Source organism: Patiria miniata, unplaced genomic scaffold (genome assembly GCF_015706575.1).
Source record: "Patiria miniata isolate m_02_andy unplaced genomic scaffold, ASM1570657v1 HiC_scaffold_13, whole genome shotgun sequence".
NCBI classification, from domain to species: domain Eukaryota; kingdom Metazoa; phylum Echinodermata; class Asteroidea; order Valvatida; family Asterinidae; genus Patiria; species Patiria miniata.
In genome coordinates this window covers 13,449,881-13,518,877 of record NW_024037051.1, presented here as the reverse complement: position 1 = coordinate 13,518,877, position 68,997 = coordinate 13,449,881, and the positions used below count along the sequence as shown (strand labels likewise).

At 41.1% G+C, this 68,997-nt stretch overlaps 2 protein-coding genes across 3 annotated transcripts; one reads left to right on the top strand and one right to left on the bottom strand.

Annotated features, from left to right (window-relative positions):
- Window positions 1-8,694: 8,694 nt before the first annotated feature.
- Window positions 8,695-21,959, bottom strand: LOC119721348 (rho GDP-dissociation inhibitor 1-like). Of its 2 annotated transcripts, none has more exons than XM_038191383.1 (6): window positions 21,772-21,959; window positions 17,611-17,810; window positions 15,829-15,909; window positions 14,743-14,819; window positions 13,893-13,956; window positions 8,695-11,699 (listed from the first exon to the last, which is right to left on the bottom strand). In XM_038191383.1, the coding sequence occupies exons 2-6, from the start codon at window positions 17,792-17,794 to the stop codon at window positions 11,503-11,505; spliced, it is 603 nt and encodes a 200-aa protein (XP_038047311.1). In that variant the 5' UTR covers window positions 17,795-17,810; window positions 21,772-21,959; the 3' UTR covers window positions 8,695-11,502. The 2 variants fall into 2 exon arrangements, with proteins under 2 accessions (XP_038047311.1, XP_038047310.1); XM_038191382.1 differs by having other exon boundaries at window positions 17,611-17,813; window positions 21,772-21,958.
- Window positions 21,960-22,367: 408 nt separating this feature from the next.
- On the top strand, window positions 22,368-62,595 carry LOC119721347 (centrosomal protein of 112 kDa-like). Its single transcript, XM_038191381.1, has 25 exons — window positions 22,368-22,458; window positions 25,277-25,376; window positions 26,338-26,404; window positions 27,306-27,423; window positions 30,390-30,574; window positions 32,883-32,964; window positions 34,334-34,403; window positions 34,828-34,967; window positions 35,695-35,794; window positions 37,514-37,632; window positions 39,621-39,764; window positions 40,811-40,965; window positions 41,965-42,094; window positions 44,013-44,105; window positions 45,557-45,696; window positions 47,634-47,877; window positions 50,049-50,231; window positions 51,580-51,723; window positions 53,037-53,123; window positions 54,485-54,547; window positions 55,095-55,147; window positions 57,487-57,583; window positions 58,279-58,368; window positions 59,712-59,777; window positions 62,407-62,595. Exons 2-25 carry the CDS (start codon window positions 25,289-25,291, stop codon window positions 62,536-62,538), a joined length of 2,790 nt encoding a protein of 929 aa, XP_038047309.1. The 5' UTR covers window positions 22,368-22,458; window positions 25,277-25,288; the 3' UTR covers window positions 62,539-62,595.
- Window positions 62,596-68,997: the final 6,402 nt, after the last annotated feature.

Sequence of the window (68,997 nt, the reverse complement as noted above, 5' to 3'; positions counted from 1 at the left end):
CGTTGGTCTGGCGAAATATTAAACGTTGGATATGTTGGTTCGACAATTCTTTTGGACCGTAGGCCATCAACGTTGGATTAACAAAAAGCAAGTTGGCGCAACGTTATTTCGCCAACTTTGGGCGACGTATCCCCCCATCCTGCCAATTACGCTCATATATACGACGCATTGGAGTAACGTCGGCCCGACCAATTTTTGACGTTAGACCAACGTCGAATACATGGAAACTGTTTCGTCTGAACAATGTTGGCAGCCGACGTCAAATATAACTAATAACTTCTGAACATCAACGTTTGCAAACCAACTTTATAATAGTATACTAGTTTCGTTTTTGTGCAGAAAATACCATAGCAAGGCCTGTCAGCGCCAGCCGACATGGCTCTAATGTATCGCGGTCTAAAGGTATCTTAACATAAATGGATTTGGACAAACTATAGCTTGTTGGAAAGCGGATGAATAGGCCAACAAGCTGGCAAATCGGCAAGGCTTCAGACTTGAAACTTTTGGAGTGAGCGTCAGATGTAGTACATTTTGCCACTAGTTTCGTTTTTGTGCAGTAAATCCCATAGCAAGGCCTGTCAGCGCCAACCGGCGTGGCTCTCATGTATCGCAGTCTAAAGGTACCTTAAAATGGATGGTTTTGGACAAACTATAACTTGTTTGAAAGCGGATGAATAGGCCAACAAGCTGGCAAATTGGCAAGATTTCCGACTTGAAACTGTTTGGAGTAAACGTCAGATGTAGTACATGATTACTTTAGTTTTGTTTTTGTGCAGTAAATCCCATAGCAAGGCCTGTCAGCGCCCACCGGCATGGCTCTCATGTATCGCAGTCTAAAGGTACCTAAGCATAGATGGTTTTGGACAAGCTATAGCTTGTTGGAAAGCTGATGAATAGGTTGACAAGCTTGCGAATCGGCAAGGTTTCAGACTTGAAACTTTTGGAGTAAACGTCAGATGTAGTACATGATGCCACTAGTTTCGTTTTTGTGCAGTAAATCCCATAGCAAGGCCTGTCAGCGCCACCCAGTAGGGCTCTCATGTATCGCAGTCTAAAGGTACCTTAACATGGATGGTTTTGGACAAACTATAGCTTGTTGGAAAGCGGATGAATAGGCAAACAAACTGGTAAATCGGCAAGGTTTCAGACTTGAAACTTTTGGAGTAAACGTCAGATGATGTACATGATGCTACTAGTTTCGTTTTTGTGCAGTAAATCTCATAGCAAGGCCTGTCAGCGCCAACCGGCATGGCTCTCATGTATCTCATATATTCAACTCTTGAGACTTAAGGGTTAAGGCGAAAATGCCAGATGTAGTACATGATGATGCACTAAGTTTCCACTTTGTGCTGTAAATCCCTTAGGAAGGCCTGTCAGCGCCCAGGCATACTGGCCCTGTATATCGCAGTCAAAGTGTACCTTAACCTCGATAGTTTAAGACAGACTATGCGTTGTACAAAAGTTGCTGAATAGACCAACAAGCTGGAAAAGGATTCAAGTCTTGAGTCTGAAGGGTTCAGGAGAAAATGCCAGATGTAGTACATGATGCACTTATAGTTTCCACTTTGTGCAGTAATTCCCATAGGAAGGCCTAGCTGTCAGCGCCCAGGCATACTGGCTCTATATATCGCAGTCAAAAGGTACCTTAACCTATAAATAGTTTTAGACAAACTATATATATATGTTGTTCGAAAGCTGCTGATTAGACCAACAAGCTGGAAAAGACTCAAGTCTTGAGACTTAAGGGTTAAGGAGAAAATGTCAGCTGTAGTACATGATGCACTAAGTTTCCACTTTGGTTACTATTTGCACCGCTAGCGACGTTTAGGGCGAAAGAGAATATACCAGAAGTTCCGGCTGTGGCAGGATCAACCGAAAGATGAGGCAGAAACGGTAAGGTAAATCAGGTTTCTCATCTTCTCGAGTTTGGGCCCTGAAGGTCGCCGTTCGAATTTTTTCCCCCATCCCACCCACCCTCCTATATAAGACTTCTTTGTTCGGACTCTGGTTCCTACACTCGAATCCACCCCATATCTAAAACGATAGATTCCGGAGCCCGAACAAAGCAGTGGTGCAGGGGTTAGGCTACTGTTTGAAGTCGACTTGCCAACGTTGTTCTGTCGTTGATAAAGTCTGTATGTTCGACGACAGCATGCCAACGTTTGCTGACATTAGCGAGCAGTTAATATCCTATATTTTAAAGTCAACTCGCCAACGTGATGCCTATACGTTGTCGATCGGTTGGCCTATGTATAATGACGTCGGCCTGCAAAGTAACGTTGTGCCGACGTTTTCGATCGGTATGTATTTTGACGTCGGCCTGCCGACGATGTGCCGATGTTGGAAATTGGTAATAATTTTTGACTGCCAATATTGTAGGCTTACTTCCAACGGTCAACCGTCTGTATATTCGGCATCGGCCTGCAAACATTATGCCGACTTTGACGATCGTTATGTTATACGTTTTAACGGCGGCCTGCCAACGTTGTACTTATGTTTGTAAGAAACAATGATCCGACATCGACCTGCAAAAATGTTGCTGACGTTGGCCTCGGTGGCCGAACAGGCCTGTCGACAAACGTTGACGCTCGAAATCGGTAAAAGTCTTTTGACGCCCGGCCGGCCGACCTGTCGACGTTGTTTTGCCGGACGACGGCCTGCCAACGTACATTAGGCCAAATAAACAAAAACAAGTTTAGCGTCCTGCCTTTTTGAAAAAAAAGGAAGCGGGAGGCCCTTGTTTTTCCCTCCAAAATGACAGCCCGACCAGGCTATTTTTCAAGATGGCCGCCACTTTTTTTTTTTTTTTAATGGCTGTATTTGGACTCAGGAAATGACATACCAGCTTTATATGGGCTAGATGCAACAAAAAGGCCAAATTAAACGATGTCACTGTTTAAAAAATTATCATATTTTTGGTTTAAAGAAAAGGAGGCGACCTCCAAAAAGGAAGCGGGCGGGGACGCTCATTTTTTTTCATTTGGCCTTAATTGTGCCGACATTGACGATTGGTTTGTATAATTGAAGTTGGTCTGCCGCTCCAATGTTGTTCAGAAATTGGTAAAAGTAATCTACGTCGGCCTACCAATATTGTGTCGTGGTTGAGGATCGGTAAGTATTTTGACATCGGCCTGCCACCGCTGTTTTGATCGACGTTGGTAAACATTATTCGACGTTATTAGCATAACGTCAAACAAAAATGTTGTATCCACCATTGGCCCAGCGTCAAAAAAATTGTGGAACTGACGTTTACGCCGAAGCGCCGTACGAGCGATGACCCATGGAAATTATGTTGGCCAAACGATTCATACAGGGTGAGTCATAAAAAAGCGGAACCCAAACCCCAAAAGTAATTTTTTGTAATTAAAAAAATGTGTAGTACCAAAAACAATAATGACTGGAAAGCCAATTTCATAAGGTAGTGTTAGATGAAAAAATGACTGAAATTGGTCAATCCGTTCAGAAATATCACCATAAAACCTGTCTCGTCAAAAAAAAAATGCGATTTCAGGAATCGTCGCCGCAATTGTCTTCAGCTATACAATCTGTTTATAAACCTTTAAATATTTAACAGAATCCATTTGAAGGCTTGTCCTTTAAAAAAGGAGATTTTATAAATCATATTGTTTGCCTATAAGGCCAAAAACAAAATAAGTCGGTCTCTGGTCAGCGCGCGCGTCGATTTTAATCATGCGCGTCAATCTTTTTTTCTTCCAAAATGTTCCGCGGTAGCTCCAACAGCGCCCTCTATTGCTGCACCTCCTCAATTTTTTTCTACCAAAGAGCACCAAGGAATGGGAAATTGCACCAAGGCAAATGATCGAGAGCACCAAGGCAAATTATGGAGGACACCAATGTACATGAGGCCACCAAAAAAGCAAAATAGTACCCCACCTTGTCTGTACAATCCAAGCTTGAAGAAAGAAAAAAAAAGCAAAAAAAACAAAAAAAAGCCGCGTCGCCGCGTCAATATATGGAAAAGCAGTCTCTTTTGCTACACCGATATGGACGTGTTTCCGTGTTACGCACAAAACGGGTTAGCCGCAGTCGCTCCGAATCGGGTCCACCGGTGAAAAAATGGTTTTAGTCGCCAAACGAAAAAACATATAAACCGGGGTCGCCCGGCATTCCAATCTCTATATATTTTCCTACGAAATTCCAAAATTTCACTCGAATAGAGCATTCAATGTCGTCGGACCAGCTTTCTAAAAACGCTTTTACGAGAGACCAGAGTGCCCTTTTTCAGTGTAATCACACGCAGTTTTACCCTCACGCATCAGATGGGGCGACTTTGCGAAGCAGTAACTCGGCAATGCATTACGCAATGACAGCGGGTTTTCCGGCATTCTCTGCGTTAGTTACCTCCCCATATCATATGTAAAACTCGTTTTGATTGGCTGAGAAATGTCGTCGGAATGAAAGAAAACTTGAAGCCCATCGTTCTGCTATCCAATGGTATTCGTCGTGACCTAGCGCTGGGATTAGCATAACATTCGCGTGACGTCATGTCCACTGACTAGCTTTTAGCTAGCCGCGCGGTTGATGTGACTGGATTTGCTGTATTTTATGCTCTCTGAACGGAAAAACTATGAAATATATGAAATGAAATTGGCATTTACTATGTTTTTGCCACATGCAGTGTTCATCCTACATGAACTTATACGGTTTTTCCAAAGGAAATTGAAGGAATTCGTATAATCTGCAGTTGTTAGGTTTTTATGCCAGCTATTCTTGCCTTGAGAAAACTGTTGTAACTGTAATCTTTTAAATCTATTTATCTTTTTAAGTATTATTTTTAAGGCGGTCCAGTAGCGTTGACATCAATCATCTGCAAGTTGTTGGAGAGGGCTGTCGCTGACAACATCAACGACCATGTAACATCACTCTGCCTCGGCAACCCCCAGCAACATGGTTTCACTGCCTCCAAATCATGTGTCACCCAGCTTGCAAACACAATCCATGATTGGGCAACTATCTTGGATAAACCGCACCCTCCTCGACTCGATGTAATTTTCCTCGATTTCAGTAAGGCTTTTGATGTTATGCCTCACCATATGGTACTTAACAAACTTGCCAGCAACTTCAATATTCGTGGATCGACATGGACCTGGATAAAGTCCTTTCTAATAGGTCGTCAACAACGAGTTGCGTATCGGGGATGCTTCTCCGAGTGGGCACCAGTTACTTCAGGTGTTCCTCAGGGCAGTGTCCTTGGCCCCCTCCTGTTTAATTTGTTTATTAATGACATTTCTCATGACTTATCCACAAACTGTGCACTCTTTGCGGATGATACACTCCTCTATCAGCCAATCCACTCACCCCAAGATGAACTCGCCCTCCAGTTGGACCTGACTGCACTTGAACAATGGAGTAATCTCAATGGTATGCAGCTGAATATCAAGAAAACCAAGGTCATGCACATATCCAGATCCCGGAAACCAGCAGTTCTTCCAAGTTACATTCTTCACGGACAATCGCTCAATGTTACACCTACATTCAAATATCTTGGGGTAATCATCAACGATTCACTGAACTGGAACGATCACGTCGATGCCACTGTCTCAAAGGCCAATAAGACATTAGGCTTTATCAGGCATATTGCGGGTGGTGCTTCGACCAAGGCCTTGACATCCCTCTATCGTTCACTTGTTTTGCCCGTACTGGAATACGGGTTGCCAGCTTGGTCCCCATACACAGCATCCAATGCAGCCAAACTTGAGAGAGTGCAGAGAAGGGCAAGTAGAATGTGCCTCAAACAGCCCAAAGGTGCAATGTCATATGAAGACAGATTGCATGCTTTGAATTGGATGACTCTAGATATACGTAGACAGAAGCACATAGTTTCCTTCACAGTTAAAGTCCTGTTTAACTTAGTTGACTGCCAATCAGTGAAGGCCAACACAGTAGTGAACACTCGTCACCAGGATTGTCTCACATTTAGTCACCACTATGCTAGAACTCAAACCCTGAAAAACACACCTAGTCATGTCTTCCCCCGAATCTGGAGTAGTTTGCCATCGCATGTAAGGGACTCTCTATTAATTGATTCATTCACACTGTTTAACACCCGATTATCCGCCCATTATTATGAGTGTTAAAACCTTGAGCTGGAAATAGGCCCCCCCCCCAAGTGTTTAACTCTTTTGATCTACTTTAATCTTTTTAAAGTAATTTCATGTGTATATTTTTCCACTGTAAACTGCCATCATTCTTTTATTTCATTGTTATTTTATTTTATATTATTTTCCTCTTTTGTGGTTAAGTTTGTTTATTTATTCATTTATTTATGTCTGAAATAATGTTGGTTTTCAGGCCTATTTTTCCGGTTGCTTATCATTTATTATTACTTGTATTTATTTTGTTATTGATACTTTTGTTGTTGCTTTTCTTGTTCATTGGATGGATATTTTTTTTGACGTAGTTTTTCTCGCATGTCAACTGTATTTTTTACTTTTCTCTATCAGGTTTTTATTGCTTATTATTATTATTTATTTTTATTTCATTGTAAATTATTTTGTTTACTGTATCAATCTTTCGTTCTGTGTTTTTATGTTGTTGTGTGGTTGTCTTGTCTTGTCTTGTCTTGTTTGTTTGTTTGTTTTTTGTTTTGTTTCGTCTTGTCTTGTTTTGTTTCGTTTTGTCTTGTCTTGTCTTGTCTCTTTGTCTTGTCTCGACTTGTTTTGTTACATTTTGTTTAGTCTTATCCTGTCTTGTTTTGTTTCTTAGTTTGTTGGGGTGTTTGTTAGTTTTGTTTTGGCTTGTTTGTCTGTTTTTCCCCAGTCTTGTATAATCTGCAGTTGTTAGGTTTTTATGCCAGCTATTCTTGCCTTGAGAAAACTGTTGTAACTGTAATCTTTTAAATCTATTTATCTTTTTAAGTATTATTTTTAAGGCGGTCTTATTTTTCATTGAATTTTATACCTAATTTTTAATATATTTTGTATGTTACATGTACCATTCAAGTTAGGATTGACAGGCTTTCGAGTCACAGTGTTTTATTATACTTTTGTCAATCCTGGCCAGCTTGGATTGGATTGTTTTTGTTTAGTTTTGTTTACTTTTGTGAATTGCTTGTTGAACCTTGTAATTTGGCCGAATAAATAATAATAATAATAATAATAAGAAGTTATAGTGCAGTGAAGGTGGTCCGTACCATTACTATATAGGGAATACCATTCGGCACGCGCGCAGCGTGGTCAATTCAAGTGCATGATTGCAAGCCCAGCAGTGTCCGTAACTTATTTGGGATTTTCGTATGGCTAAAATTCATGTGAGATCTTCTTTCAGGTTGCTTTATTTTCATTGTTGTGTTTTTCACTATGTCCTGTATTTTGCCATAGAGAAAGATGATGTTTCCAATGTGTAGGCCTGTGTAAACACCTGTTGTTTATTGGAGTTACGCGTTGCGGTTTACCCATTTGTCACAATGGACTCTTCAGTACTGGCCACACGCATACTTGCTACACATAGGAGTTATGCATAATGCATGATTGGGCATTGACCCATTGATCAGTACACGCGTGGCGTGTCCCGAAGGTCACATAGACACACAACTGATTTTTTGAGACTTTAGCCATGAAACTTGGCGGCGGAGTCCGGAACTTTGGTCTGACCAGAGACCGAATATTTTTTTTTTGGCCTAACCAGGGTTTTTTTTAAAAGATATTGTGTTCTACAGTTGGTGACAGTTGTTGCAACAAGTATGCTGTGTCATTTTCTTTGCTGTTCCAATTCAAAACACACACACAAATTGCTTTTTTTTTTTACATCGGACGAGACAGGTTTTAGGGTCATGGTGTTGAAATGGTGATATTCTTTGAATGGATTGAGCAATGTCAGTAAGTTTTTTATCTAAAAGGAGCTTATGAAATTGGCTTTCCAGTCATTATATTTAGTGCTACATATTATAAATATTCTGTTATAACTGTGAAATATATTTTATGAGGTTTGGGTTCCGCTTTTTTTGACTCACCCTGTACCAACGACTAGCCCCACAAAAAAGGTAAATTTACTGGAATACCTCCGTAAATATATAAGGCCACTTGGAACATGTACCCGAAAATGTAGAACTTTGTCAAATTTGGATTTTCACATTTAGACTCTATTTGAAGTTTATTTACGCTTTAGAAGCATACTTACCCTCTTTATAGTGATAGAAAATTAGTCCCCCCTTTTTCAGACATCTGCTTTTCGTGTAATTTCGTGCTGGAATTTAGGGTATTTAGATACGCTAACGTGTGCGAAATGAAGCTGGAAATTGCACGAAATATATAGACGTCTGAAAAAGGGGCGAATGATTTTCTATCGCTTTAAAGAGGGTGAGCGTGCTTCTAAAGCATAAATAAACGTCTAAATGTGAACATAAAACTTGACAAAGTGTGGCCTTTATTTACGGAGGTAGTCCAGTATATTGGCCATATTTATGGGGCTAACCAACGACCAACGGTCCGACGGTCGCGAAGCCAACGTCGGTCAATGTTGACCCCTACGTAAGTATGCTCTCATGTTCAGTGTTTGCAGGGTAGGCCATATGCAGCAGCATCAGATTCAGTGTTTGCAGGGTAGGTCATATGCAGCATCGATGATGCCGGGGCTGGGGTCAGAAACCAGTGCACCAAAGCATCCCCAAATAAAAGCTTTTTAAACAGAGGTTTGTAGACCTTTGGGAAAAAATTTAAACGCTCTCTCACAAAATAATATAAAACCATTATTATTTAATCATCCATGCATGATTCATGTACCAAACTGAAGAATTTATTGCGAGTATAGAACGGCAGACATTTTGACTTTTTTTTCTCATTTGCGACTGCATCCGATTAAGCAATATGATCTAACAAAAGAGGCACAGAAAACCTGAACCATTTACTTGGAATTATTTTCAAAATTAAAGGCACAATGGATATAGTAGTAAATGTCCACAACATGAAATGTCCACATTTTACTGAGTAACTTAGACGACGACTTGTTTTTTGTTAAGCACATGATGGGCACTTTGTCAAATTCCTATACAGACACAGCTTAATGTAGTTTGGCAATATAAGATGAAGTTAAATTTTGCAGGTGATACTTCGATTTCATTGGAAAATTGAACTTCTTGACATTTTCAAGTAGGATTTTGTTTTAAAAACAAATAAAACAAAACACCCCTCTAAACTTCCTCTGCCAAAGTTGAACTGCTACTAATTACTGACCCATACTGGAAATTACGTGGGAATGTCTCATTTACTGAAGTACTTATTTATGATATACAAAACTTTAGAATCAAGATTGCTTTCTATATATAGACATGATTAAATTGAAGTGTCAATATGGAATGAATCTACATTGTACCTGTTATTGATTCAAAATTAGCGTAGTGGAATTTATCTTACTATTACTATCTGCGTACAAAATGCAAGCGGCTTATAAACGCTGCCCAGTCACAGAAGTCTTCTATGGGCTCGTTGCCTCGTTGGCTTCACGGACAAACGCCCATAGGTGAGCGCCAATCCAATAATAGAAACGGAGAATTACTGAAGTATGCAGAAGCGTCCAAATAGCATATATCCTTTTGGTCCTCATTTTGTTAAGATTAGTATACACAAAATCCTAATATTTATGCCAAAACTTTTAAAGCAATTTCAATGATATTATTTAACTGAACTGTGACATCTACTTAAATTAGAGCCAACTTTCTAGCGCTGATAAAAAAGCATGTCTGAAGTGTGGCATGAACCTGTCGTAATGCTGGTGGCTTTGTTACCAAGTTCCCAAAGCGTATGGTCAAAATCTCTGTGAATTGGACGAGCACAGAAGGCACCAGACTACAATGGAAACATGCCACACATTTCTGTGTAAATTCTGAGCGGCAACTAATAAAACATAATATTATGCTCACAAAACAGAAACCACAAATTAAACTTAACTCCAAGCAATAGAAATATAACAAAAGAAAGTATCTATATCTCTGGCAAAATAGACATCTAAAAGACTAATTACACTGCATAGATACAACAAAGCCTGCATGCTATATCATGAATTCCCACAGTAACTTATAATAATTATAAGTGATTACAGCAAATACAACCATGATGAATTGTTCATGTAAATTTTAAGAAAAGGCACTGCTGTCACAAAACAAATTAGCTTTAATGCCTTTTTTTTTCATGTTCTGTACATGATAGCCATCCACTCATACTCATGGATTTTAAAAATCATCATTTGACAATGCCGACTAATGCCACAATTACATCTTCCTTCCAAAACCTTCGGAAAAAAAAATTAACTCGGGGGAAAAATCAATTATATTTGTTTAAATGTTGTGTCATATCATTTAATTAACATATAAACCCTTTGCGCAGTGTCCATGACAGTGGGCACGTCTTTGTTCCTGTGTGACATACTTGATAAGGCACTTTGTGCTTTCATTGTAACTGCATTTAAATAACAAAACCTGACTACTGTCATGGCGCACCGTGTAAAGGGTCTATTCTGATTAAAAATCTTACCTCGAGATAGTAAAGTGACTTTACAGTACTTTTGGGTACAATTCAAAAGAGGTAATTTGGCACGGAAAGAACAGTTTTTGCTGGTTTGATCCAACTGTTGCATTTTTTTAAACCAGACTCAAGAACATTTGAAACGTGACATAAGTTGGCGCAAAGCACTGCTCAATGGACAAGACGCCATCTGATTTTTAGCCAATAGACAGATCCACTCAGCACTGCTTTATGATATCTGACCAGCCATAATCAATGTCCAACATGCACGCACATATGAATGACGTGTGCATCTGGAACAAGCAGCGTGGCACGACAGAGAGATGGATGGGTATGCATGGATGTGTAGATTCTTTTGTTTTGTCCATTTTACAACTCATTTTACTATGCCTCATACATATTCATGATTGAAAGCCGAACTCTCACTGGTCAATTCACCATCACGTGCCAGATGTTATTTTTGCTGTTTACCAAGCGCACGCGAGTATTAACGCAAAGGGTAAATACGTATGCGTAGTAGACTGTCGCACGGGTTACCCATGCGAAGGGTTACCCATGCGACAGTTTACCCATGCGACAGTTTACCCGTGCAACAAGTTTCTCCAAAGATTTTGTTTTAGATGCATACTGCAACGAAAACAAAATCGGCAGCTGAATATGTATGAGATGTAGTAAAACAAATATAACATGGTTTATTTCGGGTGGACAGCCGATATTAGCTCTTCTTGGTATTGAAAGTTGACAAACTAATTCCCGAGGCGAGTAGTTTACCAACTTCCAATACATCGGGGAGCGAATATCGACTGCCCACCCTTAAACCATGTTATATTTGTATAATGCTTTGCACTGTACATGTAATCACACCAGACGAAAAGGAAATAGTGGCTCAGGAAGTGTCTGAAGATAATATAAATTCAATAATATCACATCCATGATTATCCCCCCCCCAAAAAAAGACCAAACCAGAGCATGAAGTACCTTGCTTCAAATAGACTACTTCTTAGTAGGAAATGTCACCATAATCCTATTCCCAATCTTTCTTAATGGCAAAACTCCAATCCCACTCCAGGTAGATGTTTTTGTCATCGTCCGTGAATCTACTCTTGACTATGTAGGTGCCACGCAATAACATGCCCGAGGGTGCCTCCTCCACAGGAGTCTTGAAGACGTGTTGGTCTGTTAGGGGTCCGTAACTCCCTACCATCAGATTGCCCTTGTCCACTGCAAAGAACAAGGGGTTGATTTGGGTTGATTGGAGTTGTAGGTTGTATTTGTAGGATTTGAAGGAAAAATCTACATGTCCTCTGACTGACTGACTGACTGACTGACCTGACTGACCAGCACCCAATTTCATGAAACTCATCGTAACTTATGATGCATCGCAGCGCTGCGACGCGTCATATCCCTCCGATGTGTCACAGCTGCGACGTGTCCTGCGATCCATTTCACAAAACACGTCGTACGTGCGATGCGTTGTAGGTGTATTTATAGCACAACTCGGTGACTGTTTTATGTATTTAGTCAGCGTACAGTAAAAAGTCGTCTAAAATTCAACAAAGAGTCGTCGGATCTCCGCTTGAAATTTGTTTAAACGAAAAACAAAATGGCGGCCATGTGATGTGATTTTAAAGGAAAACAAGCTCTCAGTGGACTGTCTATAGCTACTTTGAAATTTCAACTGCAATTTTCCAGGCTAATTCATAATTATTCAATGAATTTTCTATTTACAACTTTACACACATTGCCTCAGTATTATAGTCTCGCTTATGTAATGTTTATGGCATAAAACTGGCTAAGAAAAGGACTCTTCTTATTTTGCGCTGACCGCTAGACACGTCGTAACTTGCGACATGTTTTAAGTCGTTGTCAAGGAACTTACAACACGTTTAACTCATCGCATGTTTCGTGAAATAGATTATACGACGCGTCGCGAGTTGCGACCTGTTACACGTCGTAACTCGAGTTGCGTCGCGTCGCAGCGCTTCGTGAAATCGGGTATAGACTTTACTGACCTGACCTACATGTACTTGTACATGACCTGACCAACCTACCTGACCAGCTTTACCAGCTTGACTGGACTTAAAGGATTGACTGGACTGAAAAACCGACCAACCGACCGACCGCCAGCTCGCCTGCCCGACGGACCGACCGCCCACCTGCCCGACTAGCCACCCATGCCACCCAGATGAAGTGATCATGGATCTTGCATCCCTATTGTTCCTCAATCAAAGGAGTAATGGCAAACTTTTAAGGCCACCATATCTCATCACAGTGTTGATTGGGTTTTTAAATTTTTTGGGGGGGGGGGGGGGGTGGGGGAATCAAGAGGGGGTTAAGAACGTTTGAGTCAGATGTTTGTTCAAGAATAACAACAACTATGTAGCTGGTTTTTTTTCTCAAAACGAACAAACAGAATTCTAGTCAAGTCCATTCGCAAAAACACAAGTGCATTCAAAGGCAGCTCATAAGTAATAGAGGATGAACAATACAAAAGGATGCCTACGTTTCACCAGCTTGTGAACTGACTTGGGACTGGATGGGTTATTGATTGGTGTGATTGTCTAAAATCATTTACAACACTGGGTGCATGATGAATGGCAATTCATATATTCCTTATGACAGTTTACCCATTCCTTTTAGCTGCGAGCCGTACTGTGGCCTGTCTTAACCCTTCGAGCAGCTTACTAAAAAAAATCACACCGTGGAAAATTTGATCACCACCTGTGTTTATAGGTCAATAACCCTGGCATGCCTGTACATGCACAAGATATAGGTCATTCACATGGCCAGGGATTGTTTACAACCTGTCTGGGCTCCTGGCGGCACGAGGGGTTGACACAAAGGGATCGGCGGCACTGAGGGACTGGCCACTAAGATCTCCCATTACTGCACAAAGGCATTGGGCACCATCTTGGCTTCTGTCTTTCAACACTCCCTACTCCGGAGTGGGTAGGGACTGGCCAATGGGAGTCTACAGGCTTGTGGGGTATAGTAGGGGTGAGGATTACATGGAAGCTTGGCCTTATTGGCCCATTGAAAAAAAAAATATGAACATATTTGGAAAATGTGGAGAATGAAATCACCACTTCGCTGCTCGGAGGGTTAAATGGTTGATAATTTACCGGCTGGCTGGTCTGAAACACTTTTCCATCGTCAAATTTTGACTCTTATGGAATTCGTTTTCTTTTACCGTTTTATCTGTTGAACGTTCACAATCCCCACGTATGCACATCCAATACTACCACAGCCAGTATTTCATAGTCTTAAATTCAAACTACACCAGCACAGCTGCGCTCTGTGGCACATCAACTTCAGCTCGGGTAATTATTGGGATCCAGACTCCAACCGGTCTTAAACAGAGTGTTTAAATCCAGGCAAAGCACACATTAAATCCTTTATTGTACGTTCACTCACCTTTGAGGCCCTTTCTGTACACGGTGTAAGCATACCGCAGACCAGAGACAATCTCACGTTGGACCTTTACAGAAACAAGACAGCAAAGAACAAATCAAGAATCACCAACAAGCCAAATTTACCAGCTTACTTAGTCCTACAATCTGTTCAAACCGCAGGCATATTTTTTAATTAAAAAAAAATTGTATATCCTAAAAGACATTTAAGTCTCCTATTTAAGTTTTAGTTTTCATCCAATGACTGCCACAAAATTATCTCATAAATGTTCCGCTAGTCCGCATGAATTTTAGATGCACATAAATGTTCCCTTTCAAGGGTTCCTGAAATGCGCCACCAGGGGTGAACTTCCAGGTTCTATTGAAGGGGCCCTTCGTTATAGAATTGTTAGCATTCCCGGATTGTCTACAGTCTCAGTTCAAGAGGGGTGCAGCCAATTCATAGCAAGTGCAGCGAAGCCACCTTGGAAAATAACCGCAAATGGCTTGTTAAATATCCTCAAGCCGCCTTGGAATTAGAGGGTGCTTATTAGATGAATCAAAGCAAGTGTTGAAAGTCTTAGCACAAGTTTAGTCCCTTTACTATCTTTCAACCAAGTATGTTTTTCAACAATAATAACGCCAGCTACTTTTCGGATAGCTGCAAATGATGGACTATAGCTTTAAGCCGCCTTGGAAGTAGAGGGTGCTTATTAGATGAATCAAAGCAATTAAGTCTTGAAAGTCTTGGCACAGGGACTTGAGAAAATTCAAGCTTACCTCGACATGCAATGCACATTAGCAAGAATATGGCAATCCCAAAGCAATCTGGTTGTTACTGACTTAATGTAAAGTATTAAGTAGACTTAGCTCACCCTGAATTTGATTTGAATCCTGTAGGAGATGCCTTCCTTAACCACAAACGGCTTCCCCTTAAATTTGGAAAGATCACCTTTGAACAAAACAAAGAGGATGAAAATTGTGTGACAATCCAAGTTGGTTTATTTTGGCAAGAACGGAACGAGGCGCGGGATTACTTTTTACTCGACCTCATGCCAGGCAGGCAGAAGCTATCACGCTAATTTATAACACCTCACCCACAGATTCTGTTTCTTGATTGGCTGAGAGCGAGTCACATGATACTTTCTAATTGTGCTATCTTTCTGTGCACGGTCAAAAGTACTATACCCGTAGCAACCAAAGTACTATACCATTAGCAACCAAAGTACTATTTCCACGGCGTGGGTATTTGTGTCCAAGTGGATGCTGGTGTGCGCGTTGCGCGTAGCGTGTAATGTGTTCCAAAGAGAGCGCGCCACAGACTTGGGTTCATACATTTCGTGAAGGAATAGTTTGGAAGAGAGAAATACATTTTCCACCAATTTTGTAGTGAAATTGAAGTTTATTTCAACTGTGTTCAGATTTAAATAATTTAAAATATTAAAATCAAGCAGAATCTGTGGGTGAAGTGTTATAAAACAAATATTGAATGCTTTATCTCGTGGTAAAGTAAAACTAGCCTCCCTTGGTGATCCATGGACCATTCTATTTTCCCTCAGCTTCGCCTTGGGAAAATAGAATGTCCATGGATCACCTCGGGAGGCTAGTTTTACTACACCACTCGAAGCATTCAATATGGTAGCATACGACTTATGTACACCCTAATAATGCAAGGGCACTATAGATTTTCTATCATGGCACAGTATGAGGAAACTTTCCAATGCAGGGTATTTACATTTTTACCATGTCCTTTCCTTGTAACATTATTGTCAGACAAACACAAACTGATCTTGTTGGATTTTTTTGGTAGTAAATTCACTTAATTTCAACGGATCTTCTGTGAGACAAATCAGCCCTACCGGTAAATACTTTGACTTTATAGAATAAGCACAGATTTGACAGACGACCCCCTCGTAATGTAACCTGAGATACCGTGGAATTGCCCTTTGTTTTTGTTTTACCTGTCAGATCCAGAGGAATTTCCGCATGGTTCACTGGGGCAAATACCATGGCCTTCACAAGTACATTTGGTCCACCTTCATCTGAAATTTAACGTCAAAAATAGGAAATACACATTAAAAAAAGTACACACGTGCATTTCTTTCCTAACTGCTTATCCATTTTGTGCCAGAAACAACAGAGATATGGCGCACACAAGGGCGGGTGCCTTAATTAACCCCAACCCACTTCCAGGCCTCGACATTCACCATGTTCACCGAGGCCATTGGCCGCTTGCCCTCCTGCAGTGGCCGCAGTGCCCATTGAAAGTACACGCTTTTCGCATCCAAGTTGGCCAGCATGCCCTTTTTATTTTAACATCATTCATGACAATGTACATGTACGTACATGTACCAATAAAAAGTAGCAAGCCCCTTTTTTCCTTAGTGTCAATCCTCGAAAGTCCTCTTGGCAGTTTTGGAGGATTTTGGAAGATTTAGGATGAATGGTGTTGAAGTAAAAGAGGATTTCGTAGGATTGAGGATAAACGGTGTTTGAAAAGGAGGATTTTGGAAGATTGAGGATGAATGCATTTTTTTGAGGCGGGTCTGTCTGACGATTTTGAAGGATTGAGGCGCTGGGTATCCTTCATTTGAACACAAGTGCAAAATTGTGGAGGATTTTGCAGGATAAAGGATGGTTCCTAACGTAGTTTCTAGGTAAGGGTTAAATTAAGAGTTAACATAAACCAACAAATGGCGCCCTTTTACTGTGTCCACCATATCTCAAAGGCTACATGTCAATCAAATTGAGCCGAGATCAGCTTATATTTGAAAAGAAACTGTCTTGTCTGAATCAACTTCCTTGTTCAACTTAATACAGATGAGGCCAAGTGAAAAACAAAAAATGTTTCTCAACCAGGCTTTTTGAACAAAAGAGAGACATGAGAGATGGCCTTCCCACCCCCCCCCCCAAACATGGCAGATTTTCCAAGATGGATTCTTCCGTTTTCTTTACTTTTTCTTGATGCTTTTTTTGTCCAAATGAGCCGTCACCTTTTCTACCAGATTTGCTAATGCATGATTACAAAGGAGGCAGCAGGGAAAGATGGAAGCAGGCATATTTTTTTTCACTTGGCCTAAAAGACGGAAAAGCTACAGTACAATGTATATAGTTTCCCATTGCGCTTTTATTTGATGATAAATAATGAAGGGAAATATTTATTCCCCGGTCACCCAATATCAACTGTTGTGCTGTGGCAGAACTATGAACTTCTATGATATTAACTTCCTGGTTCTAACAAAAAGAAGAGATTTATCATTTCTTTTGCCCTTTGTCATGTTTGTACTGAAGTATGCAGTCACTTCACAATTTTGTACATGGAAGGTACATGTATGTATGTATGAGACAACCACAAATACAGTGTTTTGTGGAATGGACATAGGTCAGGCATGCAACTGGGAAATCACAAAAAAAAGAGGACATTCAAATTGTTCCCAGACTTTGTACAGTGTTTTTCTATTTTCAATGGCACACATGGGAGGTAAAAAAAGAGGAAATCAGCTGATCCGAGGAAAAGTTGCACGCCTGATAGGTTCTGTTGAGTGAGAAAAGTGAACGCTTCACAAAACATTTTTAGACATGGCGCACACAATAGTTGGGAATTTTAGAGTTTACCTCATTCATCCAAAGTCTCTTATGTCAACCTTGCTAAAAAGCTGAATGAAATTCTGCCGAGATCAGCTCTTCCCAATTTGTTGGTGTTTTTTGGTGTGTTTTGTGTTTTGTATAAATTTGCACAGTACCTAGAACATTTTCAGCGCCAGCAAGTAGAGCTTTCTTGTACTTGACCAGGCTTTCGTCATCGGCGTCCAGCTCTTGAATCGCCTGCACGCTCTTGAATTCGGGCGCTTTGTAGCCGGGGGTAAGGGCAGCCGCATCATCAACCTCATCCCCCTGAGCTGGCACGGCTTCTGGTTCATCTGCCATCCTTACTTTACTCTGACTTCTGGAGAGAAAAAGAATGGTAATCCTTACCTTTAGGACCCCTTTCCTATAAGGTTAAAAAGACTCACCAAAACAACTGACTAAATGACACTCAAAAGTGACATTCTGATATTTCTTGGCACATTTGAACATTTGGCAATGACACCTCTTGAATATCAGTAGGTTTAATTTTGTAGAAAGAGGGCAGGGCTTTGATTTATGAGGGGTTAAAGACGACGATGGCAAACAGAAAATATATTAAAAAACCAAGATGGCGAACTGCAAAAAAATGTAGGAAAGTCACATTTTCTTTGAAAGTGCTTTCAAAATTCTAACTAACATGAGTTTGTCTGAAGGAAAAAGACTTCTTTAGCCTGCAAAAGTCACTTTGGTACTGGACAGTCATCTGCAAAAGTCAGTTTTGAACAGAACTCATACAAAATAGAGGTGTCCTAAAAGTAAGGATTACGAAAAGAATTAACCCATTTAGCACCTGTGTTGTGCGGCAGTCTGGCAAAATGAGACAGAACTGGGCACAGACCATAGTAGAAAAACAACGCAACAAATTAAATTGGGGAAATGTTTTTTCTCGATTTTTCTGATTTATTGACACTTGCAATTTTTGATATGTCTACTTCACATTTTAGAGAAATAGTATAAAATAGTGGAATAAAAGTTGGGGTTTGGGTGGGGAAAGGGAAAGATTGGCATTTTCTTGAAAGCCAAACTCAAAACTTTCATGGCCTTGTTAATGCTCAGTGTTGTACTTTTTTGACATTTTGATAAGGCCAAAAAAAAAAAATATTCAGTCTCTGGTCAGACCAAAGTTCCGGAATTGACGCGGCGATGCGGCTTTTTTTTTTTTTTCAAGCTTGGATTGTACAGACAAGGTGGGGTACTATTTTGCTTTTTTGGTATCCTCATGTACATTGGTGTCCTCCATAATTTGCCTTGGTGCTCTCGATCATTTGCCTTGGTGCAATTTCCCATTCCTTGGTGCTCTTTGGTAAAACAAATTGAGGAGGTGTGGAAATAGAGGGCGCTGTTGGAGCTACCGCGGAGCATTTTGGAAAAAAAAAGATCGACGCACATGATTAAAATCGACGCGCGCGCTGACCAGAGACCGACTTATTTTTTTTTTGGCCTAACATGGATAAATGCAAACTTTAAACAGCCACATAACTTGTCAACAGAATGTCAGATTGAAGTGCAACAAACAGAATAGTACTGAGGCGTATTTTATTCTCTTTCCTAATACCCGCAAACCCTCATTTCCACCTCTGCCCAGTTCCGTCACGTATTATATTTACATAATTCCCTGATGAAACAAAAAACTTGGAACTTTCGGTGGTTTTGTTAATTCCTTAACTAATGACACTGAATGAAGAGGTCAGTCTTTTCAAATAGTTGGCCCATGGTCGGACATGTACATGTAGGCCTATCTACATGTAGTCTCTTTAGCCTCATTTTGAAATCACTTGACACACTTCTCATGTGCAAAATATTAAAGAAAAGTCTCCTTTGAAAATTGAATTGCGTCTGCAAACGTGGTTGGTGAAATACTGAGGACCTTTTCTTTGCCCAATGAAAATTTTGGAGAATTTTGCTGGCTATATACAGAGTGAGTAAAGTTGGCTTAATTTTGTTTTGCATGTTTATCAGCACTGAAGGTCCCATCTGCACAAACCCTTTGAGACTGGTCTGAACATTTTTACATGTTTTCTCAGTAAATGCTTCAACATTTTCCCCGGAAAATATGACTTTTTAGGACATGTTATCGCTTTGTGATGGCTGATAGGTCACTGCAGGGAAAAATTAGTGATGTCCATACATGGAATTCTAATTCTTCCCCTTAACCAAATGACATCAAGATCTGATGCATTGAGCATTATTGCTGCCGGTTGCGTATAGCCCTCCGAAATCGGGGCCCAGTACCAGGCGAGTTCGGTAGCCACTTCCATATTAAAGGGCCCCCCCCAAAAAAAAATTAAATAAATAAATAAATAAAAACAATAATAATAAATAAACAAATAAATAAAATAAAAAAAGCAATTAAAAATTTAAAAATATCTTTAAAAAAATTGCAAATTAAAACCAAATCCATACTATTTTTTTTCATAGCTAGTGGCAGTGGGGTGAGTTAACATAATTTGTCAATTCAAAGTAATCATTACACATTAAGTTACAGTAGGTCAGCAAAAAGCAACTTACCCTACGTCCCATTTGAAATGTGAACCCCCGTTATATTTTTACTTCCGTCCGGAAAGTAAAATTTCATGATTGTGATGATCCCTAATAATTGTGCTCATGATTTCCATTGTAATTTATTTAATTACGGTACAACTATAGAATGCAAGGCCACTTTACTCTACATCCGCGCCTCCGTACGGCTGCGTGGAGGCGTGGAACCGCAGTCGACCTACCTCCGAAAATCGATCGTGGAGTCGTGGAGCCGCAGAGAATTGCGCCCTCTATCGGCGCGCGTCTCTCCGACTCCGCGACTCCGCGCCTCCGCCACCAGTGTATAGTGCCCCGCGTCACGCAGAGAATTGCGCCCTCTATCGGTGCGTGTCTCTGTTACTCCGCGACTCCGCGCCTCCGCCACCAGTGTATAGTGCCCCGCGTCATGCAGAGAATTGCGCCCTCTATCGGTGCGCGTCTCTGCGACTCCGCGACTCCGCGCCTCCGCCACCAGTGTATAGTGCCCCGCGTCACGCAGAGAATTGCGCCCTCTATCGGTGCGCATCTCTGCGACTCCGCCACTAGCACTCCAGTGTATAGTGCCCCGCGATTCTGCGACTCCGCGCCTCCGCCGCTCCAGACAGTGCCCCGTCGCCCTCCTCCCTTCCTAATTGGCCCGCCCATTTAAAGCGATTCTGCGACTCCAAGACTCCGCGCCTCCGCCGCTCCAGACAGTGCCCCGTCGCCCTCCTCCCTTCCTAATTGGCCCGCCCATTTAAAGCGATTCTGCGACTCCAAGACTCCGCGCCTCCGCCGCTCCAGACAGTGCCCTGTCGCCCTCCTCCCTTCCTAATTGGCCCGCCCATTTAAAATGGATATGGATGCTTCGTTCTCAAAAAAATTCCGCCGAGAATTGCGCCCTCTATCGGCGCGAGTCTCTGCGACTCCGCGACTCCGCGCCTCCGCCACTCCAGTGCCCCGCGTCTCCGCGACTAGATTCTGCGACTCCGCGACTCCGCGCCTCCCCCACTAGCCACTCCAGTGCCCCGCGTCTCCGCGATTCTGCGACTCCAAGACTCCGCGCCTCCGCCGCTCCAGACAGTGCCCCCAAAACATTTACAAGCACGCCCTCCCTTCCGATCCTTCATGAGAAGCTTAGAAGACAAGTGCAGTGCATTCCTTCGCTGTACTTAGCACTTTTTTGCAGGTTTGCATATCTATTACTCCTATTCCATCCACGCCTCCAGGCAAAATAAAAAACCTTGCTTCGGCGTGGCCCTGCATTCTATAGTTGCTCCTTAATTACATGTTAACACCATGTAAGGAAACAATTAACACTTACAACCCTGTACAAAACTGATCGTAGCCTAGGCCTATTGCCTTTGGACAATGCACTGTTGGAGCATGGAGGAATGTGTTCTTATTGATGTTATTCCTCCATGGTTGGAGTAAAGAGGCTTGCATTGGCAACACTCGTGGGACATGTGGGAAAAGTCGAAATATGCCAAGTTGAGAAATGCAACAAAAATGTGCCAACAAATGAGGAATAAAGTAGTACTAAGTACTAGTAGTAGTACATCATGTTATGTACCCGTACGTCTAAAATTAGAAGGGCCTGTGTGCCTTTCAGTTTCAGTATATGTCAAATTGTTCTGTACAAGTAGGCCTATGCACTAAAAAAAACACACAACAGGAAATTGGAATCGGTCTCCAAAATTTAAATGATTATCTCCATCATCATGATCATAGTCATAGGCTACTCTCTGTAAATCAAAACCTGAACTTTTAATCATACTCACCAGCTACAGCAGAAAAATGACGAATATTCTGACAAGATTACTTTGAAATCGGACAAAAAAGTGTCGACGACCACGCCTCAGAGCTCAGCTAGATAAAACTTACGAGACTAGATAGCTGTTGCTGCCTGTGCGAGTGCGGTGCAGGTGCCTAAATGTCGATTGATGCACTTTGCCCATTTCATTTTGCATTTCCGTGTTTTAAATTGGCTGGTAATCGCTCGTATGTAAGCAGTATCACCTGATCCATTAGCCGGATACCAGGGATATTTGCAAACTTTTTCTTGCACTGTGTGGAGTTTAAAGCGTCGAATCATAGAGCAAGGAACACCCTCTATTCTTTTAGAGCAAAATTAAATGATTATTTTAAGGATAAAAATACAATGAGCAAATTATTATAAGAAAATATGGAACAAAAAGGGAAGCATGTCCCGTGTCCTCCTCCCCTCATATCTCGCCCCTCCCCCGGTATGGGATGGTCTCTAATCGAGGCGTAATGTAGTGCTGCATTGATCTCCAACTTGATAACGGAGAAGCGGGGCATCTGGAAAAAAGTAAAACTTTCAGGCGAGAACCAGTCTAATCTACTGTCTCGAAACATATTGCGTAGGCAGGGAACCAGACAGATCAACAAAAAGACCGGTTGCTTTGAAAATAAGAAAGGCAGAGAATTTGGGGGAACGAAATTATGTAAGTGGACGGTTATTTTAGCTTGTGTTTACTGAAGTTGTGGGTCAGAAGTGTTCATTAGTCCAAAAATACAGTTTGGTTCAATAATCCGAAAGTTAAACTCTCTGAAAAGACGATGAAGTTTGATAGTCCGAATCGGTTCCACAAGTCATTGGCATTGCATTGGCCTTTGCAAGTCCAATAATTTGGGCTAGGCCTAGTCATGCTAGTGCCCGGTAGTGGATATGTTGTGCGCTTTCTTGCAAATCAGGCAATCTTAAGAATGAGCGCGTATTCTTAAGAACGAGCGCGCATTCTCAAGAATGAGCATGCAATCTCAAGAATGAGCGCTCATTCTTAAGATTGCGTGGGAATATCACGTGCGCAATTTATGAAATGTGCGCAATCTTAACAAACATTGCACGGCATAATTATGTTAAATGAAATGTATAGCGGTTAAAGAGGAAATAATTCATATAACGAGAAAAGAAAATTATCTATGCTTCTTCCTGTACTCGTATAACTACAATAATTTGAATCAAATTAAATCTGTTATTATTGCTTTTTTTCTGCCCACTACGGGAAGTTTTGTAATAACGGAGGACTGGGAACTAGACTGGGAAGTGCTTTGTTGAGGCTAGACAAGTTACAAGTCCCTGTATGTATCATATGCATGTCACGAAAAAAACGATGTCCAGAAGCTGCCAAAATTGCTCTTTTGACTAGATAAAATCCAGTTCTGCGGCGTAATGGTGGGGCTGTGAACAATAGCAATTTAAGTGGCAAATAGCATTAGCGCTGTGGGATATGTCACAGTATTCATTCTCGTTCTTCACATTCTTCATTCTTACGCCCCCCTTTTTGTTATCCCAAAAATCAGAATTCTTTCCACTACACTATATTTTTCCCGGTCCCCCGAATACGTGTATACTTTCATATCCACTCTACTTTTCATCGTTAAATCTTTTCCTAGGTAAGTGACCTTGCGTTGCAACAGTATACATGTAATTGTTAAGAATTAGTGAACGAGGATGCAGCTAGACTTGCCAAGCGCAGCCGGTTCTCAGCAGCAACAAGACCGTTATCTTGTCGTGCATTCTTAAGAATGTGCGCTCAATCTGGAAGAGTTTTTTTTTACGAAGATTGCACAAGGATCAGGTTGCGCAATCATGAGAATGTGCACGCGCATTCTTATGATTTCGCAAATCACAAGAAAGTGCACAACAGCTATATTGCCGGTGGCAATCCCTATCAACAGAGGGCGCTGTACTCTCTTAGATAGGGCTGAATTATAAGATATATTAAATTACCACCAACGGTTGTGTAGCACCTGTGGCCTAGTCAAAACTACTAGTGGATAAGCAACGGATCTCATGAGCTGGAAGATCCGGGTTCAATCTCCACTGGCGAAATTTTTAAGTTTTTTTTACCCCCATCCCCAAAAGATAAGAATATTCTTCATTTATTATTATTTTAACATGTCTCAAACATTTTATTGCAGAGTATTACATTTTTTTTTTCAAATTTGTGGCTCTGGAGGATTTTTTTTAACCCTAACCCACCTCACTCCTCCAAAATCCTCCTGGCGGTTTTGGAGGATTCTAGAGGATTGAGGATGAATGGTGATTGAATCAAATGAGGATTCTGGAGGATTGAGGATGAATGGTGATTGAAGCACATGAGGATTTTGGAGGATTGAGGATGAATGGTGAATGAAGCACAAGAGGATTTTGGAGGATTGAGGATGAATGCATTTTAAGGCAGCACTGTCTGATGATTTTGAAGGATTTGGCGTTGGTTATCCTTCATTTAAACACGAGTGAAAAGTTTTGGGATGAGGAGAATTTTGGAGGATTGAGGATGAATGCATTTTGAGGCAAGACTGTCTGACAATTTTGAAAAATTTAGGCGGAGTTGAAAAATTTTGGAGGATTTTGGAGGATTGAGGATGGTTGTAAGCAACAAGGGCCTAGGGGGTTAATAAAAAAAACGGTTTGACAACTTTGATTCCCATCTTGTGAATATGAAGTTACAAAGATATTGTTGGCATGGGGCCAGACTAAAATTTGTCACCGGAAAATGTCTATTTGTTAAAGTACAAAAAAACAGTAACTGCGCATGTTCAGTGCATATCCGGCAAGCTAATGTTTACTAAAGGTTTGCCGTCTCCGGCTAAATATCCATTGCCAATTTTTAATAAAATATTGACAACATTGAACCTTGTTGTCCATTTTGTCCATTGAACCTTGTCACTTATTTGTGTGCTTTTGGATTAATGAGCCTTCGCACAATTGAAACTTCTTCTTTTTTCGGACTACCTGTAATTTATATTGCACCTTCGGACAAAATGTTGGACTTATATGGACCTTATTCTAAATTCAGACTATTGAATCTATTCTAATCTTATTTATAGTGAACCTTAGGATTATCAAACCTTCGGGCCAACGAACATTCGGACTATCGCTTCAAATGCTCGGATTAATGAACCTTAGTTCCTTTTTAGACTTTTAACCCCAAAGTATTGGAAATTTGTGTGTTCGGACAGTCAAACCTTTGGATCAATAAACCTTCGGACTATAGAGTGGACCCGGCAATGTATGGTGAAAAATGTTGCAACCTGATGCCACTGCCGCGATTGTGTATAAAGTCGACTATGGAGAGTTCCTAACAAAATTTGAAATGTTTCTCAGTTCCAGATTCATGTCTTATCATAATTTGTGCAATGAATGAACTTCATTGAGATGATATATGAAGGAAAAAGTGACGTCAGGTTGCAACATTTTTTCCATTGTACATGTATATATGTATCCTTTCATCTTTGTTCTTTGTTTTTAATCAGTTGCAAGGAAGAATGGAAACAAATGAAGAGTTGGACGATGAGTTTGACCAGTGTCTGGTGAAAATGAAGCCTCATGTTTTGCGCCTCTCTCCTAAATCGGGTACCATTTCGTTTTCTCTTTGAAAAAGCTTTTATCAAATGAACCATAGTGATCACTGTTTGTCATTGTCCAGGTATGCCGCATTGCTATGACTTTGTAACATTGGTGTGGTACATTCATGTACATGTACCTAGTTACCTGACGGATGTGTTCATGTTGATTGATGATCGACTGATTTGGTTTTAGTTTGCAAAAACCTGAATGATATTAATAACTAGTCGCAATAGATGCATATTTTAGTCAAATTGAGACTTGTCCCCGGTTCATGCCACATTTTTCTTAAATTCTTTCGGCATGGTTGATTGATGCAGTACTAAAGCGGTGTTGGACTGGTTGTTTCTGGTGCCAGTCTATTCTCTTGTATTGCATGTTTTCAATACTTTAAGTTTTGGGACTCTCACACACAGTATTGAGAGTCCCAAATTTTCGGACTACATAGGGCAAACAATTAGGGATAGCCAATAATAATGATAATAATAATGTGTTTTATTATAAAGCGCACGTATCCACCAGTATATTGATGCTCAAGGCGCTATCATAATAATTACCCTGCTCATTTTGCCAATGCAACATTCCAAAGACAATCTCAGCTCCCTGGGAGTATACATGTACAGCTCGATGCTGCCATTTTGGCACAAAGCAGCTAAACTCAACCACTATAACCATCTATGCCCTCACAGGTACCCATCTACTCCTGGGTGGAGAGAAAGCAATGAGTGACAAAGTGCCTTGCCCAAGAGCACGCGCACCATAACCCCTGGCTGGACTCGAACCCACAATCTGCAGAATTACACGCTGACCACAAATTAAATGCTCCTGGACCACGAGGCCATGGCACTCCACAAACAAGACTCTTACAAATTATGTTTTACCTGTACAAAATCCCTAATTTAAGAGATCTTGTTCAAGGCTTTCTGAACTAACAAACCAAGTTTTTGGTGACGTATTTATCTCATTACAGAGAGACAGAGATGTGCAAATTGGATTAAGAAGCTTTGTGAACCACCAGGCTCTGGGCCCACTGCAAGGTAAACCTGCCAGGCAGACATGAACATGCCCCCCCAGTCAGGATCATACACACTTTTTGCTGGTCTCAGAAGGCCAGCCTATGGGCTCTGTGCGCCAACCAAAAAAAAGAGAATTTTTACTACTTTTAAAGGGAATATACATCATTTGCTTTTGCTGTAATTTTCAGAAATGGATGGAATTGGGGGGTTGGAAATATATAGCAAATATAGTTACACTGACTTTTTCGAGGTTTTGGGTTCGAAAATGCTATAAAAACCAAGAAACACAATCATTTTCCTGTAGTCTGGTTCCCTGACTCCATATAAGAAGAAACAGAGCAGTTTACATACGTTGGGGAATTGTAAGGTCAGGGAACCAGTCTAGCTGGCGTGTACCCGTTCATACATGTAGGTGTGTAATCGATTGCAAACAAGTGCGATGGTCAATTGGGGCCAGTATTTGAAAAAAATCGCTGGTCGGCCAACCAGCATTGGAAATTGATACGAAAATACCACTTTTCTTGAAAATGACAGTATACCAGGTGCCATGATTTTACAGGATGCTTTACACTGTCATTCACTAACAGTCCAGCAAGGTATTTCAAACTGATTTGGTAGTTTTATTTTTTGATGTTTGCAAATGTTGTATTTTCCCTTTAAGAGCCCCATGGACGGGACACCACGTGTGCATACTGTACAAATTCTATGTACATGTAGGGCATTCTTTTCATTTTGGTAATTTCGTTGCACAGAGCGAAATAGACCAAGTAATTAGTAAAACATGCAACAAATATCATGTACGCATACAACAATTGAACACAATCTGGCAGTTATTTTTGTTAAAGTTAATGATGTGTTCGAACATGATCATGAAGAAAAGACTTTGATGAGCGTGATATATATTGTTACTTTTTAAAAACAGGAAGAACAGGAACTCGTATGCCAGTCTGTTGCTTCACATGCTGCAGAAGGGTCTCGTAGAGGGCCCATTTGCCCATAAACCGCAACCCGGACCACTGGCTACATTACCTGCCCATATGGTAAGACAGACATTTAGTCCATAAACCTGTATGTAAGCTACAGGGTGAGTAATAAAAAAACGAAACAAAAAAGTCAGGACCATTGTTCTAGTAAAGTTCTGCATGTAGCAATTTCAAAATCTAGGATATGAAAGTCCAATTCATAAGCTTTCTTTTAGTACAAGAATCATTCAAATCACTCATATACTTCTCAAGTTACGGAATTTTAAACACAACCGCTGTTTTAAGGTTCTGTCCCTGGATCACCAAAAAGTTGAGTGTTCTTTCAGCAAAATGAAAATAAATCGCATACGGATGTGTGTGAATTGAGCTTTCATATCCTAGATTTTGAAAGTGCTACATGCAGAACTTCAGTAAAACAATGGTCCCGACATTTGGGTTTCGGTTTTTTTACTCACCCTGTATAGGCACTTTTGTGGCATTGCTCAAAGGCAATAGGAACATTGTAAATTACTCGGAAACAGCCCTACCGATTTACTGAGACCAACAAACCTTGCTCAGAGTGAAGATAAGGAGAGAACCAAATACCCTATGAAGTTATTCCGCCTGAACATGCTGAAATGGTATCGTTTCAAAGAAAACAATAACAGAAGGCAATTTTTAAAAATGTGCCGCAGGCACACTTTTTTATCGTGTGTTATCAATGGAATTGTGTTTGAACAAGGACCCCCCCCTCAAAAAAAAATAAAAAAATTATGGTATCCACTGAGCTGAAACTTCAACAGAGCAGTTGTCATGCACCCTACTTAAGATTTGGGGAAATTTTGTTACTTCAAATGAAAAAAAAACGAAAAAAACAACAACAAATGATCCTATGTACAGTTTAACACTTAGTAGAATAATTTCAACTGCAGCAGAAAATGATGCTAATCATTTACATTATAAGCACTGTTTCATGATGGGGATGTGCATACAAGTTGCACACATGGAGATCACTGGCAATGACTTCATTGTTCATGTTGTTAGCTGCCGTACCATTTACAACAGGGCATGCAGCTTTTTCTCTGCTTCACAAATATGCCATTAAAACAAATTCATAAATACCTCAGACAGTTTAGCTATTCCTATTGGTCAAGAGCCCGTCACGTGGCCGGTCTTAAACGGATGATAAAGACATGGCTAGCTGGTCTTAAATACTGTTCCAGTGTCACATAAAATGTGGACTCCTAAAAATCTAGTGCCTCTTACCATTTCATTGGTTGAACGTTCACAATCCTCACGTAGGCGTGCGCAACACTACCAGCGAGTCAGAATTTTATAGTTCTAAATTCAAAACGCAACGCCCCAGGTGCGTTCTGCGCGACATCGCGCAGAACATGCTACGCGCGCGTCAATCTCCATAATAGGGTTGTTTACATCTTACCCGCCAGCTGAACACTCCATTATTTTGCTAGAGGGATGTTTCAAAAAGCATGAAGTGAACTTGTTGAACAAAACCGGGATTTTTGAACGAATCATTTGATTTTTTTTACCGAAGAGGTATTTATGAATGGGAATAAATGTGTGCTTGGTCGGTATTTATCACTCTGTTTAAGACCGCTTAGAGTCTGGGTGCTGATAATTACCCTCGCCTCCGGCTCGGGTAATTATCAGCACCCAGACTCTAAGCGGTCTTAAACAGAGTGATTAAAACCTCCGGAGCACACATTTATTCCCTTATTAAAAATAATGTACATGTATACAGTCTTGTAAAGCTTGGAATCCCCTCTCTTTTTTTGTAGGAATCTCCTCTCTTTTTTGTAACTTCCCAGTTGCATGCCTGTTACCATCGATTGTGTACTGTACTTTAATACAAGCCCCTCTTTAGATTTGGTCAATTTAAAGTCAACATGGTCAAGAGTGCTTCCAAAATGGCTTCAGCAACCTAAAGCAGACTTGTCTTACATGTACTTCCAGTGACACTGTTTTTTTCCTCTAGTTTTGAACAGTATCTTTCTATAGAATATGCGATTTTCTGATGAATTTTACAGCTGATGCCATGCGAATCAACATGGTTTTGTACGTTCATGGTGCGTCGCAGTGATGCCATCGCTATTTTCATGTTGTGTTTTGTCGTCCTCATTATTACCTCAAAACTTCCCTCAAAAAAAATCAAAACCCTGCCCCCTATCCATGACACTCCTGTTGGTTTTAAATGTCACTAACGAGTTTGGTAAGTCCAATAACCTAAAAGTTGTTTTTTGTTCTCTGTAAATTAAGTGTACACAATCGCCCTGTTACTGGTATAGCAATTGAGTCCCTCACAATAAATCCTCACAAGTCCATCACAAGCTGACCACAAGTCATCTAGTCGCAAGTTAAAGCTATAGTCCATCATTTGTAATTAGTGCATTTTGTTCGTTTGAAGCAACAAAAGTGTTCAAAATCTAAAGAAGGATACTGAACAACTTACTTGATGAAGTTTCAGCTCAGCTTCAGCTTCATATTCTGAGAAAAACAGCATTCTAGGATCTCAATTTAAAATCAAAAGTTGCTAAATCATGTTTCAAATTGTTTTGAATTGCAGCTTTACGCGATGTTGCGCACTGATCCAACGAATTATAGCAACCGCGCGCGCCTGTGCGTCGTTCCAATGCTTGTGCACGCTGCGCCAAATAACAAAACGAACAACTAATTTAAATTTTCCTACGGTGCTTCTTAAGAAGCACCGTTGGAAATGCCTTCTTTCGTTGATTTCTTCAAAATGAGAGCTTGCCAGAAAGGATCATTTCACAGGGAGTTTAGTCCCCTTACTATCTTTCAACCAGTATGTTTTTCAACAATAATTATGCCGGTTACATTTTTGGATAGCTGCAAATGATGGACTCGGGCTTTAAGTTACACAGTGTTCGCATAATCTGTGACAAAAGCATTCCTTTTATAATTGTTCATCAACTACTGCTTACTGCACGTTGATCCCCATTACTGTCCTCTCGTATTCTATTATATAAATAATTGTAAGTTTAATCAATTTTTCTGCTTGTCAGTCCATTTACTTTGATGAGCCCGGGCACGTTTCATTCCCTGCGAGTGCTGAGAGCGGTGCGAAATCTCTACCCGACTGGGTCTATGGTGAACTCAGTGATAACAGTTCCAGCTCTGTCACTCAGCCCACTGCGACCTCAACATTACAGGAGAGATATCATGGCACTACTGGCTCCTGGACCCACAGGTGAGCGTCATTTTGGGAATCGTGTTGTCGTTTCTGTAATGTTTTTGTCTACGAACTCCCTGGGCAGTTGACCTATCGCGGTAGAACCGCAGTAGAATCGCGTCAACGCAGCTTGTGAAATATTGTCCAATTACATGATATACAAAAATTAAATGGACGCGGAATGCGCAAATCCTGAGACAAACAAAACTTAGGGTTGTCTAAGGCCAAAAAAATAGTTCTGCTTCCGATTACATGGCATTCGAAAATAGGGTAGGTAAGTAGGGATTTTTTTGGGGGGGGGGGGGCATTTTTTTTTATGTACGATCATATGGAGGCGTCCACGTGCAGTCAAGGGTAAAAGGTAAAAATTGATGGTTTTGGGGTTTTTTTTTCTCATTTTCCCATAAAAAAAATTAGGGTAGGGGCTGTCAGAATAGGGTAAGAAGGGAAACCGGAAGCAGAACTATTATTTTTTGGCCTAAGGGGCGTGGCTAACTCGCAAACGGCGATAGGTCAGTTACCCAAAACGGTACAAAAAGAGAGTTAGGCGGAACTTGATTGCATTGTCACCATACACCCGATGCTCACGCGATGATGCTACGAGTTTGTGCACATTCAGAAGAGGGCTGTGCATCAGAACCGGTTAATCGAGTAACCATGGTAACTGACCGCTGATGTCAGGAACTGCTTCCACATTATGCAGGCATGCAACTTTTCCTCGGATCAGCTGATTTCCTCTTTTTTTAATTCCCATGTGTGCCATTGACAATAGAAAAACACTGTACAAAGTCTTGGAAAGATTTGAATTTCCTCTTTTTTTGTGACTTCCCAGTTGCATGCCTGATTATGGAATTGAGTACCCGTAACCAACTTTACATATTACTTAGTAACTTCTCAGACAATGAAAAGGAAAGGTTTTGAATGAATGAATGAAAATCAGGCCGCATGGAAAAACAAAATTGAGTCACGTTGATGGCGCTTGCAAAAATGCAATTTACCTTTAAGCTACATGTACATGCATATAGCTCACTGTATTGCTATATTGATGCACTGATGCGGTAGTTTTATCGTGCGGACCTTTATGAACGATCTGTACAGCAACTTCAGAGATTTAAATTTTGGAGTTGGTTTTCTTTATCAGGTACCCAGGTACCCATGTTTTTTTTCCGATCGGGTACCCAACCCAATTCACGTACTACCCGCAAAATGCACCCCCCCCCCCCCCTTACCGGTAGTTCAGAATTAAATTGAGTGGTGTATACATGTACCGGCACATGTACCTTGCACCATACACGCAAACCAGTGTGCACATGCAATGTGTCCTGCACATGAACTCTCACCAGTATAGTCACAAACTGCTACTGTTCATGCACAGAATCCATAGTTAAATTCACTGACAGTGCTGGAAGGCTGAGGGCGTGCAACTATTTAGGTCACAGTTGTCATGGTTGTACCAAGCTGATGGAGTTCATAGAACTCCACAAAGATAGGGGAATTTCTGTCCTAGTTTCCCAAAATTGCAATAGCCAGTGAGAAGGGACACTCAGGGGGAAGCTGGGCTGTCGACAAATGCTCCAGTAAAAGTTGAAGAGGTTGTGGAATGCTCGAAGACATTTCCGTCATTTGTCGGGTATATGTAGCCTAAGGTGTGATGAAATAAAAACGACTATTGTGTCTGTCATGAAATGAGTACAAAAGGTACTTTTGACCCGAACGTGCAATTTGTGTGAAAGTCGTCGTTGGGGGCAGCAAACAAAACATAGTAAATCGTGACGTAATAAACAGGACTCCCGATGCAGCGTAGTATAAACGAGTCCTGTTTATTACGTCACGATTTACTATGTTTTGTTTGCTGCCCCCAACGACGACTTTTACACAAATTGCACGTTCGGGTCGAAACAGGACCAGAAAAACAGCTCTCAAAAGTACCTTTTGTACTCATTTCATGACAGACACAATAGTCGTTTTTATTTCATCACACCTTAGGCTACATATACCCGAAAAATGACGGAAATGTCTTCGAGCATTCCACAACCTCTTTAAAAGATCCAACTTTGAAACAGTGAGTGCAAAGTCCTCATGTCTTTGCTACACAGCGTGCGAGTATGCCGCAGTCATAGTTATATTGCAAAATACAGTAATCGCAGCTGACTATTCATATTGGTCTACAACTGACTGTCCAAAATTATGTGAGATCATCATGTTCATATGCGCATGTAAATAACATCAGAAACAATGAATACATGAACGTATATTGGATGAAATCAACATACATGTACATGTGTTGACATTATAGTAAATGATAATCGGATGTGTTTGAATGCAGGAGAAGCCGAACCGAGAATGGTGTAGTGTCAGCAACTGCAGCTGGAGACAAGGACTACCACAGTCATGTAGACAAGACACGGGTAAGACATCAATACTCATACTCTCAGCATTCATTCAATAATCATAACCCTGGTAAGTCCTTCAAGAACAAGATTTTAAGGCTTTTTTTAAAGGTATAGTCCATCATTTGTAATTTGTGCATTTTGTTGGTTTGAAGCAACAAAAGTGCTCAAGATCTAAAGAAGGGTGCTGAACAACTAACCTGATGAAATTTCAGCTCAGCTTTAGCTGTATATTTTGAGAAAAACAACATTCTAGGATCTCGATTCAAATCAAAAGTTGCTGAATCATGTTTTGAATTGGGCTTGAATTCAGCGTCCGATACATGTTCTCACTAAGCCGATTGTAGCTGCGCGACATCGCGTATTATAGCAACCGCGCCCGCGTGTGCGTCGTGCCAATGCTTGCGCGCTTCGCCAAATAACAAAACGAAATACTAATTTGAATTTCCTACGGTGCTTCTTAAGAAGCACCGTTGGAAAGGCCTTCTTTTGTTGATTTCTTCAAAATGACAGCTTGCCAGAAAGAATAATTTTACAGGGAGTAATAGTCCCCTTACTTTCTTTCAACCAAGTATGTTTTTCAACAATAATTACGCCAGTTACTTTTCGGATAGCTGCAAATGATGGACTCTGGCTTTAAGTAGCAGATATTGGCATGGTTGTTGGTGTCATTTGTGTGTACACTTTCTTTTATGCGTCAAATTTTTCTTGGGGGAAAAAGGTTCACACCTGATTCTGGTGTGTCACTTCTTGTACAAACAAACCTCTTGGACAATGTAAAAGAAAGGTTTTGAATGTCTTTTGTGGGCAATTTTCAAATGAAAACCAGGCTTCATGGGAAACAAAACATATTTCATGTTTATGACAATCACGATAATTGCAGTTTACACCTTAACCATAACAGAACTCAACCCATCAAACCCCAATGCCATGTTTTGTTGGAATCTGTCAGGATGGGTACAGTACCCCTAAACTGACAGTCTTTTACATTTGGTTGGCACACCTCCAGAATCATAGTCAGAAATATGTGTGTGCAGTTGCCCATATGGTGTTGGAATTTGCCAGGATTGGTATGGTTCCTATTAAATCATGCTCGGGAGTTATAAAGTTCACCATGTTCACTGTGAACACGTGTATCTTGCTGTATTGACCCACGGATTTGGTAGTATATGTCGTGGGCCCTTTACATAGTGTATGAACAATCTGAACACTGAGCAACTTCCGAGATTTGAGATTTGAGCTTTTATTAGAGTATTACTATTAGGAAGTACATGTAGAACACAAATCATGGAGAAATTACCATACCAGCGATGTGTTTTGTACTGTGTGAAGCTGATCAGATGATGAAAGATTTATAAAAAAAAATCTGGATACTTTTAACTTTTAGAGAGATGCCAATGAAGAGATGTTTGCGTATGACTCCAGTGGCATGTCTCCAACAAAGACATCTTTTCGAGGTAAAGTTCTGCACAGACATTTAAATGACTATCAATATTGTATGTTTTCAGAAGGAAAATTTGACTCCAAATCTAAAGTGTTTACCTGAAAATGAGATGGCACAGAAATTCTGCAAAATCCTTCAAAACCAAGGAATAAAAGGGAAAACCACCCGTTGCTAAAGTTTTGTGACAACTCCTCGTGCAGCGGCGGGATGTGAAAATGCCAGTTCAGTGACTTCACTATTGGTCTAAAGAGGGTACCGGCGGTTCAAAATCGCTATACCGAACGATCGTTATTACAAACACTTTCTGTGGATCCCACGATGTTCGTTATAACGGCGTTCCACTGTATACTCTATTTACCACCAAACAAATGGTGAACTTGGGTCCAGATCATTCTGACTCACCCTGTACATGTACACGCCATTTTGTTGCCTTTTAGCCAATAGTTCGCTCAAAGAAGGAACAATGATGCGGAGACAACATGAGAAGGAGTTAGAGATGAGGAAACAGATGATGGAAGCTCAACACCATGAAGAGAAGTTACGGTTACAACAGCGACATGATGAAGCTATACAGAAGGTATATAGAGCCACACTTGTGGCTTGTCATCGCAAAAAGTCAATTTTTTTAATTCTCATTTGCGTTTCATGCATTCTGTTTATTTCCAATAAATAACACCACTCAAGATCCAAAGAAGAATGTTCAAAACCTAACCCGTCGAAGTTTCAACGCAGTAGATACTACACTTTTAGAGAGAGAAAAAAATTGAAAAACCATGCACAACCTTTTGATCACGATTCACCATTTTTTTAATATAATTTTTATTTGCAACGAGCAGTCATTTGATTGATCATTGTAAATCACCTGCATTGGTTGTTTTCTTCAAAATGACAGCAAGCCATACAAAATAATTTCACGGGGTGTTTAGTACCAGTACGATCTTTATTCCATGTATACTTTTGATAATAATTCGCTAGGTTACTTTTGGGATAAATGCAAATGATCCTATATGCCTATAAGTAGTGATATATTTGCTCTTCTATATTTTGCAGAAAAGGCGAGCTTTCCAATGGTGTATAACTTTCGGGGATGCTCATTTATTTAGTAACGGAAATACAGACTACATGTACCAACTTTATTAATATATAGTGATTGTGTAGTAAATCCGGTGGCTTCGCATCTTTGTTTTTCCAAAATTCGTTGTGGACAGGAGAAAGGCTTCTATGGAAATGGGTCTAAAAGAGGTTTCATAAAAGTTTGACGGAACTAGGGGGAAAATTTAATTGTTAATTTCTGTTAAATTTAGATTCTTGATCGCAAGAACTCTGAGATGGAGGACATGAAGAACCACTACCGAAGCAAGAGCAAAGAAATGGATACAACGATCAGGAAACTAGAGAGAAAAGGTAAGATCATCTGAGGAATTAACCTGTTTGCGATTGAACTTGAGCATTGCAGTTGGTAAATGGTTGTCCCAGTATTTGTGAAGAAGGTTTTCCTTATATGTGAGGCATTCTGGCAAAATGAGACAGAACTGGGCACGGGATGCAGTGGAGAAAAATGCAGAAACCAAATGGGTGTGATTTTGCTTCGATTTTCAGATTTATTGATATTTGTTACCGTTGATAAGTCTACTACATATCTAGAACTGAGTATTAAATTATGCATGCAGGTACCAAATGCCAAATAAATACCATAGGTGCTGTGCCCACTTATATGCTGAAGTACTGCATACTGCAGTTTACTACCAGTAGTATTTTGTAGCTTTAGGTGAGGTTAGGGTTAAAGAACCTATGGGCTCCGTGCACAAGTACCCCTTCAACGGCTAGAAAAGGAGAGTTGGGGAGACCTAGACTGGTTCCCGGACAATCCACTGGGTATTTTGAATGATCCAAAGTTATTGGGGGCGGGGATTAGTCTGGGAGAGCATCGCAAGTTAAATTTGAACGTATTCGTGAGCCAACGACAACTGACGCTCATGTGCATACATGTAGCTTTGTGCACATTCAGGATAAATTAGGTCTTGCGTACTGAATACTGGAGTCGTATAAAGCGCACGTATCTACCAGCAATAGGTATTTTAGGTGCTGGAAATTATGTCTATTATTAAAGACAGGTAAATGAAGTTGATGAGAAATATGAGACCCATTATCTAGCACCTTATGTATAAGGGTTTACAAGGTGCTGCGGCGCATATTGCAGCTACTGCCAGAAACACCGGGGCAAACCCCTTCTTTCGCGCGCGAACATGGCAAACAGTGCAAACCCCTACGTCTCGCGCGAACCAGTACAGTACGTACACGCGGCGTCCCGTCCAAGGGCCTCTCAAAAGTGGTAAAAACGCATCCTCTCTTATTGGCGCACATAGTCCATATTATACAACACCTGAATAAATCCCCGTCATCTGATTGATGGACCGTTGATCACATGTCATTGAATTATTCCTACCAATGCACGGCGCGCGTGGCGCGCAGCGCACATTGCAATGGAAGTACTATTGCACTGTGATTAGAAGTACCATTGCACTGTCACTGCACATGTTGCCGAAGGTGGCGCTGTGGTGTTTAAATTGGCAATAAAAATTCTGGACTTATTGAATTGTTTATTAAAGTTCTAAACTTAAGGAAAAGTTTTAAATTGAGATAAATTAAATATGATAGTTCTCAACCTGTTGAGCAGTTTGCATAAATTAAATATGATAACTCTGAACTTGTCAAACTTGTAAACAATTTTTAACTTGAATAAATTGGCTATTAAAAGTCAACTAATCAGATGACGAGGATTCATCCAGGTGTTATATAAAACAAATAATGAATGTTTCACGTTCGTGCAATAGAAAGAATAATTTCATTCGGTGACAGATGAAATGTTCCATTCCACTCGGCTATGGAACATTTCATCTGTCACCTCATGAAATTATTCTTACCATTGCACTCACAAACATTCATTATTTGTATACTGGTAAAGAGTGGCACTGTGTGTCCTGGTCAAGTCAAATGGTTATTGAAGTGCTGCGTTGCACTATTGCAAAATGAAAATAGAGAATTCCATATGCTGTGAATATTGTAGAAATAACAATTTTAAGCATTGATTCCTAATATTTTTCTATTTATTTGTCTCTGTAGTTCAAACCCTGGTGAAAGAATCAGCTATGATACGTGACAGCAGGGACCAGCAAATTGCAGAGCTCAAGAAAATGGTAGAACACAGCGACCAGTCAACTCAGAATGAATACGAAACAAAGGTAGGCTCAAACCTGTTGACGAAAGTGTTGATACATACTTTTAGAAGTTTCTCTTTTGCGATTGGTTGACAGCCTGTCATGTGATGTGCATTATTACGACAATATGGTAACTTCTTCTAGGTAGACACTTTCTAGTAAACTTATTTTACATTAGGGAAGCATTTGTCATTTAGGGAGACATGTTAGTGTCACCCTTAAGGTTTTAACTACCATTTCTAGAACAAATTTCACCTTCGCAAGTTGCTTAAAACGATTCCATAGGTCGAGAGTAGTATAATTAAAAAAATATTGTTATTAGTTGTTATTATTTATTTGACCTCAACGGTACAAATACCAACAAAAATATACAGTATAAATAAAACAAAACTAGACATACTAAACAAATATCAGATGAATTACAGACAAAATGGCTATGTACAATACAGGGTGGCCCAAAAAAAACGGGAACGGCATAGTCTTGAGACTCAAGCCACCTGTACCAATGGATGGAGAACCTTTTTCGAAGAAATATGATACCAAGAGCTCCCGATTCGGTCCAGTAGTTTTTGCTGCAGAGCCTATTTTGTGAAGCACACATCTTTTAATGTGGGTATTATTACATGACAATTAATCCCTCTATCCAATAAGTCAAATTCGCAGGCGCGGTTTAGTATTAAACATATTTTTGGACAAAATGATTCCTGACTTTGTTTTACAAAATAGGCTCTAGAACAAAAGCTGCTAGACCGAATCAGGTGATCTTGGTATCGTATTTCTTTTAACAGAATTCCCCATGCATTGGTATAGGTTGTTGGAGTCTCAGGGTAGGGGAAGTACGGCATTCCGTATTTAGGGCCACCCTGTATAGACGATGACAGGAGGACAACTAGATGAGCATGGTTAACAGCAGTATTATTATACAGAAAAAGACTGAATAATGATTGTATGAGGGGAGCATGCAAGTATGGGAGTCAGTCTGGGGAGGAGACAGAACACTGTCAAGTAAAAAAACTAAAACAATAAGCCAATACTATGCACGGAGTTAGGAGGGGTGGGAATATTTACAAATAGGGTTATGGTAAGGCTTTTGTTTGTAAAGTCTATTTGAATGTCACTAAGGTACCATTTCTCGGTCATTATTAGAACCCTTTTATGAAGTTGTACATTGTAGTCCTTCATATTAAATGAAACAGTAAACTCACATTTCTTCAACAATGATCATCAAGTGAATTAAGAACAGGCCACTATCTATTTAGACATTGATAATAAGCCATTTGCGTGTTAAATTTGAATAAAATCTGGAACGCTGACTTAATACAATGCTTTGCACGTTTTAACCTAGCATTCTCCCGACCAAAGAGACTGTTACTATATCACGTGATTCGGGGCAAGCCTTATGCTAGCAACCCCCAGCTCCGGCATGGTCTGGTGTCTTTGTGCCATTCTCACCCATTGTGAACGATGTATTGGTGCTGAGCGTCTCTTACGTAACTATGCAAGAGCTTGCCCCGAATCATGTGATTAGCAACAGTGTCTTTGGTCTGGAGAATTCACAGTTAAAATGTGCCAAGCATTCTGAGCAAGTCATTGTACCAGACGTTTTTCAAATGTAAATCCCAAAGGGTATAGGTTACTCACAAATGGCTTATTGGGGAACCACCAAGATAGGGCTAGATAACTCAGTTGGTAGAGCGCCGGAACGGTAATCTGGAGGTCGCAGGTTCAAACCCCGCTATAGTTAATTTCTTTGCTTACATGTAGTGTCATCATTAGTCAATCAACTACATCTAAAGCTCAATGCAATTCTAAGAAATCTCTTAATTTCATGGAGTAAAACTACAGAAAGTTTGTTTGAATTTCCGGTTGTAGGAAAGGATTGGTTTATGTTTTCTCAGCTGTTTGTTTGGGGGAAACTGTGCTGTTTATAAATATGTCAAAATGTAACAAAACATTTTCCAATGTCACAAAAAGACCTGAGCTGCATATTTCTCACAATGCTTTTGTTTCAGCTCCATGAAAAGACTGCCGAGTTCGAGCAGGAGAAGTTTGAAATGCAGAAACAGCACACCAAAGCAATACAAGAAATCTTAGACGATACCAACGTTAGACTGCACAAGATGGAGACCGAGTACAGCGAGCAGGTCGACCAGCATGTAGGCTTTTACCAAGGCTTAATTGAGATAATAGAGTCAATACTCGACTGGTCATACTTAATTCACAATTTTTAGTGACTCCATTTGCAGGCGTGCAAAGTTTCCTTGCATCCGCTGATTTCCTCGTCTTTTACTTCTCATGAATGACATTACAAACTGAAAAATACTGTACAAAGTCTTGTGTGGTTTGGAATTTCCTCGTTTTTTCTAAATTCCCAAGTGCAAGCCTGCATTTGTCTAGAGTCTCTTCAAGCAAATGACTTGACTCAGTTTGAGTCACTTTTTTGGTGACTTTGTTTGAGTCACTTTTTTGGTGACTCAATTTGACTCAAATCATCACAGGCAATGTCCTGACTCGACCTGAGTCACAATTTTAGGTGATTCGACTGGTCGTCATTAGAAGCAACTGGGTTGACTCAACTTGAGTCACAAGTTTCAGTGACTTGACTTGAATCAATAAAGGCCAATTTGTAGACTGAACATGAGTCACATACTTTTGTCAATCACGTACACTTTTCAGTTACTCGACTGGACTGGCATCTTACCTGCCAATGACTTGAATGGACTCGAGTAACTTAGAGCAGAAGACTTGACTTCACTTCAGTCAAATACTCATTAACACTGAAGTCCTTAAAATGTGAAAAATATATATTTTTTTGATTTCTAATTATAAATTTCTACTTCATGTCATGTATGTAATAGCTGGCTTGCAGGCTTACACTTTATTCTTACATGCATTTAGTTTCTGGTATTGAACAAAGACTTGCTCAAAACTGCTCATAGCACGGTAGCTCGCAAACCTGCAGAAACCTGCAGAGAGAACATAACGAAGAATTTACAGTTTGAGAGGTTGGAGAAAAACTCAAGAAGAATTGTTCTGGGGAAAACCATATAATCAGGTAGGAACTGAAAACCAAATCCACCTGCTGACTGTAGGAGGGAATCGAACCCAGGCCATACAGGTGGAGGGCAACGAAAGTGTTAACTACTGTACCAAATCTAACTTAATGATTCAAGTCGCTTTTCGTGATAACTGAATGTTACAGGCTGAAGTTATCAGAGACCTAGAGGCCAGGATAACGCAAATAAGCCAGGAATCGGAGAAGCACAACAGAGCCCAGGCTGAACAGGGACGAGAGAAAGCCGAGTTGGAGAGGAGAAACATGCTACTGAGTGCTGAGCTTGAAAATATCAGGACCAGGTAATAAAACAAGGAATCAGATTCCTAGACAAGTATCAAGTGTAAAGTACTAATTTAAAAGTGGAACAAAGAAATTGACTGGAGCAGAGTTTGAACCTACGACCTTCAGATTGCCGTTCCATTGCTGTACCAACTGAGCTATCAATCCCTCTATTGGCCGTTCTACATTTTGTTCAGGGGGCGCTAGTCAGAAGCCATAAACCTAAAGTGTAAAGGAATAAGGGCATTTCATGATACCATGCCCTCCATAAGGTTATCGTAGAGAGGCCATTTTTGCTGGTCATTATAGGAAAACAGTTGACAAATGCCTGCCAAAGAGTACTCTTTTTGCACAGGGCAGAGTAATTTTCTTGTTTGCTTTTTTTTTTACTTTTTGGCACCTACATTTGTAAACAATGGAGGATAAATGATTCACAACAGGATGGTGTATGAAGGAGGTAAATGTGAAAAGGAGCACACTGTATCGTGAATCAGTCTTATTGAATAATTTTATTGTTTTAGGGTGTACTCGTACATCTGCCCCTGTATATTTTTTGTGATATTAAAGGCCTATTATATATTAGATCAGTGGCTTTTAATGCACTCAAAATCCAAAGAAGAATGTTAAAAAACTTTACCTGTTTAAGTTTTGGCTTGGATATTACACTTTTCGAGTAAACAGTGAAAAATCATCACAACCTTAAACAAAAACACAAGTTCATTGATATCACTCTTTATTCCAAAAAATCTGTCAGTTGACTGATCATTGGAAATCACCTACCTGTCTTGATTTCTTCTAATAAAATGACAGCAAGCCAGATGGAATGTTTGCCCGGGAAGGGGGGGGGGGGGGGGGGATAGTACCAGTACGATCTTTAATCCAAGTAAGCTTTTTGACAATAATTTGGTATGTTGCTTTTGGAATAAATGCCAATGATCCTATAAGTCCTTCAAAAGACATACATGTCGGAGATAATGGACCAACAATTGACCAATTTCTGTGTATTTACTGCCACAAAGGTATGCTGAGGTTGAGAAGGCAGCTGAACAAGCCAGAGATGACCAGGAGATGGAAATGAGATCCATGAGAAACAAAACAGACGCCAGCATTGAGTTCATGAAAACAGAACACAGCTTGTCTCTTGCCAAGGTATGGCTACAGTTTTCTGATTGTCTGTTGCATTTTCCAAGCATTTGGAGGTAGAGTAGATCATTTTCAGCTATCCAAAAAGTAACTGATGAAATTATCGTCGAAAAGCATACTTGGTTGAAAGATAGTAATGGCACAAATCTCCCTGTGAAATTATTCTTTCTGGCATAATGTCATTCTGAAGAAAATAATAACAGAAGGTCATTTCCAAAGATGCGTTTTTGGAAATTTCCGTTAGGCCAAAAAAAAAAAGTCTCCGGTTTCTGGTATGCGCGCGCGTCGCTGTAGCCATGCGCGTCGGCAAAGTGAAAAAGGTTTTTTTTCAATGAAAGATGATGTCTCAAAACCGCCAAACTCACTGGTTTGACTGGAATCCTGCTGCTGCACAATTTTAACGTGTTTTTAGATGGGGTTATGATCGAGAATAAGCTTTATGTGGCCTCTCTGGACTCCCATATATTTGCACTAAGTTTAGTCGGGCACCATTTGCAGTCATCAGTCGACATTTGAAGGAAAAAAGTCAGGTTAAAAAAAAAAAAAGCCGCGTCGCCGCACCACTTTTTGGACAAGCTCCATACCAGAAACCGGAGACTTTTTTTTTTTGGCCTTAGTAGTTCGTTTTTAATTTGGCTAAGCCCTGAATGGGTGTGCACAAGTGTTAACACAATGCACACGCACGCGTGCTTGCTATAATTCGTCGATGCATTGCGTGACATTGCGAAGCTGCAATATATTGAAGTAGAACGTGTCCCGGACGCTGATATCGGGCGCAATGCAAAACATAACTCGCCAACTTTTGAATTGAAATCAAAATCCTACAATTTTGTTTTTCTCAGAGTATACAGAATTCACTGAGCTGCAAGTTTATCAGGTTATTTGTTAAGCACCCGTCTTTAGATTTTGAGCGCTTTTGTTGCTTCAAATGAAAAAAAATTCACAAATGACAAATGATGTACTCTTACCTTTAATGGACGACTGTTTGCACATTTATTTTCAAGTTAATCAAAGAATTGATTGGAGCAGGGTTTGAACCTGCGACCTCCAGATTGTCATTCGTGTGCTTTACAATTGAGCTATCCAGCCCTATTTTTGGCAGTTCCCCCTTTTGTAAACGTCTTTGTTCTTTGCAGTGTCTTTGTCTGGATAGCTGAGTTGGTAGAGTTCAAAATGCGCTCCAGTCAATTTCTTTGTTCAGCTTTAAAATAATTACAGTCAATCATTTGTAATTTGTGCATTATGTTCGTTTGAAGCAAGAAAAGTGCTGAAAATCTGAAGAAGGGTGCTTAACAACTAACCTGATGAAATTTTAGCTCAGTGAATGCTGTATATTCCAAGAAAACAATATTCTAGGATCTTGATTTCAAATCAAAAGTTGCTGTGTCATGTTTTGAATTGGGCCTAAATTCAGCGTACGAGACACATTCTCACTGAGCCGATTGCAGCTACGCGATGCCGCGCACTGAACCGACGAATTGAAGAAACTGCGCGAGCATGTGCGTCGTGTCCACGCTTGTGCGCGTTTCACCAAATAAAAAAAAACGAACTACTAAAGGAAATTTCCATCGATGCGTCTTTAGACGCATCGCTGGAAAGGCCTTATTCATTGTCTTCTTCAAAATGACAGCTTGCCAGGAAGAATAATTTCACATGGAGTTTAGTCCCATTATTATCTTTAAACCAAGTATACTTTTCAACAATAACTACGTCAGTCACTTTTTGGATTGCTGCAAATGATGGACTGAGCTTTAAATGAATCTATCTTGTGTTACAATATTAAGGAATTGCATTTTTAGAACTCATGCCTTCCATACTACAATCTGTAGTTGGCTTTTCCATAACACTTTTGGAAACACCATAATTTTGGTTCTGATTTGTTTTCCTTTTTCTTTTTTTCCCCCCATTTTTCTTATGGAATTAGTCTGTAGATACAATTCGTGAGCTGGAGCAACACATACAGGACTTGAAGCAACAGTTGCAAGATAGCGAACACCGAAGACAGCGTGAACTAAGGGTAAGAACTAACATTATCCTTGTTGAACAATACACAAAATATTGACTGCTTTTGAGTGGTATAGAAAACTAGTCCCCTCTCCAATGTTTAGTAGCCTGCAGCAGTTGTGGATGGTGAACACCACATACAGTGAAAACTCAGGGTAAGAACTTATATTGTTATATCGTGTGCTTGGATACTGTGATTTCATTGGTCTAGGACAGGCACGTGTCTGGTCAATAAAAATGCGTGTCGTTCACTGAGGGTGATATCGCACTGCATTCATTGCGCACATGTGTGGAACCTGCCGGCGCGCTAGCTTTGCGCATTGAGAACTGCAACGTCAAACGCTCAAAACCTTCAGTTATCAAAGGTTACATCTCAGTGATTTAATTTATTTCTCACACAGTACGTTACAACCTTTTATCTTTTTGACTTATTGGCACGATATAACAAAACAATTTTTGACCGCTGTGACGTGGGATATGCCGTTTTTAACCTCCTTCGCCTCGGGTGCTGTGCGACCCTCGGGTGTTAAAAACGTCATATCACACGTTACAGCAGTCAACAATTGCTGTTTCAGGTAGTACAATATTAACTGGCCCCCTCTACTGTTTACCAGCCAGCAACGGCAAGAACTCAGAGTAAGAAAATACTGCATCCTAGTTGAGCTACATATGAATATTGACTGCTTTTAGTAAAATAGTCAACTAGCCTCTCTCCCAATGTTTACCAGACTGCAACAGATGCAAGATAGAATTAATAGTCGTGATATCCTAGTCGAATAATATATACAAATATTGAATGCTTCGGATAGTGTAGTGAAACGAGCCTTTCTATTTGATCATGGATATTCTATTTCCCCTAGGCGAAGCCAAGGAAATATAAAATGCTCCTTGGATCACCAAGAGATAAAGCATTCAATATTTGGTTTATAACACTTCACTCACAAATTCTGCTTGGTTAAAATATTCAAAATAATTTAAATCTGAACATAGTTAAAATAAACTTCAGTGTCACTACAAAATTGGTGGGAAATGTATTTCTCTTTTCCAAACCCACCCCTTCACAAAATGGTTGAACCAAACTCTGTGGCGCGCTCTCTTGGGAGCAATACGCGCTAAGGTCAATGCACACACCAGCATGCATTTGCACAAAAGTATGGCGCCAGTGGTATAGTACTTTGGTTGCTAATGGTATACTACTTTGGTTGCTACGTGTATAGTACTTTTGGCCATTCACTGAAAGATAGCTAAAATACCATGTTATTCGCTCTCGGCCAATCAAGACACAGAATCTGTTGGTGAGGTGTTATAATATACAAATATTGACTGCCTCAAGTGATATAGTAAATCAGCCTTCTGTGGCGATTTCTGGGGCATGTACCAGAAGAAGAGCATTCAACAGAAAGAGCTTTTTTTTGTTATTTATATGGTTTAAATGTTTTTTTTATGTTATTTGTCATTGCTAAGGATCTGGAGTCCATGCTTAAACAGGACAAGCTGCATCAGGAAAATCTTCACGAGAAGCAGATAATGAGCTTGAGGTCCGAGCTGGAAGGAGAAAGACAAGACAATCACAACAAGATCCTGAAACTCCAACAGACAATCAGGTATTGATCAAATTTATAACGTGGCACAACTCTTAAGATAGTACTGTAAATTTTGTTTTACTTTAGACATTTAGACAACTGTAATCAATTCAAAGATTACCACATGGAATAGACCCCTCTCATAGACAGCCATCTTCGTAGGAAAATTACAACTGCGTATTCAACGCCATCAGGTGCGTTTACGTGCAGTGTGCAAAATGTTCTAAACATGAACGCATGTTGCTCAAAACTTCTTTGAAATACGGCACAGCCGATGCGTCACGAAAATTGGACTTCCAAAATGCCAATGCATGTGGCAAACTGTAGGCAGTGATGTTGTTTGAGAGGGATCTACATGTATTAGTGAGAATTTGTTTGAGATTTTAGACGTTAACCCAAGAGACTGCTGGTGTTTCTTTGTACCCACATGCCCAAAGATGATGCATTCTGTGAGCAGCTCGTGCCATGATACAGACGAACTTGCAAAAAGGGTTTTTTGTTTTGTTTTGTTTTTCATTCGTTTGTTTTTGAAATCAGTGGTCCTCCATTTTGCTAGGAACCATCCTTAACTCTAAACCCCTAGAGTGATTTACCGTGTTTACTATGAACCTTCCTCACTCCTGCAAATTCCAACATCATTATGGTAAACTGTACACAAAAACTGTAGGACTCTGAATATTGGTGGTATGCCTATCCCCATGTAAAGCATGATCAGTTCACTTGTACAGTATTCTAACAGATTCCAACAAACCCTGGTGTTGGAGTTTGACTGGATGGGGATTGTTAGGGTCAATCCACCAAATCCTCCAATGTAATGTAACCCAATGGCACTTTCTTCCTATAAACTTGACCTTCAAGTGACACCTGGCCCCATGCAAAGTGGTAGCAACTGGGCAGAACTGTCCTTGATCCTTCAAAATTCATCCAATAACCCCCCACCCTCAGCGGAATTTGAAGTATCTGTGAGGGTTGAGCAGTAGCCATACTGATAGTAGTCTAGTTTATAATTTTGAAATACTGACCCTTTAATAATGGTCCCAGAGGATTAGTCAAGTGTCCTCTTTGTATTAATCTTACTGACTGACTGACTGACTGACTCCCCCTTGTAAATTAGACGTGCTACCCTCACCTTTGCCCAACAGTTTGTTTCAGATGACTTCCTAGAACCCTTAGACCACATTGGTCTGCCTAGTCTTGTTTTCGGTTAAAAGTACAGTCCATCATTTGCAGCTATCCAAAAAGTAACTGACGTAATTATTGTTGAAAAGCATACTTGGTTTAAAGATGATTATGGGACTAAACTCCCTGGGAAATTATTCTTTCTTAGTGTCGTTTTGAAGAAATCAGTGACAGAAGGCCTTTCCAACGATGCGTCTAAAGATGCATCGTTGAAAAATTCAGATAGTAGTTCGTTTTTTTTTATTCGGCGAGGCGCGCGCAAGTGTTGACATTACGCACACGTGTGCGTGGTTGCTATAATTCGTCGGTTCAGTGCCCGACATCGCGTAGCTGCAATCGGCTCAGTGAGAACGTGTCTCGAACGCTGATTTCAGGGCCAATTCCAAACACAGGCATGAAACTTTTCCTCGGATCCGCTGATTTCCTCGTTTTTTACTTCTCATGAATGCCATTACAAATTGAAAAACACTGTACAAAGTCTTGTGTGATTCGGAATTTCCTCGTTTTTTCCTAAGTTCCCAGTTGCATGCCTGCAAGCATGACTCAGCAACTTTTGATTTGAAATTGAGATCCTAGAATATTGTTTGCTCTGAATATACAGCATTCACTGAGCTGAAATTTCATCAGATTAGTTGTTTAGATTTTTTTGATTTTGAGCACTTTTGTTGCTTCAAATGAACATAATGCACATAGTATACATATGATGGACTGTACCTTTATCATTTTGATGCATCTTGCAGAATCCAATGAAAAAATTTGGAACTCTTTCTTTGGTTTAGGGACAAGGATGAACAATTAGAGAAATTTGCTGAACTGCGGAAGATGCAGTCGCAGAAAGCGGAGAAGGCCCTGGAGGAGTTCAAGCAGCAAGTAGAGCATAACTCCAGCAGGATGTTTGACGACATGAAGGCACAGATGCAGAAAGTAGAAGCCGACCTCCTCCAGTCCAAGGAACTCAGGCAGACGCAGACTAGAGAGTATGCAAGACAGCTGGAACAAGAGAGGAAACGATTTGAGAAGCAGGTACACAAGTTTTTTAGGCAGTGTGTCTAAAGTGGTTACTTAAGGTTAGGCCAAATAAAAAAATTGTCGGTCTCTGGTCAGACCAAAGTTCAGGAATTGATGCGGCGACGCGGTTTTTTTTGTTTTTGTTTTTTTGCTTTTATTATGCCCCGCGGCGAAGCCGAAGGGGCATACTGTTTCCGCCTCGTCCTTCCGTGGGTGGGTGGGTGGGTGGGTGGGTGGGTGGTGTGTGTGTGTGTGGTGGGTGGGTGTGTGTGTGTCCGGACAAATCTTGTCAGCGCGATAACTTGAGAAATACTTAACATATGAACTTCAAATTTGGTTTGTGGATTGTTCTTGGTAATCCTAAGAAGCCTTTTGCATTTGGGGCCAAAAGGCCAAAGGTCAAGTTCACAGTGGCTAAAACAATACAAATCTTGTCAGCGCGATAACTTGAGAAATACTTAACATATGAACTTCAAATTTGGTTTGTGGATTGTTCTTGGTAATCCTAAGAAGCCTTTTGCATTTGGGGCCAAAAGGCCAAAGGTCAAGTTCACAGTGGCTAAAACAATAGAAATCTTGTCAGCGCGATAACTTGAGAAATACTTAACATATGAACTTCAAATTTGGTTTGTGGATTGTTCTTGGTAATCCTAAGAAGCCTTTTGCATTTGGGGCCAAAAGGCCAAAGGTCAAGTTCACAGTGGCTAAAACAATAGAAATCTTGTCAGCGCAATAACTTGAGAAATAATTAACATATGAACTTCAAATTTGGTTTGTGGATTGTTCTTGGTAATCCTAAGAAGCCTTTTGCATTTGGGGCCAAAAGGCCAAAGGTCAAGTTCACAGTGGCTAAAACAATAGAAATCATGTCAGCGCGATAACTTGAGAAATACTTTACATGTGAACTTCAAATTTGGTTTGTGGATTTTTTTTGGCAATCCTAAGAAGCCTTTTGCATTTGGGGCCAAAAGGCCTAAGGTCAAGTTCACAGTGGCTAAAACAATAGAAATCTTGTCAGCGGGATAACTTGAGAAATAATTAACATATGAACTTCAAATTTGGTTTGTGGATTGTTCTTGGCAATCCTAAGAAGCCTATTGCATTTGGGGCCAAAAGGTCAAGGGTCAAGTTCACAGTGGCTAAAACAATAGAAATCTTGTCAGCGCGATAACTTGAGAAATACTTAACATGTGAACTTCAAATTTGGTTTGTGGATTGTTCTTGGTAATCCTAAGAAGCCTATTGAATTTGGGGCCAAAAGGTCAACGGTCAAGTTCACAGTGGCTAAAACAATAGAAATCATGTATTTATTCTGAGATTATAGGGATTAGGGATTCATTCATATAAAACCTACAGAAGACACTAATGCTGTCAATGAATGTTCCATGTGACCAAGGTACATGTAAGTTGATGTTAAAAGAGTGGTGTTATGTCATGGGAACTGTCACCGTTGCGGGGCATTTGTGTTTGTAAACACACCTGACTTGTTTTCAAGCTGGGATTGTACAGACCAGGTGGATACTATTTTGCTTTTTGTGTCCTCATATACATGTACATTGGTGTCCCCCATCATTTGCCTTGGTGCCCTCCATAATTTGCCTTTGTGCAATTTCCCCATTCCTTGGTGCTCCTTGGTACAAAAATTTGAGATGGTGCGGCAATAGAGGGCGCTGTTGTAGCTACCGCAGAAAATTTGAAAAAAACAGATTGATGCGCATGATTAAAATCAACGCGCGCTGACCAGAGACCGACTATTTTGTTTTTGATTGGCCTTACTGTCAGTGGGTTCATATTTGAATACTTCAAGTCATATAGGATCATTTGCTCTGCTGTATTTTGTATGTTCCAATTATAACACCACTCAAAATCCAAAACCTAATCTATTAAAGTTTTAGCTCAGTGGATATAACACCTTTCGAGAAAACAGTAAAAAACCATGCGCAACGTTTTAATCACGAAACACAATTTTGAGCATTGTGCCCTTTATTTCCAAAAATTCAGTCAGTTGAATTTAACCTTTAGCCTGTTCTCGTCTCCTTTCTTTGTTGTCCAGGATTCTGTTCCATATAGTACGATAGGTACTGTTAAGCAGGGTCATGAAATTGGCTCCAGTTCTTTTGGAATTTTATCAATGTTTTGTTTTTGAAAAAGAAATCAAAAGTGAAATAAAAAATTTGCCTTTGCAGCTTTCTGATCAGGAGACATCACACATTGAGAAGGTAACCCAGCTAGTCCAGCAACAGCAGATGGAACGGGAATCGATGCAGCAGGAACACGAACGCATCCTGGCAGTCACCACAGACAGGCTACAGGGCAGGGTAGATGAAGAACATAAGCAGAGTTTACAACGGCAAGACAGGGATACAGCGGTAGGCATTACAGAGGAATTTTCATGATGTCGTAATCACTACGTCTGAAAGGCATATAGGATTCTTTGCTGTTCATGTGTTTTGTTCTTGTCCATTAATAACTCCAGACAAGATTCAAAGAAGAATGTTCCAAACCTAACCTGTTGAAGTTTCAGCCCAGTGAATATTCTAGTGAAAGCCATGCACAACCTTTGGATAACCAAACATGATTTCGTCCTTAGCACTCTGTATTCCAAAATAAAGTCAATTGACTGTTTGTCGGAAATTATCCACATTTCTTGAGTTTTTTTATAAATGACAGCAAGCCAGATGGAATAATGTCACAGGGTGTTTAGTATTAATCCAAGTAAGCTTTTGGATCATAATTGGGATAAATGCAAATGATCCTATGCCTTTAATTGTGAGGTCAGTTTGAGTGGCATAGCAGAAAGTGTTAAGAAATAGAATACATTTGATTAACCTGCATGGGCTGACCCACATTTCTTGGGCCTATCATTACTGGCAAATCCCGCCCCCCCCCCCCAAAAAAAAATCAACCCTTTATCCGTATTATCTATTCAACCTTTGTAGGTGACCAAACTGACAGCTTTCGGAAAGAATTGCCATCTTCTTGACGTTTCGTTTCAGTGAATAACCATGCTGAATCAATTGAATAAGATTTTGTGTACTCAAGGACCAGTTTACTGAACTCACCTTGTCTTGTTCTATGTAGCTTGACAAAATTTACTTCTTAGCATTTTCATCGGTTGCTATGTGTTACCATTCAGCACTCCAGACCAGAAATGGGTCTTTTGACAAGGCAAAAGAAGCAAGGGCTGTCCATTTTCGAATAATTTAGTATTCAATTATTCAAAACTTGTCTGAATTATTTTGAATATTCAAAACTCGCCAATCCGTTTTACACGTGCCAGCTGCAGCTGCCTTCCTCATTGGTCAAAAGTTGCATACAAAGCGCACCTGTTAAAATGTCCACGTGGCGATGGATATTATGGGCAACTGGAGTGTTTTGCAGGAAGTAGGCCTCCTGCATAACTGTCAAGGGACTTTATCCATTTTAAAGAATGGCACCAATGAATAGGCGTCGATAAAAAAGTTACTGTCAACCAAAAAAGTTGCATCTGACAATAACAAACTCCAACTTTACGATTAAAATAACATCACAGTCGTGTGTTCACATGCGTAGCGTTTTTTCTTCTCCAATATTCTTAAAACTGGCAAAAACCTGTTCGAATATTCGGTCGATGGTCGAATATTCAGTATGATTAAGATAGCTCTAAAGAAGCTCCTGATGTCTCGGCTGGCTCAAATAAATGTTTATTTCAATGAATTTGTCTTTTTTTATTTCAAGATGATAAGAGGGCTTGAACAGCAAGTTCGTGAGCTGAGGGAGGCCAATATGCAGAGTGAGTCCCTACGAAAACAGCAGCTAGTGGAACTAGGGCTGCTCAGAGAAGAAGAGAAGCAGAGAGCGCAACGGGAAAGTGAGACAGCAGTAAGTAAACTTGAACTTGAACTAGCGCACATTTTCGCAAGCTACAGCGCGCAGCTAAGGGCAACCCCAGGAGACAAAGTTACAGATTATGTGGAGAGAACAGATCAGTTTTCAATATACCCTTAAAGTTGTCAAGAGAACTGATGTTGCGGCTGGTGTGTGATAAGGAATTCCAGCATCGGGGACCAGACACTGAGACGGCCCTGTTCGCTGCCCTTTTGAATGTACATGGAACTCTTAGGTTGTTACTGGAGGGGAGGCCACTATGGCCGTATGTTGGGCAATCAACACTAGTGCATAAACTGCCAGTTCTGTGATGATTGAGGCTAGTCCCATTAAACAATACCATGTTGTATCCTGATGCAATTGGCAACCACAAACTCTGAGTAGTTTGGTCTTGGAGTTTTTAACCTATTGGATCTGGAACATGAAAGTTTGTTTCCAGTTTCATTATTGAATCAAATTAATGGAAAGGTACTTTTTGGGACTTGAGTGAAAGAGCTCGTAACCCCGTAGCAGGAGCTTGCAACACCGTCTCAGTGTCTGTATCAACTGGCGTTACTAATGAGGCCCTCACGTGACCTGTCACGTGACCATGACTAGGTCGCTCAACAGGAGGCGGTCGTACACGTGGGCCAGCTCGAATCCTCCATCTCTATTAATCTTGGGGTTGTGCCTGCAGATTTCCACCATATGTCCGAGGTCTGTCTGAACTGCTGAACTGTGTGTTCAGAGAGCATGGTGACATGGTAGCACACAAACCGTTAAACATCCTTTGTTCCCAGTTGATCAGCGTGATGGACAAGAATCCAGACCTTTTGAAGTGCAGCCTTGTATACCGAATAGTTGTTAAAGTCACCAAGATTGTGTCGCAAGTTTCTGCTACGAGTTGTTCATAAAGACACCGAGACGGTGTTGATAAAGACACCGAGACAGTGTCACAAGTTTCTGCAACGAGTTGTTGATAAAGACATCAAGATGGTGTTGATAAGGGCCCAGAGACGCCGTCGCAAATTTCTGCTATGAGTTGTTGATAAAGACATCGAGACGGTGTTGATAAAGACACCGAGACGGTGTCGCAAGTTTCTGCTAAGAGCTCTTTCACTCAATCATTCCATTTATGCTGGCTTCGCACTTTAGCAAGTGTTTTGTGTTGGTGCATTGGGCAACTTTTGGACGGAATATAAGAGATATTACAGACTGCCAATTATGGACATCTTAAACCAAATCTCCAGTGGCGAAGATAGCCTGTATGTGCCGTCTTCTCTGCTTCCATTTCAATTAGATAATATGTGCAACTTATTTTATGGAAGGTTTCCACACTGAAGTCGGAGATGGAACAGCAGCGATTAAGATTACAAAGAGACCACAGTGCTGAAATAGAACAAATGTTACAAAAAGTAAGTAGAAATCCTTGCCCCCTTTTTAAGGCTAATGACAAGAAATTGGTGTAATTTTGCAATACCTGTGCAAAAGTTTTATTTCGAATTTCGTTATTTCATTTATATTTTCATTGTTACTCATCATAGTGAAAGAAGAGGACAGGCTTCACAGTGAAACTCATTAAACCTATATTGTAATTTGGTAGCCTATGTTATATTATATAAACTATATAAACATATATTTTTATTCTGTCATACTTTCAGCAGTATTTTAAAGAAAATTGTAAGGATTAATTTTGCCTGCAGTTTACCCCCGTGTGGTTATCTTTTTTGCCAAAATAACCACATTGTCAATATCTGCTCCGTGCACAAGTACCCCATCAACGTCCAGAAAAGGAGAGTTGGGGGTGACCTAAACTGGTTCCCGATCCATCCACTGCGTATTTCGAATGTATCCAAAGTTATTGGAGTCGGGGATTAGTCTGGGAGACCAGTTGAATTCGAATGTATTCGCACGCCGACGACGCCTGACGCTCATGGGATGACCGGGTGGCTATAGCTTTTGCACATTCAGGAAGTCGTGCGTACTTCGCACGCAAACCAGTACAGTACGCGCACGCTGTTGTGTCCCGTCCACGGAGATCTCAAAAGAGGTAAAAACGTGCCCTCTTTTTTTGGCGCACGGAGCCCATAGGTCAACCTCTCTTGGATTTGTTTTACAAGTGTTTCAGTATTAGGCAGTTTGCATGAAATTGGTTACTTTATCTAGTTCTTAGAACTTGAGTTTATCTGTTCGCTGTATTTCTGCCACCTCAACTTAGTCTAGGGGCTAGACCTTGCTATGGTTTGATACGTGATAACCCACCGCCCGCCAGGAGAGGGCGTTATCACGACCAACCAATATCATCCACGAACCGTCAGTAACAATGTCTTCATTGTCCTGGCCTATTCCGGAAATCTCCCCCGAAAAATGGGGGAAACTATTGCGCATGCGTGACTTAAAATCAAGCTCTTAAATCTCTAAAAATCAGGCAGAATATGTGGGTGAGGTATTATTAAACAAAGATTGACCACTTTAATATGTGGTTCAGCTATAAACTAGCCTCCCTCGGTGATCCACGGAGCATGGATCACCTCAGGAGGCAAGTTTTACTATACCACTGGAAGCAGTCAATATTTGTAAATTGCGAGTTGTCATACAGAGTGTCAAATTCTTTCACTATCTTGGAATTCACCTATATTACAAAATGTGACAGAGCACGTACTTTTTTCCCAAACAAATACGATCAACAGTCATAAAAATGACTGATGTCCTGCTGTGCATGTACCAATTCAAATTGCAAACTGTGCTTTGTGTTTTCGTCTAAAATTCATTTCAGACCAACTCAAGACTGAAAGACATAGAGAAAGATTACAATGAACGACTGACCAAGACTGCTGAGGTAAGCTAAGATGGATCTAGGAATTTTTGCAAATAGTTTTGAAATTTACAAACCACATGGAACAGGGGTGTGAAATCTCAGCTTTAAAGCTGATTTCAGCTTTTTTTGTTTTGTATTTCAGCTTTTTCCCCTCACTTGTTGTGTACAAAAGTATAGGAGATTTTCAAAGTTCAGCTTTTTTTTACACCTTTTTCAGCTGTTTTCAGCTATTTTTATCAGTGGTCACTCGGACCCAAATTGCAAAGAAATTTTTGATTGATTATGAGTGCCACAATTGTCTTTTTTTTTAAGATGGCTTTAAGATGAGTTCAAACAGTCTTGTGAACAGATTTTTTGGATCAATGAATACAACAATTTTGAATGGAATGTTTTGTGAATTAATGGTATACCAAGAAAATTGAACATCAGAAAATGGCTGTGTTTTGCTGGGTTTTGCTACTTAAAGTTGCCTAAGGTTCTAATGTTAACAATTTCCTGAAATAGATCTGCAGCAAACTTGTCAACCTGTTTCATTCAAGCGATGTGATTTTCTTCCTTTTCTGCACAGAATAACAGGCAGTTAAACGATACAATAGAGACATTGCGACAGGAGTCTAGTAGGTGAGCTTACAGAATAACAAAGTTTTCATTCTTAGAGTCAAGTGCAGTGGGCCCTAATGTTGTGCAAACCTGACCCAAAATCGAAACCAAACCGGCCTGAAACCAACTTCGTTTCAGATTGGGTAAGTTTTTCCATCATTTCAGTTGGGTTGGGCCGGTTTCGGTTATGCGTCTGCAATTTTGGGGTCGGGTCGGTTAAGCCATCTTGTGAGAAACCCGAAAAAATTCTAAAACAGTTTGGAAAATCACGTGGTGCAATATTACTGCAGAGACACTGTGCCCGGTACTACATGTGTACTGCAGTGTCAACCCACCGTGTGATTGTGCATGTGGTTTGTGGTCTTTCACACGCAGTCTATAACATGTAGGCCCACCGGTAGGTCATGTTAGGAGTGTTCACCGCACCGTACGATACGATTCTTTACTGAGAGACAACGATTTCCACCAAAAATACACGCGACACGGGTAAGCTCAGGCACAAAAAGCTGACACAGTGTTTGTGAAATACTGGTCTATTTGAGTGGGGGGTTTCGGGTCGGTTCGATCAGGTTGGTTTTCCTTAAATTTTTGTCGGGTTGAGTCGGATTTGGGTGTTCAGATTGATTTCGGTTCAGATTTGGTTTATGTCTTAATGTTTTGGGTCGGTTTGGCCTGGTCAACCCGACCTGATGCACAACATCAGTGGGCTCCTGGTCTGGAGCATTGAACTCATGGTCTGCAGGTCTAAATTCTGCAGGTTGTGGGTTCGAGTCCAGCCTCGGGATGTGGTGCTTGTGTCCTTGGGCAAGGCACGTTGTCACTCCTTGCTGCTCCCCACCCAGAAGTAAATGGGTACCTGTGAGGGCAGAGATGGTCATTGTGATTGATTTTAGCTGTTTTGCGCCAAAGTAACAGCATCGAGCTGTGTACTCCCCAGGGAGCTGAGATGGTATTTGGAATGTTTCATTGGCCCAATGATGTAGCACCTTGAGCACCAATAAGGCCACAAAAAAAAATATTCGGTCTCTGGTCAGACCAAAGTTCCGGAATTGACGCGGCCACGTGGCTTTTTTTTCTTTTTCTTTTTTTCTTCCAGCTTGGATTGTACAGACAAGGTGGGGTACTATTTTGCATTTTTGGTGTCCTCATGTACATTGGTGTTCTCCATAATTTGCCTCGGGTGCTTTCGATCATTTGCCTTGGTGCAATTTCCCATTCCTTGGTGCTCTTTGGTAAAAAAAAAATGAGGAGGTGCGGAAATAGAGGGCGCTGTTGGAGCTACCGCGGAACATTTTGGAGAAAAAAAAGATCGACGCGCATGATTAAAATCGACGCGCGCGCTGACCAAAGACCGACTTATTTTTCTTTTTGGCCTAATGGTGGATAAGATAAATGGTTGTAACTTTAACTGTGTGAGAAATAAATTAAATCACTGCGATGTAACCTTTGATAACATTGAAGGTTTTGATGTCCTGCCGGACATGAGACTGAGCAGTTGACGTTGCAGTTCTCATTACGTAAAGCTAGTGCGCCGGCAGGTTCCACACGCACGCGAAACGTACGCAATGAGCGATATCACTGATCTCTACTCAAGAATGGATATCGGTGTGTGACATGCATTTTTATCATCCTGACACATGGCCCATGTAGACCAGTGAAATTACAGTATCCATGCGTGCGATATAACAATATTATTTTTTAGAAAGTAATGCTGTTATTACATGTAAAAGAAGTTGGATATCTTTCTTGCACACGTACCTGTACAGATTTGTTTGCCATTCTTACTCAGGAAAAACATGACTCGATAGTTGATGTTTTGGATTTAAACTGCAAAAAGTTCTTTTCAACAGTTACAAGTATTTGGACCAAGATAATCCTGACAACACTGAAATAGATCTCGCGTCTTTGACATCCCTTAACGCTTAAAGGCGTATAGGATCATTTGCTATGTTAAAAAAAAAAAACAGTCGAAATCCAAAGAAAAAGGTTTAAAACCTAACATGTTGTAATTTCAGCTCAGTGGATATTACACTATTCAAGAAAATAGTGAAAAACCATGCACAACCTTTTGATCGCGAGACATAGTTTTGTCAATAGAACACTTTATTTCTAACGATTCGTCAATTGACTGATCGTGGGAAATCACAAGGCTTTTTCTATTTCTTCTAATATCAGCAAGCCAGACAGAAGAGTTTCACGGGTTGTTTAGTACCAGTACGATCTCCAATCCAAATGAGCCCTATGATAATAGTTCGTTAGGTGACTTTTGGGATAAATGCAAGTAATCGTATGTATGCCTTTAAGTTGTTATAATGTGGTGAGTGTATTAGTTTATTGCTGTACGTCATGTGTTTTGACAGTTGTAGGAATGACTTAGAGAGACAGATGACGGATGCGATCGCAAAGCTAGAAGATGAGAAAGAACTCCTTAAGAAACAACATGCTGCTTACCTCAAGGTCAGACAAAATTGATTAACGTATGAGTATATGATTAAAGTGCTTTAAAGTTGAACAGAGAAATTGACTGGTGCAAGGTTTGAACCTGCGACCTCCGGATAGCCAGTCTGGAGCTCTACCAACTGAGCTATCTAGCCATAATGTTGGCAATCCCCCATTTTGTTAATATCTTGTTCAAGTGGTTAGAATCTGTGTTGGTCAACTAATGGGGTGGCATGGGTGGTGTAGTGCCTCTCATCACTGTGGCCCGGGTTCGATTCCAGGCTCAGGTCATTTGTGAGTAGAGTTGTTTGTTGAATCTCTCTTGTTGTGCCACAAGGAATTTTCTGTGGGCTCTCCAGTTTTCCTCCCTCCGCAAAAATCAAAACTTTCGATCTCTGGCTGTGCTCCGTCGTCGGACATGGGTCGTATGATGGCTGCCTAAGGCGCCTTTACATGCCTTCGGCTGGAGCATGTTGTAGCTGCGTCCGTCGCAATTCAGCTTCTGCTATGAGTTAGGATTATTAGCCCCCAAATTATTATTATTATTATTAATCGATAACAAAACTTCTTTGACTGCAATACTAAAGTGTGCTTTCTTAACATTTAATTCATTAGAAACTAACTATTTGGAGCATACACAAGCTGGCTAAATGTGTGCTTGTTCTAACTGACTTTTAGTTGAGTACATTAATGTTTTTTCCTCTGTTGACTAGACATTGCACCAAGATCTGGATAAGCAGAGGAGCCGAGCAAGACAGATGGAGAGAGACTTACAACAGAAAGATTTCCAGCATCAAGACCAGGTATATGGAGCATGAGGTTTGAACCAGAGACTGCGGAGGCGGTTGCTTCCCCCATCCAACTCAACCCCCTCCCCTCCCCACCCTGCACCCCCAACCCCAGCCTCAACTCCCCCCACCCCCCCCCCGCCTCAACTCCCCCCTGCCTCAACTCCCCCTCTCCCTGCCTCAACTCCCCCTCTCAACTCCTCAAATCCCCCTCCCTCACCCTGCCTCAACTCCCCCTCCCTCGCCCTGCCTCAACTCCCCTCCCCCACCCCCACCTCAACTCCCCTCCCCACCTCAACTCCCCCTCCCCTCCCCCTGCCTCACCCCCCCCCCCCCCCCCGCCTCAACTCCCCCCCCCGCCTCAACTCCCCCTGCCTCACACACCCCCCCCCCGCCTCAACTCCCCCTGCCTCACACACCCCCCCCCCCCCCCCCCCGCCTCAACTCTCCCTGCCTCAATTCCCCCTCTCCCTGCCTCAACTCCCCCCTCAACTCCTCGAATCCCCCTCCCTCACTCCGCCTCAACTCCCCCTCCCTCGCCCTGCCTCAACTCCCCTCCCCCACCCCCACCTCAACTCCTCCTCCCCTCCTCCCCGTCTCACCCCCCCCCCCCCCCCCCCGACTCAACTCCCCCCCCCCTCCCCAACTCAACTCCCCCCTCCTCCCCCCAGGCTCAACTCCCCCACTTTCCCCCCACTTCCCCCCCCCCCCCTCCTGTGGCAACCCCCAAACCGTCTAAGCCCAACCCCAAACCTCCTCCAGACCTCCAACCTCCCAGCCCCAACCCCAGCAAAGCAAACATTGAAATTTGAACACTGTAGCAGCTCAGTCCCTAAAGAGCAGATATATGCTAATCACTAGTAGTACGGCAGATAGTTGATGGATTGTTCCTTTAATGATAAAAGCTTGGAATTTGGCACACAGTCGGAGTATGTCATGAGAAAGATATTTAGCTATAGGGCCATCGCAGATTTGTCCTTTGCCAAAATCAATAGGGGTAGAATAACAAGCAATGGCAACCATTTAAAAAAAAAAAATGGAAATTGGTTTTATTCTACCTATATTTTTTAAAGGATAAATCTGCAATGGCCCTATATTTTTCTTAACACACTCTGACTGTGTGCCAAATGCCATGCTTTTATCATCAAAGTGAATAATCCCCTAAATATTTCCCCTATCTGCCCCATTATAGCATAAATATGTTCGTTTGATATGGGTTCTCAAATTTCATCATATCTTCAGCAAGGAATTAGTGTTCATCAGCTCCACTACGTCCCTGTGAGTTTCATCAACCTAATTTGATGTATTTTGACTGATGCAACTTTTTTGTTTTTTTCTCTGATTGCTCTGATTACCAGATGACCCACTTGAAGCAAGATAACGAGAATAGAATGCGAGGGTTTATGCCTCTGAGTGTTAGACAGGTAAGAACCTTGAACAGACAAAATAGCGAATGATGTACATGTATAGCAACCTTTCCATCTGTGCGTTGTCAGTTAATTTTGATGCTATTGATGTTTGGCATGACCTGAGATAAATCATACGTAGCGGAAAAACACGATACATTTAAAGGTATAGTCCATCATTTGTAATTTGTACATTTTGTTCGTTTGAAGCAATAAAAGTGTTCAAAATCTAATGAAAGATACTGAACAACTAACCTGATGAAGTTTCAGCTCAGCTTAAGCTGTATATTCCGAGAAAAACAGCATTCTAGGATCTCAATTTCAAATCAAAAGTTGCTGAATCATGTTTTGAATTGTTCTGAATTGCAGCTATACGCGATGTCGCGCACTGATCCGACGAATTATAGCAACTGCGTGCTCCTGTGCGTCGTGCCAATGCTTGCGCGCGCTGTGCCGAATAACAAAACGAACTACTAATTTAAATTTTCCTACGGTGCGTCTTAAGACGCACCGTTGGAAAGGCCTTCTTTCGTTGATTACTTCAAAATGATAGCTTGCCAGAAAGAATAATTTCACAGGGAGTTTAGTCCACTTACTATCTTTCAACCAAGTATGTTTTTCAACAATGATATGTCAGTTACTTTTTCGGATGGCTGCAAATGATGGACTATAGCTTTAAGTGACCCGCCATAGCATAATAAAGAATAACCCTCATCTTTGACTTTTCAAATTATATACATCACGTTAAAGAGCAAGTCATTGGCTTTCCAATGATACCAAATTTATTTCTGTACCGGAAGCTTAATTTATTCCAAAGATATGGCACAATAGCTTCAACAGTGTCGCGCCGAACTTCGCCGCCCTCATTTCGAGAATAACGGCTTTCGTTGGAAAAAATGACACACATTGCACAGCCAACGGCAGTGATAACGTTCTTCAGTTTTTACACTTTTGGTGATATTTTTTCCCAACAAAAATTCATAGTGAGAATCTTGGATACCTTGTCTCCTCAAAAATACCACAAAAAAAACATATCAAATCAAAACTAGGTTTTGGGGGACACTCCACATTTTGCCTGAGCAGGTCACGTATGGAATCCCAAAATTAGGCAGTGCATAATTTGAGCCGTGTTCGCAATGGACTTTTTTTCCGGTTAAAACTAATATAGACTGTTGTCAACTTAACCAAATTAAGTCCAGTTTGGACAACCGGTAAATTTCCCAAACTGTCAGTTGTCAGCTGTTAATCATAAGTTTTATGGTCTGCAGCGGTATGGTAACAGGGCCAACTGGTCATGGAGAATCACATTGTTAGTTTTAATCACTGAAAACGTACATGTACTATCCGTGAGATTCCACAGTGTTTTTGCTGTGTTGTGCGATATTATCTGTTATAACACCTCACCCACAGATTCTGTGTCTTGATTGGTCGAGCACGAGTCACATGTTACTTTTTAATTTTGCTATCTTTCTGTGCACGGCCAAAAGTACTATACCTGTAGCAACCAAAGTACTATACCATTTGCAACCAAAGTACTATTTCCACGGCGCGGTATTTGTGTGCAAATGGATGCTGGTGTGCGCGTTGCGCGTAGAGCGTATTGTTCCAAAGAGAGCGCGCCGCAGACTTGGATGCAAACATTTCGTGAAGGGGTAGTTTGGAAGAGAGAAATACATTTTCCACCAATTTTGTATTGAAATTGAAGTTATTTCAACTGTGTTCAGATTTGAATAATTTAAAATATTAAAACCAAGCAGAATCTGTGGGTGAAGTGTTATAAAACAAATATTGAATGCTTTATCTCGTGGTGAAGTAAAACTAGCCTCCCGAGGTGATCCATGGACCATTCTATTTTCCCTTGGCTTCGCCTCGGGAAAAATAGAATGGTCCATGGATAACCTCGGGAGGCTAGTTTTACTACACCACTCGAAGCATTCAATATTTGTATAATGTATTGTTGCCACGACCACGGTAAAGTTTACAAAACCAATGACTTTCTGTGGGGCAAAATGTTATAGTGCGGATGTACGGTGGAATAACCACAATGGAATTTTAACAGTCACTCTTGGTAACTTCCCACAAAATTAAGTCCAATGTGAACGCGGCTGTAGATGAAAATAGGGTATTAAACCTTTTTGTTCATTTACTGCCTAAGACCGCCTTTCCTGTTCCTCGCTGCACAGTTCAAGACAATACTATGTGCTTAGAAGATATTAGTTCTGAAAAGAACTTGTCCTACTTATTATCAACTTTGCTAAGTAGTTTTTTGTTCTGATAAGAACAGTCTCCTGACGATGACTAGAGCAGGCTAGTCGAAACGTTGAGACCAAAGACAAGTTCGTTTAGAACTTACCGCAGGACTGTTCTTATCAGAACAAAAAACTACTTAGCAAAGTTGATAATAAGCAGGACAAGTTCTTTTCAGAACTAATATCTTCTAAGCAGTACGGTAGTTATTAACACATGGTGTTACCGCAAACCGAACCGATACCGATACCCCACCATGCAAAGCCTCAAATGATAGCAGTCTACTTGTCTTTATTCAGTCTAGTCGGCAGTCACACATCAGACAACAAATTCAACATACTAAGAGCATATAGCAGACTTGCTTGATTCTATTTGTTTGGCTCTCTTTTCTTTTCATTAGGAGCTTGAAGACACTATTGAATCATTGAAGTCTCAAGTGACCGCCCTACAACAGACGAGTATAGTACTACAAGAAGAGCTCGATATGAACAGGAAGTATCCCTCTAATGTGCGATCACCTTCCAGGAATTGAGGAACTGAAATGTGAGGCGTTCTGGCAAAAGGAGACGGAACAGCAGCCGATTTCACGGGAAAATGTGTAGATTACGGCATGCGTAGGACTCCAATCTGTTGCGCAGCTTCGCAATACAGGGTGTCCCCAAAAAAAATGCTCCACTCTCCTCTTTTTACAAATTCAAGCAAACCTGAATGCATAAATTTTCTTATTATGCATTGTGAACAATCAGCCATTGGTGAACAATTGTTACGTGTGGTTGATTTACAAATAGGTTTTTTTAGTCAAAGTCCAATAAATGGACAATGCCATGGTTGGTTGGTTTTCTCTTGTATGCTTGATAACGACTGATGACTGGTCTTTCATAATCGATACCAAGTAGAATTTTTGAAAAGTACACTTGACAAAAATCGACATTTTAAAATTGGTGATTTGATTCCCCAGCGCAGTTGGCAAATGGAGGCGAGTTCATATTTAAGCATTTCTGTCCCTAGTGGATTGATAGTATGATCCAATTTTTTTGGTAGATAACAACCAAGACACATAGCATTCTTACCATGCATAATAAGAACATTTATGCATTCAGGTTTGCTTGAATTTGTAAAAAAAGGAGAGTGAAGCATTTTTTTTTGGGACACCCTGTAAACTTACGATCGATTTCCCGAAACTTAGCGTAGCTGCGCAACTTTTTTAATTATCTAAACATCTTGGACTAGGATATTAACAGCATGTACGACAGCTGTTTACGTATGAGTATGAATTTGTTTGTTCACGAAACAGTCCTTGAATCACCTCATTCCGCCATTTTGAAAACAATTTTGTCAGAATCGTACGGCAAGTCTAAAATTTTCTCACGAGTAAAATAGCAACAAGTGGTTTGGAACTTTACGTGGTGGTGGTATGAACTAGTGAATATTTGCAGTAACACCATGTAGAAATCTCTTTTGGGAAAATGTGTGGTTCTGAAAAGAAACGGTGGGTTGTAAAACTCTTGTAGTTTTACAACTGCTGGGCATAGGCCAAAAAAATGCAAAAAGCGAGTGGGAATAATGGTTTTTTTGCAATTTTCAGACTAATTGATATTTGTCATTTTTGATATATCTACTATATATATTTCAAAGAAATAATACAAAAATCATATCAAGGTGTTTTTAAAGGGAAAAAAAACGATTGGCATCTTTCATTTTCATTAATACATATATCCAAACTTTAAAGTTCTTTTTCTCAGTATTTTGCTTTTTTGACATGTCCATAAATACGCAATTCAAACAGCCTTAACTTGTCAACAGAATGTTTGATTGAAGTGCAACAAACAGTATTTCCAGGAGAATTATATTCTCTTTCCTAATACCAACAAACCCTCATTGCGACTTCTGCCCAGTTCTGTCTCATTTTGCCAGAACGCCCCACAAATAATTATGATCACATAGTATACAAATATTGAGTGGCTCAGCGTGGAATGGGAGGAATATTATCGCGAGGTAAAATCTGGACTTTTCCATTTCACGAGGCAAAGCCGAGTGAACTGGAAAAGTCCAGATTTTACCGAGGAATATTATCGCGAGGTAAAATCTGGACTTTTCCATTTCACGAGGCAAAGCCGAGTGAACTGGAAAAGTCCAGATTTTACCGAGCGATAATATTCCTCCCATTTCACAATTTAAAGCCACTCAATATTTGTTTTATATAACTGACATATAGATCTTTGTCATTTGATATATTTGAACCTTTTTTTTTTCAATACAAAACTGAAGGAAAATATATTTCTCTCTTCCAAACCAACCTATCACAAAAATGTTTGAACATAACGCTGTAGCTCTGGATCTTTGGAACAATACGCGCTACGCGTAACGCTGAACGCGCACACCAGCATGCATTTGCACACAAATACCGCGTCATGATCCTAACTGTTGAATAGTATTTCCCATTCCCCATGGGCGGATAGTACTTTTTGAGCCGCGGCGTGAATGGGAGCAATAACGAACGTCATGTGATGTGAGTTCCACCAATCAAATGACTAGGATCTGTATGTCAGTTATATAATAATGTCCATGTAGGATGAGTATTATACAAATGTTACACAGTTTAAGGGAAATTGTACAAATGGCACATAGTTTGAGGTTTTGACTGATTTGGCTATTAGGCCATCAGCCTCGGTCCGAAATGTTGGCCACTGGTATCAAATGAGGGAAATAATGCTCAAAGCGATACCCCTAGTCTTGGAAAATAATTTTATGTGATAGCATTGCAGCGGTGGTAGCTTTTTTGGTGTTATCGCCCTTTTTTTCTTCAAAATGATCACGGAAATACTTGTTACCACTCTAGGGGTGTATACCTTGCCAATGAGCATTATAATCCTTTATTCCCCTCATGTGATACCGACCAACCCCAAGGCTGATTGCCTATATCTTCTGATGCAAAGTGGAGGGCAGTAGTCAAAAACAGCCAGCAAAGAGGGACCAGTAACTTCTGCATTTCTTCATTCTTCCCAAAATAAACCGTGTTGTATTTGTTTTATTATAGCTGCAATGTCAAGTGATCAGAAAAAGTTGACAAAATGTTACAATCCCCCATTTATTCCTGTGTTAGAAAGGGTTTAGTATGGTCCACTGTTATAACCCGACTACACTTACGGTGCTTCTTTCCCAGTTCTAAATTGACCAGCTGGGATTGAGACTTTAGCAACTATTGCATTCCTGATGCTTTGGAACATCATCCATTGAAAGAAGAGGAGGATTTTGTACATAAATTAATGTACGAGGTGTGATGATTAAATGAATGCCAGCCAAACAAAAGACAGTTTGAATGTTTGATTAACTTTTTTTGTAATGTACATATTTAAATTAAATTAATAGAAATTGTTTTTATAAAAACAAAAATATGTTTGTGTGAAGCAGTTTCTGAGGTTTTATGCTGGGTAAGTTATTTGTAAATAATGGGAACATGCTTCTTCTTCTTCTTTCGTGTGAGTTAGTAGTACTGTACATCAGGCTATTTCTTGGAGCTGCGTAAGCCAGTTGATTTGTGCGTCTTTTGGGCACGACAGATCAGTCATCCCGTCAGGAGGTTGGAGGTCGGGGCAGTGGTATAATATATGATCTGCCGTCTGCTCATCTGCACCACAGGTGCATGCCGGTGAATCCCGGAGTTTCCAGCGGTGCATGTTGGCATTGAATCTCCCAACCCCAGTTCGCAGCCGGTTCAGTGTAACCCACTTCCTCCGGGGTAGTTCCGAGCCAGCAGGAGCTTTGGTGCCAGGGGGAACAGTGAACTGCCTTGGGCGAACCGTCCCTTCCCAGCCCTTTTCCCACTCTTGTATTAGGCTAAAGTCGGATCTGCTGAGGGCGGCTGCATGTCGGGAGAAAGGTCGACGTGATCGGAGGCGTTGGCCACCTAGGTCCTGGGATTCTGTCGTAATTTTGTGAAGAAGGTGGTCATCATCGGCAAGGGATTTGGTTGTGAGCTTGTCTGTCAGATTCTCGCGGCGTAGCCTTGGTGGTGCGATTCCAGCGAGGACTGGGAGGAGATCTGTGGGTGTAGGACGGAGACATCCAGTGATGAGCCGCATGGTGTCATTTAGTACACAGTCCAGCTTTCTGGTGTGGGTACTCCTGCACCACGCTTGCGCAGCATATTCAGCAGAGCTGTAAACCAGGGCTAGAGCTCCTGTGCGAAGGGTGGATGTTGATGCACCCCATGATGTACCAGCCAGGCGACGCAACAAGTTGTTCCTTGCCGACACTTTTGCTCGTAGGGCTTCAAGGTGCTGTCTGTATGTCAGCTGTCTGTCCAGTATCACTCCAAGGTAAGTTGGGTGGGGGTTGTTCGGTAGGGGAGTCCCGTTATGAAGAACAGTCATCTGTCGATTGGCTTCCTTGGTGTTGAGATGAAAGGCAGTTGCAGTAGTCTTGGCAACGCTCAGCTTGAGTCTCCACTTCTTGAGGTAGTCTGTAAGTAGCTCCATGTCAGCCGTAAGCGCATTCTCTACTTTGTTCCAGTTCCTATCAGTATACAGCAATGCCAGGTCGTCTGCATAGCCATACTGCCGTGAAGCTGTGCAAGGTAGGTCGCTGATGTAGATATTGAAGAGCATGGGAGACAGAACTGATCCCTGGGGCACCCCATTCCGTAGGCGACGTGGTCGGCTACTTTGTCCATCGCTGGTCTTGGCTACAAAGCTGCGGTTCGCAAGAATTGTTGCGAGGAACCGCACTAGGTGGCGGTCTGGAATGGTGCGGAGAAGCTTTAGTGTCAAGCCATGATGCCACACTGTGTCATAAGCTGCAGTGAGATCCACTAGAACAGCGCCTGCCTTGTTGCATTTTTCAAAACTCTCCTCGATATCATTGGTAAGCTTGACAATCTGATGGGTGGTACACCGACCATGACGGAAGCCTGCTTGCTCATCCGGAAGTTGGGGATCAACCACTGGGTTGAGTCGGGCCAGAAGGAGCCTTTCGAGAAGCTTGAATGGCACGCACAGGAGTGAGATCGGTCTGTAGCTCTTGGGATTATCTGCTGGCTTGTTGGGTTTCAGGAGGGCTATAACAGTAGATTTCCTCCAGATCTTCGGGATGTGCAATCCAGTGAGGCAGGTCGAGTAAAACTCACGGAGCCAGTCCAGGCTCTTGGGACCACAGTGCTTTAGAAATTCTGGGAAGATGTTATCCGGGCCCTGGGCTTTCCCACATTTCAGTTGGGAGACAACCAGTGCGAGCTCAGCAGATGTGAAGGGTTTGGAAAGGAAGCCATCTACGCCTGGAGCATTCCAGAGTCTTGAAGTTTCCTGTTTGACAATCCGGGCGTGGTCTTTGTCTGCATTCTCAAAGTTGCCATTAGCTAGAAGCTGATGTGCGATGGAGTTTGCTGTGACAGGGCAATGCTTCGGACGGGAGCTGCGGCCAGTGAGACGGTTAAGGGTCATCCAAGCCAGCCTGCTAGAATGGGTGAAATCGATGCCTTGGACTGTCTCTTCCCAGCATTCCCTCCGCTTCTGATCTAGGCATTTTGTCAGCTCTGTGGCCAGTGTGGCACTCTCTTCATCACTGTCAGAATGTATAAATGCATAGTAACATCTATCACACTCTTCATCCCAAGCCGGTATATAGCTGCGACGAAATCCACGAGGGACAGCATGCTTAGCCGAGTCGATTAGAAGTTTGCAGAAGGCAGAGTAGGCTTTGTCCAAATTCCCGTTAGTAGGAAGAGGGAGGGTGTCTGTCCCAGACTCAACCAGTTCTCTGAACTGATTCCAGTTGGCCTTTCTGAAGTTCCATCGCTTTACGGGTCTGGAAGAGATTGGCCCAACAGGGTTATCCGGAATGATGAGTGATGGTCTATGCTGTGACTTGGGGAAAGGGTCCAAAACTGAACGGTGTGGGGACGGACCATTCAGGTTGACAAAGGCTAGGTCAGGGTTAGATGTTGTGTTCCATCGACCAGAGCGAAAGCTGTCGGGCTCTTTCGAGTCATACAGAAGGTGGACACCAGAGGCTGAGGCCCAGTCTTCGAGAGCAGAACCATCTAGGGTAGTCGTGCGGTAACCCCACGTCGTGCTCTGGCAGTTGAAATCTCCAGCGTACATGCAGGGCTGATCAAATGTTGGGATGGAGTCTACTAGTAGTCTGGTTCGGGGTGGCTTGTAGACGTTAATTACAGTCACACCTTCCACCTGAGTTGCTGTCCATTCCAGGTCAGAATCGGAGGCAGAGGCTGCTACTGCTTTCCACTTGGCCGAGTTCCGCACAAAAGTGGCGATCCCATGGATGTCGCTTTCAGTGTAAGCTGCTAAGGTATATCCAGGGATCTTAAGACGAGCGCTGTCGCTCATATGGGTCTCTTGCAACAGGACAACACTGACTTTGTTGGTCTGCATCAAATGTTCAATGATGGTGATTTTGGCCTTGGTTAGGCCCTCTACATTCAGCTGCAGCAGGGAGATACCAGCCCGTACGGCATCCGCAGGTGCCTGCCCTGATGAGGGCACGTGCTGCGGGTTGGTTCTAGTCTGTTGTGGCTGACGATCCATCGTGTAGACGAGTGTAGACGAGTGGTAAGAAGTTGATTGATGTAAGTTCTACTAACTCTGGTAGTTGTCGTTCGCCTGACTTGCGCCAGTTGACAGGATTCACCACGGGGAGGTCGACAACTTGAATCCCGAACATGCTTTAACCGACGTGGTACATCTCATTTGATTAGCACTAAACACAGGTTTACAAGGTTTTATTTCCTTAATCTGCATTTACATGTTTATAATCTGGGTTTTTTGTGTATTGTTTTTGCTAGAGATTTATTGAACACTGCTGTGTACTTTTGAGATTATCATGCCTCAATCTGTGCAAGAAAAGTAAAAACAATTTCAGGTCTGGACCTAGGTTTTGTATGTCAAACATCGATTTTTTGAAATAAAAGCTTCCAACATGATAATGTTCAAATAAACCCAACTGCCGCAGGTGTTATCCATAGCTGTAACTGATG

Coding starts and splice junctions, on each gene's coding strand:
- LOC119721348 (XM_038191383.1), bottom strand. CDS start 17,794: ATGGCAGATGAACCAGAAGCCGTGCCAGCTCAGGGGGATGAGGTTGAT. Junction 15,910..17,610: donor TGGCGCTGAAAATGTTCTAG/GTACTGTGCAAA, acceptor GTTAAATTTCAG/ATGAAGGTGGACCAAATGTA. Junction 14,820..15,828: donor AATTCCTCTGGATCTGACAG/GTAAAACAAAAA, acceptor TTTTGTTCAAAG/GTGATCTTTCCAAATTTAAG.
- LOC119721347 (XM_038191381.1), top strand. CDS start 25,289: ATGGAAACAAATGAAGAGTTGGACGATGAGTTTGACCAGTGTCTGGTG. Junction 44,106..45,556: donor GAAGACAGCGTGAACTAAGG/GTAAGAACTAAC, acceptor GTCATTGCTAAG/GATCTGGAGTCCATGCTTAA. Junction 58,369..59,711: donor ATTTCCAGCATCAAGACCAG/GTATATGGAGCA, acceptor TCTGATTACCAG/ATGACCCACTTGAAGCAAGA.